The 72,089-nt window shown below is 35.1% G+C and overlaps 2 protein-coding genes and 3 non-coding genes across 5 annotated transcripts; 2 read left to right on the top strand and 3 right to left on the bottom strand.

The window, feature by feature from the left end:
• Positions 1-42,957: 42,957 nt before the first annotated feature.
• TRNAT-UGU (transfer RNA threonine (anticodon UGU)) lies at positions 42,958-43,029 on the bottom strand. The gene has a single exon. It is a non-coding gene; the product is annotated as a tRNA-Thr (tRNA).
• Positions 43,030-47,842: 4,813 nt separating this feature from the next.
• On the bottom strand, positions 47,843-47,914 carry TRNAT-UGU (transfer RNA threonine (anticodon UGU)). Its single transcript has one exon. It is a non-coding gene; the product is annotated as a tRNA-Thr (tRNA).
• Positions 47,915-54,097: 6,183 nt separating this feature from the next.
• On the top strand, positions 54,098-55,060 carry LOC149232010 (uncharacterized). The gene has a single exon (XM_089381806.1). It carries the CDS (start codon positions 54,098-54,100, stop codon positions 55,058-55,060), a length of 963 nt encoding a protein of 320 aa, XP_089237932.1.
• A 1,929-nt stretch (positions 55,061-56,989) lies between these two features.
• On the top strand, positions 56,990-58,114 carry LOC149232009 (uncharacterized). The gene has a single exon (XM_089381805.1). It carries the CDS (start codon positions 56,990-56,992, stop codon positions 58,112-58,114), a length of 1,125 nt encoding a protein of 374 aa, XP_089237931.1.
• A 1,891-nt stretch (positions 58,115-60,005) lies between these two features.
• TRNAT-UGU (transfer RNA threonine (anticodon UGU)) lies at positions 60,006-60,077 on the bottom strand. The gene has a single exon. It is a non-coding gene; the product is annotated as a tRNA-Thr (tRNA).
• Positions 60,078-72,089: the final 12,012 nt, after the last annotated feature.

Raw genomic sequence — 72,089 nt, 5'->3', positions numbered from 1 at the left:
TGATCTGGAATGTGTGCATAAGCCACACATCCAAAAACTTTCATGTGGGTGACTCCTTGCTTTCTCCCACTCCATGCTTCTTCCGACACTCTGTTCATGACTGCTTTTGTAGGACACCTATTCAAAATATATATTGCACAGTGTACAACTTCAGCCCAATAATCATTTGGCAAATGTTTTTCCTTTAACATACTCCTTGCCATATCCATGATTGTCCTGTTCTTCCTTTCAGCAACTCCATTTTGTTGCGGGGTGTACCTAGCTGTAAATTGCTTATGAATTCCATTTTCTCTACAAAACCGTAGGAATTCCTTGGAGATATACTCACCTCCTCTATCAGTTCTCAGAACTTTGATATGCAGCCCGCTTTGGTTTTCCACAAGTGCTTTGAAATTTCGAAATTTTCCAAACACTTCACTTTTGTTCTTCAAGAAATAAGCCCAAATCTTTCTAGTAAAATCATCAATGAATGTTAGAAAATATTGGCTACCTGCTAGTGATGGAGTTTGCATTGGTCCACATAAGTCTAAGTGGAAAATCTCTAAGGGTACCTTTTCCCTTATGCTTTTCCCTGATGGAAAACTTTCTCTGTTTTGTTTCCCCAAGATACAACCTTCATAAAGGCTGTCTGGTTTCTCTATCAATGGTAATCCTCTTACCATTCCTTTTCTACTCAACAAGTTAAGACCTCCAAAGTTGAGATGTCCAAATCTCAAGTGCCACAACCAATTTTCATCCTTTGGTACACTTTGGAAAGCCTCTTGTATCACTGCTGCTATTACTTCTTTATTTTTCAAATTTTCCCTTATTCTGAGAGGGAACATCCTGTTTCTCGTCATCTTCACTTCAGCAATACATCGTTTGCTGGGTGCTCTATCCATGATGGTGCATACATCATTCTCAAAGAAAACATTGTAACCCTTTTGAACAAGTTGTCCAATACTTAAGAGGTTACACTTCATTCCAGGAACATAATAGACATCTGTTATGGTTTTCTTTTCACCTTTCTTTGTAAATATTTTTACTTCTCCTTTTCCAATAACAGAAATTTTACTATCAGTCCCAAATGTGACTTGTGACTTCACACTCTGATCTAAAACAGAAAACAGGGCTATGTTTCCTATCATATGGTTGCTGCAACCGAAGTTTAGAAACCATATATCATCACTATTTGTTTTAGCCATGTTACAAGCTAAAAGCTCATTAACTTGGCTGATATTTTCTCTAGTGATATTTTCACTAGATCTATTATTCATATCATGCTTCTTCCTACATTCATTTTCATAATGCCCATATTTTTTACAATAATAACATTGGACATTGGATTTTTCATACCTTTGTCCTTGAGCATGATGTTGTCCACTTTGTTGGCTGCTGCCATGGCCTTGGTTCTGATTTGGATTGTTGCCTCTTCCTTGAGCATTTGCTGGACTGTTCCTTCCACCTCTGTTTTGGCTTCTACCTCTTCCTCTCTTGTTTCCTCTGCCTTGACCTCTTCCTTTTCCAAAGGACATCTGGGTCTTGAAGGCTTGCTCTAGAGATGAGTTTTCATTTCTATTCAACCTCTACTCATGTGTTATCAGTGATGCATGAAGTTCATCAACTGAAAAGTTTGTGAGATCCTTTGTCTCTTCTATGGTGGTGACAATCACATCGAAATTTGAGGGTAGGACCCTCAATAGTTTCTCCACAATCCTCCTTTCTTCAAGAACTTCTCCATGAGTCCTTATTTGTGTGACTAGACCAATCACATGTGTGAAGAATGAGCCAATATTGTTTGACTCCCTCATGCACAGATTCTCAAAATCTCTCCTCAGCAACTGTAGTTTTGCTGTCTTCACTTTCTCCATGCCTTGATAGGTTGTCTTGAGAGTTTGCCATGCTTCTTTGGATGTCTTGGCTGCTACTATCCTTGGAAACACACTCTCATGCATTGCTTGATATAAAAATACGAGGGCTTTTGAGTCCTTCTTCTTATAACTCTTCAACAAATCTTTCTCTGCCTGTGTCAAGTTATTAAACTCTTCTTCATCTGCTGGTTCTTCATCTTCAACTAATTCCCATAAATCTTGTGAGACAAACAAGGCTCTCATGGTTATTGCCCAATAGTCATAGTTTTTCCCATTAAACTGTGGGAGCTGAGTATTAAAAATACCCATGCTAGTGCTGGTGCTGGCGCCAACCATTCTTGCACTCTTAACTATGCTTCAAATATTTGACTTTGTATTTAAAATTCACTGAGTGTCTTCAACAACAACAAAAAAGAAACTTTGAGAAATACCTGGATCCTTTCTTGACTGAGTCTTCACTCTACTGGAGAGGCTGCTGCAACAAAAGGAACCTTCCTTTAGCTTCTTTGACACCTTCAAAGAGCCTGGACAAGCTCTGATACCACTGTTGGGAATTTTCTGGTAAATTCCAAAACAAAATCATTGAACAGAGAATGATGCTCTGTCTTTGCCACAGGATCTTTAACACAGGGAAGCAAATAAAATTTCTGAGCAGACCGAGTTTTCCACATACATAAAAACTCTATATTCATTAATAAAATGCCTGATACAAACTTCTTCCTCTTAACAAAGGGATTCACCAAGAACTTCAAAAAAAAAATTACTCTGTCTCTTTTAGAAATTTTACACTACTGCGTGTAAAAATTTCTTTTACATTTACTACTATAAATAAAAAAAACTCTTACATATCCATTCTTCACATTACATTTCAATCAACAAAAATACATATGCGTTGTTGCATATATTTCCCTCACGCTGCTGGATTTACTTTGCATTTCCCTTTTTTAACAAAACTACATTCGCCCTCTGCTCTGTCTCTGTTTCGCACTTCTATGCCTTTTTTCTTTTCTTGCATTATAATATGCATCTCAAAAAAACATATTACATTACATATGCAACAATAAAAAAAAACTTACATGCGTTTACTATGCCATACTCCCGTACATAGTAAAATATAATAAACTTAAAAGACTTTACCTAAGTTTACGACCACATTAAATTTTTTATTAAATGCTTTAGTGATAGGAACCGACGGTCAACCAAAAAAAAAAAAAAAAAAACTTCACGTCAATCGCACGGAGGTCAGCCTGATAACCAAGAACCATGTACCCTGCTGCCATGACCGTTGATCTGATCGGGCGGTTGACTGCAATCCCCCGGAGCCCCCAATCGCACGAACTTTACTGGCCGGGGAATGAGCGGTTTTGAAACCGTACTGTGGACACGCGTCGTCATATCGCACTGATCGGAGCCCCTTCGGAAAATACCACAATCGGCAGAAGGCGGTGCGGGGAAATCCATGGTGGTTTTGCTGCTGCACGATGGCGGATTCGGCAAACTCAGCAGTTTAAATTAATATTTCAACACCAACAGCATGAATGCTAAGAAGATCGACATGACTGATAAGTTTGGGCTCACGCTTAAGAAGGCAATGCCACTGTATGCAATTCCCACGCCTCGCCTTCCCTCTGATATGTATTACTGAGGTCTATGTATGTCATTCTCTGATTCATCCACTCACGCTTAAGAAGGCAGTGCCATTGTATGCAATTTCCACCCCTCGCCTTCCCTCTGATATGTATTACTAAGGTCTATGTATGCTTGTTCGACTCTTTATCTGTGGTATGATTCATCTCACAGGAACTCGTACACGATTGCAATCAAATAACTTAAAATAAATATGCCATATCCTTAGGGTAGATATTGTACTGGAGCAGTATATTATAAGTTTCAGAGCTAATAAGATCTGTCAACTGACAGTTCCCATGCTTGGTAGGCAAGTGCTATTTCCACCACTATAGCAATATAAATGCTTCGTAAGGTGTCATTACAACCTCCCTGACGTCATCGCCCGTTACATCTCTGGCTCGACCATGGATGATGCATGTTACATGTTACATCATCCATCTCCAACTTCTGACCTGACCATGGATGCATGCATGTTACATGCCAACCTCCGCGATTACGGGTCACCAAGCTCTGGGGACTCTGCCATCTGCCATGTTCCTGCCCGCCAAGCTGCCCGCCTCCACTTAGGTGTATTAATGACATCTACCAACTCAGTGTGGAGGCTCATAAACGCGTTACCAACCACCCTCGATACATTATCTGCTCAAATCCAAAATCCCAACAATCCAAAATCCTGGCAATTCAACCATTGAACAAATTCACTGTGGAGCTCCAGCGAACAGAGGCAATTCAACCATTGAACAAATTCACTGTGGAGCTCCGGCGAACAGAGGTTACAGAAGGTGATCCCCGCAGTGCATGCAGCGCTTCGAAACAGGTATTTCAAATGCTCTGAGCACTTCAAATTCCTCTGCCTCAGAATTCTCATAGTTGTCAAGAACTGGGAAGTTTCCATAGCTGCCTTCTTTAAACCCCCAACAGGAAACCCCCGCTAAAACCCAAACCAGCCGGATGGTGCCTGATCCCTGATCCTGCCGTAAAGTGTTAGTCGACTAAGCTGTTTCTGGTCCATTTTCTTCATCTTATGGTTAGATGGAAAATGTTTTCTCGTCTTCTGGTAAGTCCACTCGAGGGAAAAAAACTAAAATTTGACGTAGCACAGGGGAAGAACGTTAAACCATTTGTCAACGAAATGTCAGAGCAATTTGGTATTTTAACTGATCCTGCCGTAAAGTGTTAGTCGACTAAGCTGTTTCTGGTTCATTTTCTTCATCTTATGGTTAGATGGAAAATGTTTTCTTGTCTTCTGGTAAGTCCACTCGAGGAAAAAAAAACTAAAATTTGACGTAGCACAGGGGAATAACGTTAAACCATTTGTCTACGAAATGTCAGAGCAATTTGGTATTGTAACTGATCCTGTCGTAAAGTGTTAGTCGACTAAACTGTTTTTGGTCCATTTTCTTCATCTTATGGTTAGATGGAAAATGTTTTCTCCTCTTCTGGTAAGTCCACTCAAGGAAAAAAAACTAAAATTTGACATAACATAGGGGAAGAACGTTAAACCATTTGTCAACGAAATGTCAGAGCAATTTGGTATTGTAACTAATCCTGTTGTAAAGTGTTAGTCGACTAAGCTGTTTCTGGTCCATTTTCTTCATATTATGGCTAGATGGAAAATGTTTTCTCGTCTTCTGGTAAGTCCACTTGAGGAAAAAAAACTAAAATTTGACGTAGCACAGGGGAAGAACGTTAAACCATTTGTCAACGAAATGTCAGAGCAATTTGGCCCGGCTATCTGACTAGCCGAAAGAAGCACCGTGTTCGCACTCTAGGCAGTTGAAAGAAGGCGTGGGACTATAAGCAGATGCAGGGGATGCAGGAACAGATACAGGGGAGCAGTTCTGATACTGCGATCTCGGAACGACACGTACAAGAGATACAACAGGAAGCCATGCAGTGCGTTACCGACCTTGCAGCCATCCAAGAAGAGTTGGGAGGTCTTCGCTCGAAGATATCCACACCAACAAAGTGACTCGAGGGTGAGTCACAATGTTTGTTTTGTGGGCCTTTTGGGTGTGGGATACCCCCAAGGCAAGATTTTGGGCTTAAAGCCCAAGTTTTGACTAAGTCCATTGTAAAGACTCCGCGATTTGTGAGTGCGGAGCACGAAGATGGTAAATAAGTTAGAGGGTTTTCCACCCTCATTTTTGTAATGTAATGTCAGTTTGAGAGATCTACCCATGGTCCATGGACCATGGGATTGTATAAATAGAGCGAGGCTCTAAGTGTAAAAGAGATAAAAAGAAAAAAATAAGGAAATCAATCAATGAAGCAGTGAGTCGAAGTGTAGAGTCGTGTCTTTGGGTCATAGAGTAGGAGAAGGCTCTGCAGCTAAGTGCGTAGAGGCCTAGTAGTCTGCAGCTGAGTGCGCGGACCCCTGCAGCTGAGTGCACAGGGCAAGTTGAGTCTATAACCGTTGGAAGCATTAATAAAGAGAAGTTTTACCATATTTCTATGTATCTTTTCCTGTTTTATGCATTGAAGTATATTGGGTATGAATTGCAAGTTTACTGTTTATTTACTGTGCGAACTTATATGAATGTGCTGAATAAGTAAATCTAATAGAAGGTATCTATTTACGTGAAGATAACTAACTGTTATAATAAGATAAGTAAGATCCACGGTGTGACTTGGAGAAATAGCGCAGATCACTGCTCTAGCAGCACGAAAGCCCCACAACCCTGGTTAGGGATGCGCGACGGAAAATATGACAAGGCCACAAAGGCATTGCAGGCCAGGGAAGTGTGCGAAGTAACCTGCATGAAGGTATTCACAATTGGATTAAATCAACTCCTTAGACATATCAAGGGTGTGGAAACCTGGTTCCAACATCCCCCCCATACTGCTTCAGGTGAGACCTCGTTCCACGCTCTGCGAATTGTTGCCAAAGGGCCAGTAGTATAGGGATTTGTTTGGCTAATTAACTTCGAACCTGGGTCAGGCCCCAACAAGCCAACATGGTGACTAGAGGTTAGAGGCTAATGTGGAAGGATGAGTTGTCATATTGGCATATCCATATTTTATTGTGTTCTAGGCCTTGAAAAGATATATGATAATATGATATGCTAGTATATACATTAGTATTGCAACATGTCTAAAATTTTAGCATCTGTCACCTATCAAAAAATGGTTCAGTGTTAAAGAAAATAAGTGGCATGATGAGTTTTCCTACAAGCCATCGACCTATCAGGATTTGCAATGATTTTCGATTATATAGAAATTAATGATACCATTATTTTGTATTGGAGGGTCACCTATTGACATATTAGAAGATTCTATAATACCAACATAGCAAAGGGTTTATACCCTTAGAAACATATTGGTGATTTGAACGTACTATGGTATCGACATATTGGAACACAAAAGGTTTGTGAAAGTGAAATTGTAATGGAAATTCCCAATACAGTGGGTCTTTGGTATGACAAACAAGTAGTTGATATGAAATAGTGTGGGAGAGATGCATGTCTAACGACCGCCATTTGTGAGCCACACGGCTTGTATGAATGTTGATGTGGCTTTTAAGGGGTGAATCTTCAAAGGGGTATAACTTTGTGCCTAAAACTCATAATGAGATGAAATTTATACTGTTGGAAAGCTCTCAAACAACAAAATATGATGGAAGTATCATAAATATGATTTGATATGATAGACGTAAGAGGAAAATTTGATAAACCCATATTCATAACAAATCTTGAAGGTCGAGTCTAATTAAACCCCACAACCATAATACAAAATTAATAGATGGGTGTGTTACACACACACTTTCTAATTATTCCCTACAACCATAATATGAAATTAATGGGTTGGGTGTGTTACACACATACACAAAAAATTGACAGTAAAAAAATTCTTATGGTTAAAACATTTCAATAATTTGTTGCTCCTTATAAAGGAGGTGTAATTATTTTATTTCTCAACATAGAGTTGGCACATGGTCTGAGCACACACACACACACATGTATACACCATTTTTCAAATACATTTTAAGAACTAGCACTAATCCAACTTCATTCCATATTTATTGATCCTTCTTAATGCATGATAAATATAGATTTAAGATGGATCTACATTTGTTTAAATGCATTACTCAAAATATTGGATATTACAAAATCGAATAAAATATTATGGCATTTTAACTTTCCCCCACCTAATGAAGGAGGTGATTTTTTCTTTATTCCTCTCCAATTTTCATAAAATGTTTTCCATTTTACCGCATGGAATTTTGATGTTCATAATGATAAAAAGTTCAAAGTTTCTAACATATTTTGACAAATTTTCCATTTATCATAACCTTTTATTTTATTAATAATCTTATTTCATTGAATATATACAAATATGTAAACCTTCCATTGAGACAATAAATTTGGAAAGATATGATACCTAAGTATTCCATAGTACCTAACCCAAGTGAATTAGGTAGGCTCAAATCTTAACATTTGCACACGTGAACCACCTCTATTGTCATTAAACTCCAGTTTTCCATGTTTTTGTTTCTTCAAGAAATATAAAACATGATGAGAATCTTACAAATATATCTTGCAAGAATATGTTAAGAAGAATTTTGCCAAGAACCTTCTATGAAGAAGTTCAATAAGCACATCTAACTGCATAGAAATAGTTGTTATATTAATATTTTCCTCTTGAAGTCACTAACTTAATTTATTTAATTTAGTTAGACCATCCACAAGAAAATGAATACAAAATAGAACTTGAAATATTATTCCCATTCCATACATCTTTTAATTATCATGTTTCCACTTTGTAATAACCTTTCCATAATTTTAACAAGCTTGTTCATTACCTATCCTCAAAATATATCAAATTCGATGAAGTTAAAATACTTGTAACTTATCAATTTGAAATGAGTACATTAGGGGTGGCAGGAGTGGCAAGTGCGCTCTGTGGCCCCAAGGAAGTAAAAAATGTATAGTACTCATGGGGCTTAGGATGCATAACGAACAAACAATATGAAGCTTATTCCCTCTACTAGGGGATTCAGTTCACCAAAGAAAAATAGATAACTTCTATCATTGTTTTGGAAAACTCCCTCCTTTTTATTCAACATTTGGTGAAGGGCTCCTCTTCGAGGGACAAAACATTAGAAAGTCTTATGAAAAAAAATTAGGAAAGCAACCAAAGGGTTCTCTTCCATAACATATTTCCATGTTGTCCATGATCTCAAAAAAGATGCATACATATGTGCTAATGAAAGGTGTAAATTAAGATTGGGAGATTTAAAAAGAAATGGCCGAATCATACCTTCTCCTATTCCTTATAGCTAATTGGATTGACATTACACAAATGAATGATTGTATTATAAATGATTTATAGTATGACATATAAATTTTTCCTTTTGGTTGGAAAGTTTTGTAAGGTATATACCTACAAAATCCTGTTTTTTGTTGTTCAATTTGGAGTTCCTCTAGAAAAAATTGTAGTTTACTTAGATAAGAGAGCTCGGGAATTTTTTTTACGATATAGCTATATACTACCTAATATAATCATTGTGATCCAGGCACATACTTGCATATAAATACCAAATTCTCATTCTAGTGTAAAAAAATGAGTACATTAAGTTTTAAGTTATCCATTCCCTTTATATATTTTCAAAACCAAGAATATAATTTATTAGCCAACTTATCAATTTATTTAAGCTTGGAAAAATAATTTGAAGTATCTATTATAGCTAGTTCCTTAGATATGGTATGCAATGAATGCAAAGCAAATGAGGCACTTCACAAAGCAACTTATTAGCCAAACCTTTGTGAATACTGCTCAACAGATGAATCTCTATTTGAAAATTTTATATTTTATTAAATTGATTTCATATAATAATTTTGATAGAGATTCATTCATTCATTGTATAGTACTATCCATGAGGAAGATGAATAAATTTTGTTGAACATGACCCATAGGGCCTCACCTTGTTGAGTAATATCTTACCACATTCATTCATGAAAGAAGTTTTAAAACTATAAAAAATAAAGTAAATATATTGTAGGTATTAAAGGGCAAAGGGGAATGTAAAAATTGATAGAAGGTTTGGTAGGGGAGTATAAAAAAAATATTTAGTAAAAATAAAAATATATATTAAACATAAAAGTATTAGAAATATATATAAACAGTGGTTCAACCAAAAAAATTTAAGAATTTCTGATGAATGTCTAATAAAATTAAAAATACTTAATGCTATAACACAAATGGAGTAACTTGAGACTATGTGACATGGCCCTTTTCCTCCCTTGATTAAATATGTAATATATATAATGAAATTGCCTATTGTCTTATCTATCCTTCCATCCATCATAGAACAGATTTATGCCCTCAATTTTTTACTGTAAACTTTTTTGCTACACGCAAAAACTCTTTAACATATACAAGTCACGTAGGTCTTTATAAAATTTGAAAGGTAAATCTTCAACGGTCGCAAAATACATGGTTTCCATAATACTAATTATTCTAAATTTCTCAATATCTTCCACGAGTTCAACATTTTTAATAATGGCTATCTTTTATTTACTGTGAAATGGTTAAATTTAAGGTATATGAGTCTCATATACAGCATGACCATGCATTTAATCCCCTTAATTGGACTGTATTTCTACCTTCTCATTTATATGGTATATATCTAATGCATTTCCCAAACCATGAATATTTATGAACTATTCACCATTTAAACCTAATATAGAATATTCATATTTGTGTATTAACCTCTATTCTTTTATTCATATTTAAATGATCTTTTAGAACCTCCGAATTTTCTTTTGGCCTTTTTTTCTTCAATGTTAATCTCAATCTCAAAATTAATTATTTTTCAACATTTACATGATGTGAGATCAATTTAAATGTGTCTTATGGTTCATTTTTCATTTTTGTCAAAGGTAAAAGTTATTTTAACCGGAAATAAGATTTCATCCAAACATATTGAAAAATAATATCCACATGGTAAAACTGAAATTATTGTATTCCTCTTGAATTTTAAAGCGTAAAGTGTAAGTGAAATTATTGTATTCCTCTTAACATTTTTTACTAGTAATTTAAATGACTATAAAAGTTTAATTTAGTTTATTAAATTTTAGATAAGTTATTATAAAATAATTATTAATATAGTTTTTAAATTATTTTTTTAATTAAATTATTTTTTAAAATAAATGTAGATAAATAAATCTAATATTATAATATAGAATAAATTGAATTAAAAAAAATAATCCAACCACTTTCTATATCCTTTATAATATAGAGTAAAAATAATCATTTAATCACCTTTATAATACAAATTAAAAAATAATAATTTTGTAGTAAAATGTTATACAAATTAAAAAATAATAATTTTGTAGTAAAATGTTATTTTGTAATGAAAGAGAAAATTGAATAAAAAAAATAATCTAACCACCTTCTATATCCTTTATAATATAGAGTAAAAAATAATAATCTAACCACTTTTATAATACAAATTCAAAAATAATAATTTTATAGTAAAATGTTATTTTGTAATTAAAGCTTTAAATACATAGAAATTATTAACTCATTTATAGAAAACATTAACACATTCAATTATGTATCTTACATTTTTTTAGGCATTCTCATATAAGGTCTATAATATTTCAATAGTTTGTGATAAATTAATTTTACAATATTTTTTTGTAAGTTAAAGTTCTATCCATTGATAAAAAATAAGTACAGTAGTAGAAAAATGCAGGTAGTCTCATTCCGACTAGGTTTTTTGACTACTACGATCAACATATGATAAATAAACATAAGAACAACTAGAGACACAGTGCACAACTAAGGAGGCCAAAAGTACCAGAAAACACATAAAACAAGTAAAACACCTATCAGAGGTAATAAAAGCAGGATTGCCCAAAGCGGTCCCTGGAGGAGGAGGAGGACAGAAGGAAAATTGTACATTCTCTTCAAATGGAGCCATCCATGACTCCAACTTCTCCACTTCTCAGATAACAAATTCTGACCACGCCATACCACCATGACCCGCTCCTATACATGACATTGAAAGTAATGCATCTTGTTCAACGTAGTAATGAGCTCTGCATGTTCTTCTTGTCAAGCCCTCTCTGAAGTTTCCAGGCAGTCCAGTTAAACTAGAGCATATCCCAACAATTATCCAAACAGCAGTGTTGCTCTGTAGTTTCCCCATGCCCCAGTCGTCACACCTTCCTCTGTCTACCCATGCCACCTCTACGCGTCGCACCACCCCTCTTTAGTGTCCGTGTGGTTCTCCCCCCATGACCGGCCAACGAGCCGCCACAACCACCATGAGCCCCTGAAGCCTCCCAGCCTGAGCTACCTGTAGTTCGACCACCCTGGCCAGAATTTGGAGGCTCCTCTACTGCCATCACGACCTAGAGGTGTGAACCCCATCCCCCTTGGCTGGCTGAAATTCGTTTAGACGAGGGAAGAAAATGAGCATTTTGCGGCACAAGGTACATTGTATCAAAACGAGCAGCGCCAATTAAATGTAGAGTGAGCCAACAATTATCAAAGCACACCAGTAAGATGAATGCAAAGAAACTCCCCAAACACACCAGAGAATCACTTACTAGCCTGACCAAGGGAGCTACAAGAAACAAAGATACTAGCCCAACGACAAAAAAGTTAATCATCAACTCACAAACCCCGACCCTTCATAGAAAGATCACTGATTGAAAGACTTGAGGACAAACACCTTTCCTCCACATACATCTCTCAAGAATGTAGAACCCCAGAGGAGAACCGCTTGGTAGGGTAGACCTGCTTCCCTGTAGACACAAAAGAAATCCAAGAGTGGAGTTACCCAACCACCCACAACAAGGCTCGTGGGTCAACCCAATAACTAGATACAGATCCCTGATACCACTTAGGAAAGCCATAAACAACACACGAAAAAAGAAAAATTTCCAAGTCTATGACCCTAATGCTGAGGAGGGGGCTTCGACTGTGGAAGCGCCACCACTCCCAGACAGGGCACCAACAGAGGAGTTCAAGAATGCCACTAGAACTCAACCTATGCCCATTAGACTGCCACAAAAAACTAGTTGCATGCCAGACTAGAAGAACACCAACCTCCATATACCAGCGATGTTCACCCACTCCCGCTCCCAATGAGGATGATTGGAATTCCACACACATAACATTTACTCCTCCTGTACTTAGAACGTTGTGAGAAGACGGGGAGGCTGACCCCCGCACTAATGGCCAAGTGTTGAACATCATCACCCACGTGTTGGGATATGTGCTATGTTTATCACCCCCGTCAGATAAAAATATTTTAAAATTAAAAATTATACAAAGAGCCAATATATTTATTGAAATTATCAATAAATTGAAATTGATGTAACATATTATAGTTGGAGTTTAATTTTTATTATGATTCACAAATTAAGTATTAAAATTAAATTACACTTTTAATTAATGGATTAAGAAAGTATTTTAATATAATTTAATTAGATTTACATAAATATATTGAAATGATTTTTTTTTTTTTGTAATGTAGTTAGCAAACCCCAAAGATTGGTGACCACTACATCCACGGAATATACCAGGAAGATCGACCTGAAGGGATCACTTATTGTCGGATCAACGACAAAGCTTGACCCTAAGAGTGTTGTTAGGTCCCTATACTACCAGTGTAACCCCTTATTGTTATTAGTACAACCCCCTTATTATATTGTTGTGCCCATGTAGTCCCCACATTGTTATTATTGTGCCCTATAGAAGCTCACTATTTTATTATTATTATTGTACCCTTACATTATTATTGTTATGTCGGGTCTGATTATATTATGACCCCTTAGACTCCTATATATAGAAAGGAGGTCTTGTCATTTGTATCATCCAAGAATTGTTCATTTGTGTAATGTAAAGGAGGTTTCCCCCTCAAAGAGGCTTATTTCTAAGGCGTTGATATATCTTTTCTATCTGTTTTTGAGTTGGTTTCATAACATTTGGTATCAGAGCTTTGGATTCTAGGGTTTTGCTGCTCCAAACATGTCATCGTGGTATTTTCACTATAACTTTTTTTCTGTGACGTTTCAGAAGCAAACAAAAACACCCATTTGAGAAGAAATCTTGCTGAACCGCGCGTCTGAATTTCAGATCTTGTCTCGCTATATTTTCGGAGATATGATATGAGGAAGTTAGGGTTTTTGCAAGCTCCAAAATTTCATCTAAAACAGGTCATTGTGGTATTTTCGCTATAACCTTTTCTCTACGAAGTTTCAGAAGCTAAAGAAAAAACCCATTTGAGAAGAAATTGTTCTAAATCTTGGGTCCGAATTTTAGATCTTGTCTCGCTATATTTTCGGATATATGATCTGAGGAAGTTAGGGTTTTTGCAGACTCCCGAATTACATCCTAAACAAGTGACCTTGGGAAAATCGTCATAACTTTCTCTCTGAGCAACAAATTGAAATTTCGTAAGAAGTTACAGAAAGAGGACGGACTGTAGTTTCTGTGCATATGTTTTCAGATCCGAAGGTCGAAACAGTGACACGTGGCACGTCGTACAAGTTCGCTCTACTGAAACATTATATAATCAGGTCATCTTAGGAGATTTGACATAACTCTTTCTTGGAGAATCAAATTCTGATCAAACTTGCAGTGTTAGAAAGAGGACCCAGAGGGCTACTGCAGGAGACAATTTCATAACTTTTAGATCTGAAAGTATAGAGTTACAGTCATTTCAAGATCGAGCTCTTGAAATCAAGAAAAGGCGATATGAGGAAGTTTGATGGAAAGGATCCAGTAAATTGGATACTATAGATGGAACAATTTTGGATTGCAGGTTTCTGTGGAGAGGTTTTTGAGAGATTGTATTCGGATAATCCACAGTATTCATCATTTTCTTTTTGTCGACGTTTCGAGTCTAGAGCAAGACTCATCATCAGGACTTTGATATACAAAGAAGAGAAAAAGATCTGAGATGGAACAATATTTTGATCTACATGGTGCACCACTGTTACAAAAGGTATGTATTGCATCTTCATATTTAGAACTGGATCAGTTTTTATGGTATAAAGGGATTTGTTCTCGTAAACAACTTGTTACATGGTCAATTTTCACGAAGGAAATGATAGCACATTATGAGGATACAAAGAGCAACACCTTCTTTAGAGCAACACCACAACAATTGGAAGAAAAAAGAGAAAAAGGGCTTTGTTACAAAGTGGAAAGCAAAATTATGGCAACAAGGAAGTCTACCCCTCACAACTACAAAGATGGAAGTGTTGTTTCTCCTAGCCTTCCACAAACTACAAGTGTTACACCACAACAATTGGAAGAAAAAAGAGAAAAAGGGCTTTGTTACAATTATGATAACAAATACATTAAAGGTCATAAATGTGTTAAGAAGAAATTATTTTACATTAATTGTGGAGAGGAGGAAGAAAAGGATCAAGAAATGACAAAATAAAAGTATATACACCAGGAACCAACCCTAGAGAAAGAATAAATGAATCCGACCATATCTTGTAAAGCATGGAAATAATTACCACTCCTAAAACTCTCAAGATAGAAGGACATATCAAGAAGAAAAAGGTTCAAGAAGTGAAATATCACATCGAGAAAGAAGAAATGAATCCGACCATATCTTGTAATGCATTGGATGGAATTACCACTCCTCAAACTATCAATATAGAAGGACATATCAAGAAGAAAAATGTTCAAGAATTGAAAGATCACATTGAGTCTCAAGAAATCAATCCGACCATATCTTGTAATGCATTGGAAGAAATTACCACTCCTCAAACTATTAAGATAGAAGGACATATCAAGAAGAAAAAGGTAAGAGTGTTGATTGATTCGGGCAGTACCCATAATTTTATTGATTGTAAGATAGCCAAGGAATTGAATTGCTTCCTATATCCAACACCGGAGTGTCAAGTGATGGTTGCAAGTGGAGGAACCATAAATTGCTCTGGAAAGTGTCATAATATCAAGCTATCCATGGGAGAATATGTATTGAATAGCCCAATGCTTTCCATTCCAATGGGTGGTGCTGATGTTTTACTAGGAGTCCAATGGCTACAATCTTTGGGTACGATAGCTTTTAATTTTCAAGAACTTTTCTTGAAATTTTTTTGGGAAGGAAAGGAAGTTGAATTGAGGGGTATCGAAGGAAAACCTGGAAAGATAATCAACTCTAACAGCATGAAAAAGCTTCTAAATAAATAACAACGAGGTGTAATTGCACAATTATGTTCACTAGAGGATCCCACATCGAAATCATGTATTTCTCCAGATCTCCAAAACGTTTTGGACAATCATTCCAATGTATTTGATACTCCCAAAGGCCTCCCACCTATTCGTGATCATGATCATGTTATTCATTGAATTCCATGAATTGTTCCTCCAAACATCAGGCCTTACGTATATCCATATGCCCAAAGGAGTGGAAACTCATTCAAAAGTTGCAGAAGATCCCAGTTCAAACAATATTGTGAGAACTTGACAAGGAAGGAAAAATCATATTGGAACCTGAAGCAGTCACAGAACCGAGAAATCGAAAGCTACAAAATAGATCAATTTCAGAGTATCTCATCAAGTGGAAGAACTTACCCACTGAAGATTCCACATGGGAGGACAAGAATTTATACAGAAGCATCAAGAACTACTCAAGCATTGAGGACAACACTTTTTGAAGGAGAGGGGCATGTTAGGTCCCTATACTACTAGTCTAACCCCTTATTGTTATTAGTACAACCCCCTTATTATATTATTGTGCCCATGTAGTCCCCATATTGTTATTATTGTGCCCCATAAAAGCCCACTATTGTTATTATTGTGCCCTTACATTATTATTGTTATGTCAGCTCTAATTATATTATGACCCCTTAGACTCCTATATATAGAAAGGAGGTCTTCATTTGTATCATCCAAGAATTGTTCATTTTTGTAATGTAAAGGAGGTTGCCCCCTTGAAGAGGCTTATTTATAAGGCGTTGATCTATCATTTCTATCTTTTTGTGAGCTGGTTTCATAACAAGTGTTGATAGAATTGAACCCATGACCTCTCAATAGCAAAAGTGATTTAATGATGGGAACATGAACAATTGAGATAACCCTTTAGGATATATATATATATATATATATATATATATATATATATATATATATATATATATATATATATATATATATATATAGATATATATATATATATATAAACACTAACTTAATTTTTTCTAATATTTATTCTAAATGATTATAATTTTTTGGATTGAGTGACTACATATATGTGTAATGAAGGGGAGGGCAAGGACATTACCACCTACTCCATGGCGAGAGGCTGATGTGCCACACTCCCACATGATGAGTAGAGGTGTGGTTTTAATCTACGTCATGGGAATCTATGGCACCAAGTGGGTTATAATAGCTAAAGCGGTGGGCCATATGACTCAGACAATACATACATGAACCACACTGCTCCTACTTTCAATCCATCTCCTTTCCATCATGGATTTTGTCCCTTTGGGTACATCAACATGCAATTTCATTATCCTAGTAGTTAGCTAGGATTAAAAAGTGCATATATTGGAAACAACCTTTCATTCTAGTTATTTTTTCTTGTGGTTTGTGCCTGTGCCTCTTAGTGGTACATGGGATTTTTCTTGTCAGTTTCCATCTTCTTCCTTGTATTTTACATTACAGGATCTATTTTGAATTTACCCCCTTTATCCTATACTTCTCATTAATGCCCATTATTATCTCCTCCATTGTTTTATCCCATTCTCAAGTTTTGTCACATTTTACTAGTTCAATAGTCATGGTTCACTAAAGAGCTCACTATCACTAGGGAAGTGGTGATCATGGCTCGTTGGAGGTTTCTAGGGCACACACGTGAGTGATTACCTTAGCACACATCTACAAAGTGAAAATTACTTTAAAAGTTTGAGAGTAGTTAGTTGAGGTGGAAACAAACTTGATGGGGGAGCGTTATTACCTTTCTAACTATGAGGTTATGGAATCCATGGTTGTGTGGGTGCCAAAAGCAACACACACCTGTAATCAATAAAATCAATTGGCATACAAATAAAAGTGAATGAATGGCTAAAGCATGAGTAACTAATATGAAAAAACAAATGAGGCATAATATGTGTTGTAAGGGAGCATATATGTGTATGATTTTATTTTATGGAGGGAGAAATGCATAAAAAATAGGTTTATTAAGAGATACTATCACATTTAACATTTATTAATTTTGGTATAAATATCAAATCAATGAAGCTCTGTGTGTGAAGTTTGATCATGTACTCCCAAGATGATGTAATAGGAGGGTGCACTAATAATCTTGGGAACAATCTTTGTGAAGTATTATTGCATCTATGTTTATTGCTAGTGTGAGGTTCCAACTCATTATGGTTGTGATCTATTAGAAGTTGGTACATAACGGTTTAAATGATAAAAATATGTTCACTTGAAATTTCCCTAGTCTCAAAGGAATCAAATAACAAGGTGATTGAATAAACATGTTCTAACATCCTTGATCACCTTTTATTAAGATCCCAAATGATAAATTCAAAAGGGGAGATTATGTTGAATGGTGTTTTCATTGATTCCACCGTTAGTTAATGAACACTTTTATAGTTTTTTGGATTGCATCAAGTTGAAAGCTCCAAATGAAAGAATGTTTGGAAACCCTAGCTCTAGGTTTTGGATTCCCTAGACGATGGACATACCCCAAATTTATTGGAATATTTTGATGATGCATATCACCGTATTTTCCTAGGAGATACACACAATAGGATTCTCCTCATCAAGTTGTTTCCAGTGGTATGTGGAATGCCACAAGAGAACTCACAGTGTGTGAGTTATGTTGGTTTAAAGACAAAGGACCCAATTTATGGGCACAATCCCCACAAAGTGTTGATGTGGTAACTCCTCTTTAGTCAAATCCAATGGTAAAGCTATGTGGCACTTCTCCTCAAATATAAAATTGCATAGGATTATTCTTGAAGGGTTTTAAATATTATTCTATATCTTCAAGGGGTCTTGGATTCTAAGAAAGATCATAGCCTAACTCCAAAAAGGGTTATGGGTTTTATTTTAAATAAAATTCAAAGTCTCAAATGGATTATGACTCCTTGAATTCCTCCAATGACACTTCCTTAAAGCCCCTTCCTAGTCATGAGAAATCTATATAAGAAGGCATGGATAATCCCTCCTAGTATGTACTCTTCAACGAAATATTTGTGACTTTCCTCTGAAAATATTTTGGCAAAAAGGAACTAATGATAGGCCTAAAAATTTTGAGTAATATTTGTTTGGGTATTGGGTTGAAATTTTCTTGAAGTCTCCTTGTAGTACTTGGACCTCACTATGGAATCTAATGAGGATCCTGAGATGAGAAGGTTCAAATAACATCGAGTCTGGGCCATTACAGTAAGAAAATTCAACTCAGTGACCTGAGTTAGTCCACAAAGACTTTAAGATGGTGAAGGTATGATCTGAGCAGAATTTCAATAGGTAGCCCTTAACCTTTTAAATATATTATCAAATATTGAATATGGTGTATTGTATAGACCTTGAATCTCTATGGTTTTTAGGGTTATCTCAGTTGTTTATTTTTGAAGATCCAATAAGAGAAAGTTCTATGTCTTGCAGCCTACTTAAAGTTGTCACTTATGGAATACCTTCTGAGCAGTGGTGTGTTATCTCAAGACTTAGAATTACTCAAAAGTATATAAGTTATGTGGTTGAATAGTCTCCGGCCCTGCTATATAAAGTCTTACATCTTTTTTAGTTTTAGGTTTGAATATTGTAGAGAGAAAAAAGTTTGGAAGCAATTTCCTATGAGCTATTACATCATAAAGATATTTATTTTCTATGGGTATTCTAGGAGTGTTTGCAAGCTACAGGAATATATATATATAGATGATCAAGTATTGCAACATATCCTTTTGAAGGTTGTAATCCCTAAAGGTTCAAAAAATTCAGAACATAAGTGACATCTCAATGTGTAAGTCTCTGCATCATAATTGACAATCTTCAAGGACTAAAATTTCGTTATTTTGAAGGATCTAGGGTTAGTTTTCAAGTCCTATCTCTCTATGGAACTATCATTCATTTGTTGTTTGAGGAACCTTTCACTGAGGAATTAGATCTAACAAATTTACTATTTTTTAGATGTGCATTTAAGTCTACCTCATTCCAAGTAGTTGTTTGAACTATATATAAATTGTCTACAAAGCCACTTACAGGAATTTATTTTTCTCATTTCAAGGAGTTGGCATATTATAAAAGGTATTCAATATAGTTATCAATAATTGAAGGTAATCTCATTCAATGACATATCTGATGACAATATCCACACATGAAGTGACACAAGATACACAATGATAGTAAGTTGCTAACAGTAAGTTAGGGATAGCAAGACATACAAGTAATGACACACTTTGGCAATATAGAATTTTGTGCATAAATATTTTTGTAGAGTGTTCTACCTATAGTAGTAAATGTCTAGGTGTCTCATTATTTTTGAGCAATAGGACAATACCCTTGACAAACACTGATGCATCTAATTGGTAATGATAACCTTGTGACCTTAATGTAAAAATATTGTATAATAGTCATCAACAATGACAAGGATGTGATAATATGAGGTTTTTGACAATATTATTAATAGTGAACATTTACGAAAAACTTGAAAATGTGTTATCATATCCCTTTGTCAGTGATATGTGTGTGACAGTTGACAAATGTGACAATGTATATGGCAGTGATATCTATAGTGATAATTGGAAACATTGGATACCATTGATCTCAATAACCTTATTGACCTTGACGATGATAACACTACTTGGTGTAGAAGTGACCTAGTAACAATGTTGTGTGAATCTTTGTGTTGATGGCAGTGACAAAAACCCTAGACAAAAACCCTTAATGTGGAAAGAAACTATATGATAACATATTTGGCTTGAAAATATTTGTGTGATAGGGTTCTATATGATTGTGGAAGTAATGATGTTATGATTTCATAATGATGATTGAGATTCGACAAATATGATGTTTTGATAGTAATATTGACTATGTGACAACTAGGGTTTTGCAATAAAATCTGAGCAGAAATAGAGTTATGTGTTGGAAATTGTGGAGTATTCTGATTAGTCACTATGTTTGAGCATTACTATGGTTTGTGACACATTGATCAAGATGATTGTATACATGGATAGTTGATGAAGAAATAGTTTACATGATAGCATTTGATGTGTAGATTCTGAAGTGGTTAGATTGAGCAGAGTTGAGTAGTGAGGTTGCCAGTGATTTTATTATAGTTCTTTTATATTGATTCAGAGCACAAGTGGCTCAAGTCTAAAAATTATGAGATGTGGTCCATCGGCTAATCAAGGTGGTAGGGTGGTGCAAGGCAGGAGATTGGAGTCTCCTTCAAGTTGGAGCCTAATAACACTTTAGGGAGGAAGGGTGGTGTTAGGGTAGGTTGGAGCCTACATAGGGAATTAGAGTGTTCGTTGAATGGGAGCTAGTACACATGGTGTTGGAGCACCTTCAAGTTTGAGCCTATAAACTAGGGTGTTGGAGCATCCTCCTAGTTACAATTGATAAACAGGGCAATGGAGCATCCTATAGGTTAGAGCCTCCTTCAGTTGGAAATGAAAACCTGATGTAAATATTTTGAAGACAAATATTGATAAGCATTCAATGGTTTTTATCCTGGAGGGGTTTCCACCTAAAATCCTCTATGCCTACTATCTCTATTATTATGAGTTATTGGATGGTGGCGATGAATGTTTATGTTTATTTGATGCTAATAACAATTAATATTGTATGAAATTAAAATTATACTATGTGATAAGAAATATGGATTCACCCCCTCTTAGTATTTCGAACAGATTCAAAATGTTTGGTAGATCAAGATGGTGAGGAGGTATTTACAAAGAATTTGATGAGCTTTGATTATTTAAAAAATGACCAAATATAATATAGGTTAAATATGGTTTGGATAGTCATAAGTTTCATCCTACTTCAATCAACTCTAATTAACTTCAGTTCACTTTAGTGATTCAGAAAAAAAAAAAAAAATTGTTCCATAGAATGGGAAATTTTTTCCTCCTAGAAGAAAAATGTCACCATCAAATTATTCGATAATAAATCTATTCCCAAAATATTATCTTAAAAAATTGATGTACTTAAAATTAAGATAACAATTTTGAAGCATTGCAATGATGTGATATAAAACCTCTAACATTATACAACAAGGATATAAATTTAATATGATTTTCCCCTTTTATTTTGCTTAAATATTGTCTCTAATTTTTATATTACTTATGTTTTTTGTATACATAGGTTGCACTTAGCGTATTAGATTATTAGTGTTGAGTGTTTAACGGTTTACAAAGTAGAAGGGCTAAAAGTACTCTCAACAATCCTAATTTTCCTATATTTAGCACCCTCAATTAATGAACATAGTTCCTGGTTTGAGGACAACCCTATTGTGACTTTTTTTTATGAAGCCCTCTTTCTCTTAACTTGGTTTTTTGTTAGCAGTCCAAGTTTAATCTAGCCTGAATCCTTTTATTACACTACTGATGGTAAAGGAAGAGACATTATTCCCAATAGTTTACAACAACAATAAGGCCATGGTACTTTGACATACTATGTTGAACATTTTTTCGTAAAAAATTCTTTTGATGCATGTTGTATTTAGTTCTAGTAATCAATATGATAATCTAGGTGATCTCATTCACTAACTGGTTTCAATTTATAAAAGTTTCATTGATGTTGGTGTTTGCTAACTATGGCAGTGAGAACAATTAGAGTAAATAATAAGTTGTTTTTCTTCTTCTTCTTTGTAACGAACCTTACACCACCTGCCCCAGTGGGATGGCTGCTACTTGATAATCCAATTCCTCTTTTCATCTATCAGAATAATGGGATAATTTTTTTATACATTCCTCCTTATCAATTCTTCCCTTAGGGATTTTAATTCTTTAACTTAGGATTATGGCTTCTTTCCTTTTTCATCTAAGCACAATGACTAAGAACTTAGTGGCTTCATTGTTCTTAATTTATAATTGGCCCTACCACAAATATATACACACACACACACAATGCTTGCAAAACCCTCACCCAAGTCTCGAAAACCCCATTGCATATATTCATTTATGTATGTCCACACTCAGAACCCAAGCAATACAAATGCAAAAGAACTAGTTTGGCATGATCAATGCAGATTTTTCCTCCATGGACCATAATACGCTCAAAGCCTTCATTATTTCAGATCAACAAATAAGTTAAATTCTTTAATCAAACAAAAAAGGTTAAAATGCCCTCCATTGTGCGTAATCACATTGTCTACATAGTTATACACACTCAACACCCTCAACACTAACATTAAGGATTGTTACAGGCTAGTATAGTTATAGGGTCAACTGGATTTTTACTTGAATAGGGTGAGTATATATATATAGTCACCCTATTCGAGTAAAAATCTAGTTGAACCCTATGAATATACAAGCCTGTAACAACCCTGAGTTAAAAGTTCATGAAATAAAGATAATGAAGGAAAAATAAGACCAAGGTCATGGGACACGTATTCCAATATGAATGGCGGGAAAAACATCCTAGTGGGCATCACTTGTTGTTTATTATGGCTAACGGGAAATTGGAAAAGGAAATGGAAAAATATTTGAAAAGGTAAAAAACATTATTGACATTTATTTATGAAAATAAAGGAAATTAAGAGAAAATGAAGGTGAAAGGTCACAGGTTGCATGTGAGGAGGAAATTGAAGGAAAATAGAGGAGAAATGAAGAAATTAGAGGCATCAATAATAAAATGCTTCTAAGGATCATTTCACATCTTTTGTTGGTTAGCCTTTTGTCAGCTGAGTTTTTCAATTGGCTTCAAAGAGGAGAAGGGAATCAAGAGGAGAAAGTAAGAAAGCAAGTAAAGGAAGGACAAAGAAATAAAAGGACAAGCAAGGAAAAGTTGGATCAAGAAGCTTCAGTAGGAATACTTGTAGGTAAAAAGTTGCATGTGTGATTTCGTAGCTAGTTCGTGCATGCATGGTACATGCATGTGTGTATTTGGTTCTCTTGTTGTCATGGGCATTTGGTTAAGCTTTGGATTGTCGAAAGATTTTGGATCCAATTGAGGTGGTCTTAGGAAAATCCCAAGGGTTGGGGGTGGAGATGATATTATCTCGTAAGCGCTCAACAGGTGGGTGGAGATGGGAAAATTCCTCAAGGGATGGTGAAGGAATTATAAGGAATCCAAGCTTGGTTTGGTTTTGTGATCTCGAGACCATTTTAGGTGAGATCACGGTAGTGTAGGGTGGAGTTGGTTTAACTTATGGACTCCCTTCATTTTTAATGGATTGGTTATACCATGATATACCACATTCATGCTTGGAATATGGCATGGGGGTGATTGGTTGAAAGAAATATTTGGTTCAACCCAATCTATGCTCAGGTGGTATGTGGAAGTCACTAACTTGGTTGGATTCCACATATGTGAATAACAACTAAGTTACTCTTGTATTTTATGAGTAAATTTACTTTCTATGATGTGGCTTTGATGGTTGTTCTATCATTGTTATTAATATGGTTATATGATGGTTATAAGCATGATTTTATGACAGATTCTAGTCATGGCTCTTATCATGTTTGTTTGGAAAATGAATGGTTATTGAATTCATGACCTAATATATGTTATTGCAGCTATTGTGAGAGGGAATTAGACCTTCTTGATTATCCCCAGATAAGTTCCATATCTCTTTGTTCATATATGCATTCATGACCTATAGATTTCATGTTCTTTATGTGTTTAACGAAATGATTGTCATGGTTAGACCTGGTTAGGTCAAGTCCTTTTCTAAGTTTTCTGTTAAATTCTTTGTCCTTGTGTCATTTATGAGTTCTAAAATTTGTATCAAGTTCCGGGCAGAGGTCTTGATCCTAGCCCTGGAAAAGTGGCTCAGATCTCAGGGTTGCATGCACAAAACTAGTTAATTTAGACTGCAGTCACTAGGAGGCAGGCTCATCCATGCGACTGGAGAAATAGAGTCGTTGCCTTGCCTTGTTATGCAAACGACTAGGAGTCCAGATCACAAAATTCAAGTTGGCTCAGGGTTTGGTCACCTAGAGTGGTGGATCATCTCCTAGGGGTCCTGTAGCACCCGAGGAAGGCCAGTAAAGTTTTGGTTGGCCGGCCAGTAAAGTAATTATACTTAAGGAGTTAATTCATCTCATTGGAGCCCTCCACTCATGTTTACCCTAGCATGATGGTGAAAGTGGGTAAATGTGGGATGGGTGGTTATGGATTGATATCAGAACCCCCAAGTTCAAACACTTGGATTGGATAGACAAAATGTAATTTTTATGCATGCGTGATAGTGGTTATGGTTTCATGTATATAGATGGTTTGATAGCTTATGTTATCATGTATGATGTTGATGTGTTTATTGAGATAAAGTAGGAGAAGCATATTATTAGAGAGAGGTTGTAGCACTAAACCTCGGGGTAAGAGCAGATCATCATACAGTTTTGTATGTGGGGATTGCATGTATGTTGGTTAATGGTTGTTATAATAATTATGGTTATGTACATTCTTATCATTCTATTTCTATTATGGTTACATGCATGATAGATGCTAATTGATTACTGCAATCATGTCCACATGTGTCGGCTAGTCATGCATGGTGGTTGATTTGTTGTTATATGAATTGCAGTAGTAGACATGATAAGTATAGTCATTGTAGCCAAGATCTTGATGTTATATGTATCGTGCTAATCAAGATCAGCCTATGCAGATGGTCATGGTTATGATATTCAAGTATGAGTCGATATACTCGTGATATTGTTTCATACTAATTTGGGTTGACTTGTCAAGATGTGATAGCATCCCTTGAGATACATTGAGGTATGAGTTTGATTATGTCATATATTTGGTTTATCTAACATGTTATGTTTACAGATTATTTGAATTATTGGTTAATTACATAATATGAGTATATGTATATAAGATTTAATGAAGGAATGATCTTGTTTTAAGAAAGTTTTACTAACATAATATGCATCGAGATAGATGATATGTACTTGAATACTAGTGGGTGCTAGTTGTAGTATTATGATTAATGATTGTGAGTTGATTATGACATGGTTGTTAGTCTTGGTAAAGTTTAATTTCAAATTTATAGATATGGTGTCTTGATATTTGGAACATGTGACTGGCATATGTGAACAGTTGCAGGGCAACATGCTTGGAATTAACATGACAAGGTAAAAATTGATTGTTTTATATAACTAACAGTTGGGTGATGTGGCAAAACATAGTAAGAATCAATTGCAATAAGGTAAAAGGTAAAAGAAAAGAATTGGGTGAGAATTACTTGGGCTATATTTGGAGGCTACAATTCCAAACAAATGAGTGGTTGCATGAATACGAGAAGTCTTCTTAACCTTGATTATGTCTGACATTATGTAGATATGTGTTATATTCTTGAACATGTATTTGACATGTGTAATAGCTAGATTCTAGTTATAGCTAGATTCATCAAGGAATTGGAGTCCCTTGAGAGATGATATATGTATTTGTTCAGTTACAAGATAGCGTGCTTGGAACAGTAAGGTAAGGTAACTGGTATATTGTTATATTTATGTATACATTGATAGTTATGTGTTTATGGAAATATGATGCAAGGGATGGCATGGAAAATATACTGTCATGTAATCTTGGAGAAGGCTTGGGTTGAGCTTTCCTTTGGAAGCACTGGGAACCCATGGGGATTGAGTCATGGTGTTTATTTCTAGTTTTGTGCTTTCAATGCTTTATGATGTGTTTGTTCTTGATTTGTAGTTTTGTTTATGTCTAGTGCATGGCCATGCCACTGTGTTGTGGTGTCGTATTATTATTGGCTTTTCATGGTTTTCTTATTGTTTGTTTATTGTTCTTTCTTTTTATGTTTTGGGGTATTGAGAATTAGTTGGGAAAGGGGAAATTTAATGGAGCTTGGGAAGAGCTGAATGAAACTCAAAAGGTAATGTAACACTTAGATGAAGCTCGTTGCATCAGTAAAGGGAAATTGAATGAAAGAGTATCAGAGTCAATTGAGTTGGTTGGGTCCATTGGGGTAAATAGACGGTGGCAAGACAATCATGAGAAAGGTAATAAGAAAGGTAAAGTAAATAGATTTGAGGTGTCAGATGCATTAGTTAAGTTGGGAACTGTTGTTCTCAATTTTGTGCATGTTGTGCATGGATGAAGGGAGTTTCTTAACCTTGATCTTATGAATGTTGGTAATTATGTTGTGATCATGATTATGTTGATGTCTATATATGTATACATGCATGCATGTATGCCATTGTCTGATAGGGTCATCAGGATCATGATTGTTTTGTGTTAATGATTATATGTATATATGTATGTATGTATGTATTTTGTTGTCTGACAGAGTCGTTAGTGATTATTCTTGTGGAGGAATGATTTCTTATGTAGGTTAATGGCATGAAGAGGTTCCTCATTTATGAGGAATCAAGTGGGAAGAGTAGCCCTGGCAGATATATGAGGTTAGGATCATGTGGATATGAATTGATAGTATGTTCTTATACTATGCCTATGTTTATATTATGGACATGTAATGCTCAAGGAAACATCAGCAGAATGAAAGCAGTGTGATCTACAACATGCGGGAAAAACATAGATAGTGGAGACACACTAGAAGCAAAGTTGCTTGGTAGAGACAGTGTGGTCTCTGAATGTGCAGTACTATTGTTTTGTATATGTTGTACATATTTTACCTATGGCATTGCGTACATGTGGTACTGTGTACATGATTGTGCAAGTGGTCTTGTGTACATATGGTATTGTGTACATGTTGTATAAGTGGTGTTGTGTACATACGGTGTTGTGTGCATGTTTTATATGTCGTGTTATGTACATGTGGTGTTGTGTGCATGTGATGTTGTGTACATGTTGTAAATGTGGCATTGTGTGCATATGGTGATTTGTACGCGTTATGCAGGTGGTGTTGTGTACATTGGTTGGTGTGTACATGTTGTGCAAGTGGCGTTGTGTACATTGGGTGTTGTGTACACCTTGTGCAGGTGGTGCTGTGTACATTGGGTGTTGTGTACTTCTTGTGTAGGTGGCACTATGTACATGTGGTATTGTGTACACGCCGTACACGTTGTGTTGTGTATATTTGGTACGTTGTTACATGTATTTTGTAGTTGTTGCATCGCAACATGTGTATTCATTGTGTTCTACTCTGTGTACATATATGTATTGTGCTGTACACCAGGTGTAGGTGTATGTGTTGTGTTGTACAACTGGTCTAGGTGTATGTGTCATGTTATACACTGGGTGTAGGTGTATGTGTTGTGTTATACACTAGGTGTAGATGTATGTATGGTGTTGTACATCAGGTGTAGGTGTATGTGTTGTGTTTTACATTGTGTATGTGTATGTGTTCTACAGTGTGATGGGACAGGTATGTATGGGATTGTCTGGGTCCTTCTTGCTATTGAGGGTTGAGGCGGTTTAATCTCTGGACACCCTTTTTCTTGCTATTTAGTGTTGAGGTGGTTTAGTCTTGAGATACCCTTGTTGCTATTGAGGGTAAAGGTAGTTTAGTCTCAGGATACCATTGTTGTTGATATTGAGGGTTCAGGTGGTTTAGTCTCTGGATGCCCTTGTTTTTTTTCTATTAAGGGTTGAGGCGGTATAGTATTGAGATACCCTTGTTCTATTCAGTCTCAGAATACACTTGTGGCTAATATTCAGGGAGGTGATAGTTTAATCTTTGGATTCCCTTGTTTCTTGAAGAGAAGAGAAGGCATTGGGTACTTGTCAGGTTTGGAAACCGTTTCAGTATGTGTACGAAAAGGACAAAGAACAAAGGCAGAAGCAAAGAATCATTTGAAAGATAATTATCAATATTTTATTTTAGTTGAATTGTGTATGTGATCTATGATTTTTGTTTATGATGGTTACATGTGATTTATGATTTTGATTTATGATGGTTGTGTTTTGAGCTAATCAGATGTGATATGTTTATGAATGATGATTTGATCGAAGAGCTAGTTTGACTTGTTGTGACAGGAAGAAAACATAGTTGCAAATGTACCTTATTGACAAGACACCAATGAGTTATAATTTGAATTTATTTCAATTCCTTTTGAATCTAATGGAAATTATGTGATTGGTACAAGAAAGAATGAAAATGCCCAGTTTGGGGGTGGTTGAAATTGAATACAAGAATTAGCAGCGGAAAAGAGAATTGGAATAGGAAGTAGTATATTGGTAAAGCACTTCAGAAGCAGGGGCATTGTGGGATATTGGTACACAACAATGTCCATTGATTTCCATGAGCATGTTATGACTGGTATGATGGTTTTGAGGTAGGGATATGCCTTGGTTTTTGGACCTTACGATGAGAGTAAACCTTTCCAAGGGATGGATTGCCTAGGAAAGATGATGTGACTGACTGTACAAAAGGGGGTGACCATATTTCTTGAAGGAACTGTGTAGTAGAGAAGGGAAGGTTGGGGATGGATTTGTTTTGGTCATTAGCATTGCCAAATGGAATGAAAAGCACATTGTGAGTGTGCCCTAGGATAATGAGCCAGTAAATGTTCACTAAGGGAATGGGTAGTGCAAAGATCATAGCGTTGGACATTTAATGCGAGTTTGAATTTGGCAGTGGATTCTATACTTCCTTGGAAGGAGGTGAATCCTAGTATTACTTTGAGGGTGGAGGTGTGAGACTCTAGTCTCCCTTCTTATGGATGCAGGCATCATATACTTTTATTTTTTGGTTCAAGCAAATGTGCATATGTATATATGTGTATATTATTGTAAATATTGTATCGAGTTGGATTTATAAAGCTCCATAAATAGTATGGTTATTTTCTTGTTGAAGTAAATGTATATAAGTATGCGTGGTTGTTATTGTAAATATCGTAATGAGTTGTGTTATAAATCTCCATTACATGGTATAATTTTCATGTTTTCAGCAATGGTCATTGTAAATATTGAAATGAGTTGTGTTATAAATCTCCATGGGACGTATGTTTTGTTTTCAATGGTTTACTGGTCATAGGTGTCATAGAACACCGAGGACAGTGTTCCCCTAAGGGGAAGGAGTATGTAAAAACCTCCGTTAAAAGTTCATCTAATAAATTTAATAAAGGAAAAATAAGACCAAGGTCATGGGACAGGTATTCCAAGATGAATGGTGGGAAAAACATCCTAGTGGACATCACTTGATTTTTATTATGTCTAAGGGGAAATTAGAAAAGGCAATGGTGAAGTCTTTGAAAAGGAAAATGGTTATTGGATTTTTTATGAAAATATTAGGAGAAAAGGAAGGTGAAAGGTCCGAGGTTGCATGTGAGAAGGAAATTGAAGGAAAATAGAGGGATATTGAAGAAATTAGAGGAATTAATAATGAAAGGCTTTTGAGGATTAGTTCGCCGCTTTTGTTGGTTATCCTTTTGTTATTTGAGTTTTGGAATTGGCTTCAGAGAGGAGAAGAGCATCAAGAGGAGAAAACAAGCAAGCAAGTAAAGGAAGGACAAGGAAAGCAAATGATAAGCAAGGAAAAGTTGGATCAAGCAACTTCAACATGAATACTTGCACGTAAGAGGTTGCATGTGTGATTTCCTAGATAGTTTATGCATGCATGGTACATGCATGTTTGTATTTGGTTCTCTTGTTGTCATGGGCATGGATTTTTCTAGGTGTGACAATGGTTTTATCCTTGCCTTTCCATTTTTGGATAGCCATGGTGTGATGGGTTCTTTCATTCGGGTGAGCTTTGGATTGTCGAAACGTTCTAGATCTGGGTAAGGTGGTCTCAGGAAAATCCCAAGGGTTGCGGGTGTAGATTTTCTTTTCCGAGAAGCCTCAAAAAGTGGGTGGAGACATGAAAATTCCTCAAGGGATGGTGAAGGAATCCAAGCTCAGTTTGGTTTTGTGATCTCGGGATCGATTTAGGTGAGATCACGGTAGTGTGAGGGTGGAGGTGGTTTAACCTCTGGATTCCCTTGGTTGTTTATGAATTAATTATCCCACGGGATCCCAAATTAATTATTGGAATATGACATGGGGGTGATTAGATGAAAGAAATATTTTGTTCATCCCAATCTATGGTCGATTGGTACATGGAAGTCCCTAACTTGGTTGGCTTTTGCATATGTGAATAAGAGCTAAATTCCTCTTGCATTCTATAAGTAAATGTACTTGTTATGACGTGTCTTTGATGGTTGTTCTATCATTGTTATTAATCTAGTTATATGTTGGTTATAAGCATGGTTTTATAACATATTCTAGTCATGGTTGCTATCATGCTTGTTTGGAAAATGAATAGTTATTGAATGAATGATCTAATAGATGTTATTTCAGCTATTGTGAGATGGAATTAGACCTTCTTTATAGTTTTCAGATAAGTTTTAGATCTCTTTGTGCATATATGCATTCATGAGTTGTAGATTTCATGTTCACAATGTGCTTGACAGAATGACTGTCATGGTTAGAACTGGTCAGGTCAAGTCATTGCCTAATTTTTGTGTTAAATGCTTTTTCCTTGTGTCATTTATCATTTCTGAAAGTTTTGTCAGGTTTTGGGAAAATTTATGGATCCTATCCCTAAAAAGGTGGCTCAGATCTCGGGGCCACATGCACAAAATTGAGTAATTTAGACTGCAGTTGTTGGGAGATAGGGTCATCCATGCCAGTGGAGAGTTACAGTCATTGGCTTGCCTTGTTATGCAAGTGACTTGGAGTTCAGATCACAAAAGTCAAGTTGGCTAAGGGTTTTGGCACCTGGATTAATGGATTGGCTCTTAGGGGTCCTATAGCTCCGAAGGAAGGTTAGTAAAGTTTTGGTTGGTATATTCCACTTCCTTAACTATACATAGGGAGTTGAGCCATGTCATAGTAGCCCTCAACTGATGTTTACCCCAGCAGGCCAGTGAAAGTGGGTAAATGTGGGAGGGGTGGTTACATAGCCATTCAAACGAGGATTTTCCACATCATTCTAGCACAGAGTCAACTTATAGAATATAACATCCAACATTGATGGATTCGATAGTGATACATATAAAACAAATATGCAACATAGTACGAAGTACAGGGGTATAAAACCAAGCTATTCAAGATCATGAAATAGTGCCATCCACAACACTAAATGGAAGGCTTACTCTGGCTTGAGCTCTAGTTAACAAAGGATTTATAGCCTAGAACCAAGGTATAAATAGTTGCAGACGTGAAGAAGACCTTCATATAGAATAACATGTCCACAAAGATAAAAGAGGAGGAAATCCTCAGAATCACCACATTGCAACATAAGAAACACTAATTCAAAGTTGAGATTCATGTGGTTACCATACTACAATAAGGAGAAATTCTCATGCTAGAAATTTCTATAATATATTTATTATTTCTACCCACTATTCCAGTGCTTTCAAACATCAACATGACATATTAGTCAGTTCTGTTAATAATAATAATGCAAACATGCCTCTTGTAGTGATAACACCATCTCAACCAAGAATGTAACATACTTTATTGTGAATAACAAAAATAAGAGAACTTATCTTATATAGTGCAGAAATGTTCTAGCTGAGAGTGGGACTCTAACTCTCCACCCAACCATAGACAAACTACAACCACTATTACTTATATTTGTCACCCCTGAGCCAGATTCCAAAGCTTGAGGTGTAGTGCTCTCAGAAAGAAACAATCAATGAATGCACAACTAAACTAGAGCACCACCATGCCACCCTGCCTTCATCCTTAAGGCAAGCCACTACTCTTAGTAATGTTTATGCATAGCAAGTTTTGATAGCACCTTTAGTTGGTTTATTACTCTCCTCAGGGCTCAACAACATAGCTCCAAGTCGTGCTTTCCCTGCCTCTCCTTTCTTGCTAAGTTGTTGAATGCTAATCAAGTGTGTGAATGTGGAAGTCCTTGAACGAGTCAGAACTCCCTTCTCTTTTCCCTTGCTCCATGAGAGTTGAATATGAGAATTGAATGAGATAATCCTCTTCTCATTTCCTCTACCTTCTCTTTTCTCTCCTGCGTAGTGATTTCCTCCCATTGTCCTTATTGCCAATGCAGTCAAATCTACATAACTTTTGTCCTCCATGCCTTGTGAGGTTTTTCAAGGCAGCATGGGCTTGTGTACTTCTCTTGAAACCCAATTTAATTTTAAGTACTAGTGCATTAAAATGCACTAACACCCCTTTAATGGATGACATAACTAGTTCAGATTTTGATATTTAAATTAACAATTACCTCAAGTAATCTCCTACCTCAAGCAATGGAATTTGTGTCCCCCTCTCGGCCTTTTAATTTATAAAAATATTTACATTGCGTACATAAAAATAAGCAATTTAAATTGTTATGTTCTTTCTCTCTAGAATCCTCATATTAATGTAGAGACATTATTCTTATTGGTTCGAAATGCATTGGCCAAAAATTTCTCTTATGTAATTTCTACTGAAGGACTTTACTTAATTCATTATAAATCAAAGGAATTTGAATACAAAAATTATTCAAATACTTAACATTTATGTATTTTTCATATTTTATTATAATTCTATAATATTTATTTACTAAATAATACAATCACATACTCAAAATATTTTACAAAATTAACACACTCATATAAACTTATTTCTTTAAAACAATATTAGATAAACATTAGTGTTAATATATAAAACATAATGATCCGAATATAAGTAATAATAGTATTCTAATAAAAAAATAATAAGTAATACTAATTTTCCCAATAATAAGCAAAATACAAATACATGTTATATATATATAGTTGTGGAAAGTATATATATATATATATATATAGATATATAGATATAGTTGTGGAAAGTATATATATATATATATATATAGATATATAGATATAGTTGTGGAAAGTATATATATATATATATATTCTTTTCATGACTAGCCTACGTAGTTAACCGGGGGGTTAGAGGGGGGCGGAGCCCCCCCTTTATTGCGTTGATTGTGCAGCGGGGGGGTCACAGGGGGTTTGAGGGGGGCGGGTAGCCCCCCTCTATGGGGTCTAGGGCAGTGCCTCGGGGAAAAAAAAATTGGACCCTATATTAGGTTGGGTAGACTTACCTATGGTTTTGGACGCAATGGTTTTCAGTCTATGGTTTTGGACGCGATGGTTTTCAGTCCATGGTATTGGATGTTTCGGAATGTATAAATATGTATTGTAACATTGAAAGGAATATAAATAAAAATCAAGCTGGTAGTCCCGGTTTTGGGATCCAGGGGAAAATCTCTGTGTATATTTGTTTTATGTCTTATGCTCTCGCATTGTTTATATTATATTCTTAGAATTCGTATGCAAGTAATTTACGTATGGGGTTAAAACCTACATTTGGTATCAGAGATGTTTTGGCTTCAAGAGGATGCCTTTATTGTTGAGGGGTTCCACTCGGGCCTGTGGTAACCATGTTTAGTGGGAGATTTGTGGGATCGATTCTAGTGGTGAAGGAAGATGGCGAGCAGTGGAAAGATAGAGATCGAGAAATTTAATGGTCATAGTTTTGAGTTGTGGAAACTCAAGATGGAGGATCTGTTGGTGGATAAATATCAGTGGATCGTGGTAGATCCAGGTACTAAACTAATGGGAGTGTTCAATGAAGAACGGAAGAAGTTGAGTCAAAAGGCAAAGAGCACAATATGATTGTGTGTCTCAGATTCAGTATTGTTGAATGTATCAAGGGAAGCTACGGTGAAGGCTTTGTGGGATAACTTAGGGAATTTGTACCAATTTAATTCTTTGGTGAATAAACTATTCCTACGCAAAAAGTTGTATAACGCGAGGATGAAAGATGGAGACTCGGTGATAGAGCATCTGAATGCATTTAATACTGTGGTAAGTCAGTTATTATTTGTTGATATTAAAATTTCAGATGAAGATAGATGCATCAGTTTGTTGCATTCTCTACCAGATTCGTGAGATAGTCTGGTTATTGCACTAGGTAGCAATGCAAATGCCTTGCAGTTTGATGAAATAGTCTCATCCTTGCTGACGAAGGAGATGAGACGGAAAAATATGGAGAGCCAGAATGGTGATGCCTTGTCTATACGAGGACGGTCCCAGAACATAAACAAAAATAAGTCATCGAGTGGGAGATCTAAATCTAGAGAGAGATTTAAATCTCCAGGAAAACCTGTAAAGGTAGTTTGCTGGAAATGCGAAAAGGAAGGGCACTACAAAAGGGACTGTAAATCTAAAGCTCCTGACAAAAAAAAGGGATCTGATGATGCTCCTTCTGTAGAGGCAAAAACCACCTCAGATGAAGGTGGGGATGTGTACTTGGCTTCTTCAAGTACACATGTAGATCATGAGGCATGGTTGATTGACTCAGGTGCATCCTTTCACTTCACTCCCCATAGAGAGTGGTTCTACGAGTATGAGAAATATGATGGTGGTGATGTCTTCTTATGGGATGATAGGAAGGCTAGAATTATTGGTTGCAGAAAAGTAAAGTTGAAGTTGCAAGGTGGAAGGGTTAGAACACTTCTAGGTGTTCTGCATATTCCTGCATTGGCTAGAAATCTGATTTTTGTAAGCAAGCTGGATGTTGCAGATGTAAAAAAAAATTTCTAGAATGATACTTGCAAGATGGTTCGGTGAGCACTGGTATTGATGTGGGGAGTTCGAATTGGAACTCTGTACAAGCTGCAAGGTAGCACTATTGTTGATGGGTGCAACAGTTCTGTGGTTCCTGAAAGTGGAGTAGAAAATCTTGTGGTCTCTAAAGAGAATACCATGTTGTGGCATCAAAGGCTTGGACATATTGGAGAGAAGGGCCTTCAAATACTTCATGGTAAATGTAGGCTAAAAGGTATGACTAATAGCTCTTTAGATTTTGATTTTTGTGAAAATTGTGTATATGGGAAGAAAAATCGGATGAGTTTCCCCTCTAGTGGGAAGAGGGAGAAACATATATTAGAGCTTGTGCACAGTGATGTGTTTGGACCTATGAAGGTTCCATCATTGGGTAAGTCTGTGTACTATGTATCATTTATAGATGACTTCTCAAGGAATATATGGATATATTTCCTCAAGAAGAAGCATGAAGTCTTTGATAGGTTTAAAGAATTTAAGGCTCTAGTGGAAAACTAAATAGAGAAGAAGATAAATATGCTGAGGACAAATAATAGTGGAGATTTTTGCAGCAAGGAATTTGAAGAATTCTGTAAGAAGTGTGATATAGCACGACAGAATACTACTCCATGCACACCTGAGAAAAATGGAGTTTCATAAAGAATGAACAAGACATTGATGGAAAGGAAAGAAGCATGCTCAATGGTGTCGAGTTAGGACAAGAATTATGGGCAGAGGCGGTGGAGACAACATGTTACCTGGTCAACATATCACTTTCATCAGCGTTGGAGGATAAGACTCCACAAGAGGCATGGACTGGTAAGAAACCATCTCTTTCACATCTGAGGGTATTTGGATGTGATGCATATGTGCATGTTCCAAAGGAGAAAAGAACCAAGTTGGATAGTAAATCTGAAAAGTGCATCTTTATTGGGTATAAGGATGGTTTAAAGGGTTATAAGATTTGGAATTCAGTAACAAGGAAGGTTGTGTACAATCGAGATGTGGTGTTCAGAGAGGTGAAATATGTTATTAAACATAAAGTCCAACCAAAGGAACCTGAGAAGATAGAGTTTGAGCTTAAGGAGGAAAAATCAGACTCTAAAGCAGAGGAGGAATTAGAAGATGAAGAGCCACAAACTCCGAGTGTGAGAACATCAGTTCGAGAAAGAAGACAGCCAAAAAGGTATAGTCTATCTGCTTTCTATTCAAATTTTGCTTTATCTGTTACTGATGATGATCCCAAAACTGTGAAAGAAGCAGTAGATTCAAAGTATGGAAAACTCTGGAAAGAGGCCATAGTTAATGAAATGGAATCTTTGCACAAAAATGAGGCTTGGGATCTGGTGGAGTTGTCGGATGGAAGGAAACCCATTGGCAGCAAATGGGTGTTCAAGAAGAAGACAAATCCAGAAGGAAAGGTGGAGAAATACAAAGCTCGGTTGGTAGCAAAATGTTATTCCCAAGTGCCGAGAATTGATTTTGGTGATATTTTTTCTCCTATTGTCAAGGTAGCTTCTATTAGATTACTTTTATTTGTTGTTGCTAATTTTGATTTTGAGGTAGAACAGATGGATGTGAAGGCATCATTTCTTCACAGGGATCTGGAAGAGGATATCTACATGAAGCAACCTAAAGGCTTTACGATGAAGGGTAAGAAAGAACTGGTATGCAAGTTAAAGAAGTCTCTGTATGGGTTAAAATAGTCACCAAGGATGTGGTATCATAAATTTGATACATTTATACGGGGACTTGGCTTCACCAGAAGCAAAGCATATCATTGTGTGTATTTTAAATTAATTGGTGACTGTGTTATTTATCTGGTCTTGTATGTGGATGATATGTTGTTAATTGGAAATGACAAAGAAATTATCCAAGATTTGAAGACCCAATTGTCCTCCAAATTCAACATGAAAGATCTTGGTGTTGCAAACTATATTTTGGGCATGGAAATTAAAAGAGATCGGGCAAAGAGGAATCTTTGCTTAAACCAGAGGAAGTATGTCGAGACAATACTCCAAAGGTTTAATATGCAGGATAGTAAACCGGTGAAGGTTCCTATTCCTGTAGGTGTAAAGTTATATGCCGAATAGTCTCCCAAGACACAAGAACAGGAAGAGGACATGTCTTGTGTTCCATATGCAATGCAGTTGGTAGCCTGATGTATGCAATGGTTTGTACTAGACCAGACATTGCACATGTAGTGGGATTATTGAGCAGGTTTATGTCAAAACCAGGGAAGGAGCATTGGATAGTAGTGAAGCGGGCTTTTAGGCATTTGCGTGGCACTAGTGATTATGGTTTGTGCTACTAAGGAAGATCAAGATTGGAAAGAGTTTTGGATATCCGTGGCTTTGTTGATGCAGACTGGGCTGGAGATCTGGATCAAAGGAGATCTACAAGTGGGTATGTGTTTAACCTATTTAGAGGTGTAGTCAGCTGGATGAGTAAGAAACAAGCTGTAGTGGCATTATCAACTACAGAGGCAGAATACATGGCAACCACTCATGAAAGCAAGGAAGCAGTTTGGTTGCAAAGATTGTGTTCAAGTATGGGGTTAGTACAGGGAGATATAAGGATAGACTGTGACAGCGAAAGTTCAATTTTCTTGGCAAAGAACCCTGCTTATCATTCAAAGACAAAGCACATTGATGTTCAGTATCACTTTGTGAGGAATATGATAGAAGACAAAAAGGTGTTCCTAGTAAAGGTGGACACTTTGAATAATATTGTAGATGCATTGACAAAATTTGTGATCTTTGAGAAGTTCTCTTGGTGTAGAGAAACAATGGGCATTTCAGGGCTGAATAAATGACTAAGCTCTCTTGTGGCCTCCTGTGGAAAGAAAACAACAAGTGGGAGAATGTTGGGTTGTGTTATATTCTTTCCACGACTAGCCTACGTAGTTAACCGGGGGGTTAGAGGGGGGCGGAGCCCCCCCTTTGTTGCATCGATTGCGCAGCAGGGGGTCATAGGGAGTTTGAGGGGGGCAGGTAGCCCTCCTCTATGGGGTCCGAGGCAGCGGCTCGAGGAAATTTTTTTTGGACCCTATATTAGGTTGGGCGGACCTACCTATAGTTTTAGATGCGATGGTTTTCGGTCCATGGTTTTGGACACGATGGTTTTCGGTCCATGGTATTGGATACTTTGTCATGTATAAATATGTATTGTAACATTGAAAGGAATATAATGAAAAATCAAGCCGGTAATCCCGGTTTTGGGGTCCAGGGAAAAATCTATGTGTATATGTGTTTTATGTGTTATGCTCTCGCATTGTTTATTTTATGTTCTTAGAATTCATATGCAACTAATTTCTCTATGAGGTTAAAACCTACAATGGTATTTTAATATGAAGATAATAAATAATACTAATTTTCCCAATAATAAGCAAAATACAAATACATAATATGATATATATATATATATATATGTGAGAGAGAATGATAGAAATTAAAAATACTTATTAAATTATAAATAAAATAATATTTTTAATTTTTAATTATTTAATTAATACCATAAAATTAAAATAAATTTCAATTTTTAAAATTATAAAATATTTTGTTGTTAAAAATAAATTAAAGGCAAACACTTTTAGATAAACTTGGAAAAGCCCCTACTTCACATATAAATCACATCAAATTGAGTAAATAATTGAATTTTCCAAATCACAACGGGAATATGAATGTTTCGTAAACATATCATATCAATAATTAAATATCAAAAATTATATATTGTTGATAGCCATTGCTAATCATAGTTAAACTTATGTTTAAGACGTAATCTTAAACATCGATGATATGTTAACAAATTATCTCCAAAACATTGCGTAATAAAAATTTTAAAAATAATAAATTACAAAATCTCTCATTTTAATTTTAAAAAATAAAAATTGAACTAAAATATAAAAGGTTAAGATACAATTTATTATATTATGCATGGTTTATGATTTTATCAATAGTTTAATATTGAGAATTCATTTTTTTATTATTATTTAAATTTATTCATTTGTAAGATGATTGGTTGAGGTTTTATGATGGGATGTTTAGTAACTTTTATTTTTATTAGTTACTAATTTTTTTTTTAATTCATTTTTATTTAACTTTTTTTTATTTCTTTTCTTTTTTTGTTATTTTCATTTCATGAATTCTAAATTTTTCTCCATATTTTCAATTTAAGATCACAAATTTTAAAAAGGAAAACATAAAAAATAAAAAAATTTAGAACAATTTTTTTTTAGTTTTATTACTTTTTAATTCGACTTATAGTTTTTTGTTTTTTTTCTATTTTTTTTTTATTTTTTCAATTCCAATTACATTAATCATAATATTTTTTATTGTTTACACCTAGATTTTATAATTAATAACTATTATGGTAATCAGTTATTAGTTTTTAGAATCTTGTGATTTTATAAGTAAGGTTTATTAATGTATAGCTACTAATTTTTAGGATTTAGTGATCATTTTTTTCTAATCTTTTTTTATATTTTCAATTCCAATTACATTAATTGTAATACTTTTTATTGTTTACACCTAGATTTTACAATTAATAACTATCATGATAATTAGTTATTAGTTTTTAGAATCTTGTGATTTTATTAAATAAGTTTTATTAATGTATAGTTATTAATTTGTAGGATTTAGTGAGCATTTTTTTTCTAATCTTTGTTGAATTTGTTTTATTTATGCATAATTTTTATAATTACCTCAATTATATAAAAAGCCAAAAAATTGAATTCAAAAATTCAAGAAATTAATCTTTTTTATTTTATATTATTTTTTTTAGTGCCTGCCATTAATGAATGTTGTTCTCACATGTCAAAGTATTTGAAACTCCAACTGGTTCCCACTTTGAAATTTTATATTATATTATGTTTCAAGTCGCTTGAGATTGGGCATTTAGCGAAGCTCCTCTATCGGAGTGTTGCCTCTCCCAGGTAGCTAAACCACCATAGCTCCTAGAGTTCAGGTGCTTCTCCGATAAAGTCCGACCTAATCGAGGTTTGTGACTCAATCGACCCCGAAGTGTTTACACCGCCAAAATTACTCGAACCCGATTTGTAAAACACAAATAAATTATTAATGGAGAATGAAATTACACTAGTATTACACACAGGTCTTGCTTTCTAAGGTTAAGGGAAATACAAATTTATAGATGAGCATAGAGTTGATAGGAATAAGCTACATGTGAAATTCATGCAAAAAATTGAGCGGTGTGGTAGGTTGTCGTGGTTGGCCTAGGCGAAGGACGGTTGAGGATGAAGCCAAAGCCGAATGTTGGCTTCACAATTAACATTCTCTCACTTGAAGTCGAATGAAGAATCATGAATCAAGTCAAGTCCTACCATGCCTCTACATATTTCATGTTTATTTCTTGGTAGTATCTTTGTGAACATATCACCAGGGTTCCTATCTGTATGGATCTTTTCCAAGGGTAATTTTCTTTCCTCCAACACATGTCGGATCCAATGATACCTTAAGTCAATGTGCTTGGTTTTTGAATCAAACGCTGGGTTTTTCTCCAAGTGAATGGCACTCTGACTATCACAATATAGCACAAACTTGTCCCTTTTTATTCCTATCTCTCCTAGGAATCCTTGCATCTACAACATCTCTTTACAAGCCTCTGTTGCAGCTATGTACTATGCCTCTATTGTAGAGAGAGCTACTATTTTTTGTAGCCTTCACACCCAAGACAGTGCTATACAAATAACCCGTATTGGATTCTCTAGTGTCCATATCTCCAGCCATATCTGCATTAATAAATCCTTCAAGCACAGTGTTATTATGACCAAAACATAAACAATAATGGCTAGTACCCTTGAGATACCTTAAAATCCATTTTTGCCTAGATTGGCGAAGAACCTGTTCACTACTCCCAGTGAATATGCAATGTCTATACCATGGCATACATCAAGTTGCCAACTGCGGAATCATAAAGAATCTTGTTCATTTTTTCCTTCTTCTTGTCATCACTAAGACATAACTGAGTACTTAGCTTAAAGTGAGTTGCAAGAAGTGTACCAACTAGGTTGACATCCTTCATATTAAACATGTCAATCGCCTTTTAAAATAAAAAACAAAATCCACCACCTTTACTAAAAAAATTTATTAAAGATTACCTCTCTTTTAAAATAAAAAGCCATCTCTCTTAACAAAAACACAATTTATTTTTTTTCCATTTTTTATTAATTAAAAAGACCAAACTTAAAAGGATTATAACATATATAAACATATATATGTTTCACGATAATAACAAAAGCTTACGGCTTGGCCTTTTGTCAAAATGCACTCATAAGTCATTCCATGTTTAAACCCGAAAAGGAAAAAGAGACTCACCAAAAATCGCCAATCTTAGGAGGTTGTATGCCACCAGCGACTCCGACAAGACCACGGTTATTTGGCTGCCTTTCAACGCGCCCTTCCTGTAGCGATCCCACGAGAATTTAACCAGCGTAATTTCTCCATAACCGTTCTTGAACCAACGTAAATTCTCCAGAACCGTTCTTGAAGGTAGCGATTTCAATTTGTGAAACACATGGCAGTGAATGGGTTAAACTCGTCCTTTCCGAGCTGCAGAAAATCTCGGTGTTCAGATTAGTGCAGCAGCTTTCCACACACAGAAGCCGCAGTCACAAACTCACTCTGATTCGAGCGTCACGAACTTGGCTCCGATACCAGGTGTGAGAGTAGAGCACAACAAAACAGTAACAGAGGCAGAAAAATACTGGGCTTACTTAAGAATTCAGAGACAACACAATTTACACTAGTAGTATTACCAATAGAAAATGAAATCATACATTGAATTTACTTTGATTTACTTTCTAAAAATATAAATTTATAAATGAATACAGAATTAATAAGAATAAGCTACATATAAAATTTATGCAAAATAAATGACCTGTATGTAGCTTATCATTGGGAGCGTGACGGCAGATGGCTGAGGACGAGGCCCAAATTGACCTAGGCAGCTAACTAATGAAGACGGCGCCGAAATTCAGCTTCACGTTTAACAAGTTCCAATTCTCATTTTTTTTGTGACTAACTTTTCAAATATAAAAATTATAAACTATCCTCAGCTGCTTCTATGGATCTGTTCTACCCTCGCTGCTTGATCGTTGATCAGAGGAGATGTATAAGATGTTTTGGATCGTCGTGCCCTCTGCTGAGCTTAGCAGTTGTAAACCATCCTCAGCTGCTTCTATGGATCTGTTCTACCCTCGCTGCGCTTAACAATTGTAAACCATTCTCAGCAGCTTCTATGGATCTGTCCTACCTCGCTGCTTGCTCGTTGATCAGAGGAGATGTATACGCTGCTCATAATAACAACAGGGTTGACTGGGAATCTAATCGAATTTTTGAATATTTTTAGCCAATACGGTTGAACTTGATAACTATGATTTCAAATATTCCTTGATACCTGACATACTCCATAATTGCAAATTTTACTCTATCGTATATTCTATATCGATATTCTTTTTATTAGTCCCTGTTTTCCCATATGAGGGACTATAGCGCCTATAGCGATCAATAGGCCTGACGGAGTATTAAACCGCTTTGACTAACTAATATATTCCATCTTTAACTAATGTTTTTGAAAATATTTTATGTATGGGGTTGGATCAAATACAGTATATCACAAGCTTTTACGGGTGAAAAAATGCTCTTTATATCCCATCAATCATATTATCTCTCTCTTTTCTTCGGATGTGAGAAATTGCCTGATTACCTTTATTTGGTTTATATATATATAAAAGATAAGGACTCTGAACATCATAGCAAATTCCGGATGAAAAAAATAATTAAATCAAACCTATGGCACAGTTAAGCAAACCTTGTACCGCATATTGAAAATAAAAGCCCACGTTTACATAGATCTGCCTCCACGCAGGATCTAACTACGGACCTTCAGTTTACAAGACTGACGCTCTACCACTGAGCTATAGAGGCCGACATGTTACTCAAAAAATTCATGGTTTTATTTCAGTAGAGAATATGTTCTGTAAAATTCAAAATTAATGTGTCACTGCAACCATGCTTAGTTCGCGGAAATCTAGCCAACGAATATTCGGCTCCATGTTAGATAATATTTGTTTCACGATTAAAAAATAAGCTATTTGTGTTCCTCTTTTTCTTTGGGGTTACACATTACTTTTGCACCCTTCATCCAACTGGAAACTCAACGCAAAGTATTTATGGTAGTAAGTGACAAAAAAAAATGAGCACCTTTAACTGAATTCCAAACAAATGATCATTACAATTCTAATAATAATTCCAAACAAATGATCATTACAGATCTAATAATAGCTATTGTCTAACTAACTAATCGCTATCATCCAATAAAATGATACAAATAACTATTATCTAATAGAATTAAAAAAGCAAAAAATATATATATTTCAAAATTTTACAATTTTTAAAATATAAAACTTAACATTCTATGCAATTCGTTCTTTGTAATTTTTTAATACGAAAGTTGTAGCACAACACAACATTAAGAGAGGGAGAAAAATAGTGGGCTTACTTAAGAATTCAGAGACAACACAATTTCATATTACACATAGACCTTGCTTTCTAAGACTCAAAGGAAATACAAATCTATAGATAAACAGAGAGCCCATAGGAATAAATTACATGTGAAATTCATGTAAAACAGATGGGCTATATGATAAGTTGTAGGTGGCGTGGCACCAGACGGTTGAGGATAACGATTAAGTTGGCGTGGGCCGTGGACAGCTGAGGCACAGCAGGCGCCCAATTCGGCTTCAAGTTTAACATTCTCTCACTTGAATTTGGCTTCACATTTAACAAAATAAATATACTATTTGATCTAAATAAATTTCTAGATAAATAATGTAAAAATTCAGTGTAAACATTTTATAATATTAAAATATTATTATTTTTTATCAAAATTATTAAAAAAATGAAATAGATCTTGAGTATTTCTTCAATAAAATACTATCTTTATTCATTTTCAATATTAGTTATTTATGTCAATTTTACGTGATCCAAAAATAATGAAAAAAGAATATGTAAACATGTAAGTAAAATCTAGTAATATGAATAATAAAAATTTAAAAATAAGTATAATGTGAAAATTAAAACACTGGATATTAACATATCCAGGCTTCAAGTAATCTCCAAATTTATATGTCAATCACTTTCATTCAACATAGTACGTGTAAATTGCTTTATATAGTGGATCACAAAAAATAAACACATTTGATTGAATTTCAAACAATTCCAATAATAGCTATTGTCAAACTAACTAACAGCTATCATCCAATAAAATTATACTAATAAGTATTATCTAATAGAATTTTATATATATATATCAAAATTTTACTATTTTAAAAATATATGTAATTCTTTAATACGAAAATGCTGTGAGAGTACAACACAACAAAACATTAACAGGGGTAGAAAAATAGTAGGCTTATTTAAGAATTCAAAGACAACACGAAAGTTCTGTGAGAGTACAACACAACAAAACATTAACAGAGCTAGAAAAATAGTGTGCTTATTTAAGAATTCGGAAACATTACAATTTCATCAGAGAGATAGATATGTAAAAAACACAAATACATTATTAATGGAGAATGAAATCACACTAGTATTACACACAGGTCGCTTTTTAAGGTTAAGGGAAATACAAATTTATAGATGAGCACATAGTTGATAGGAATAAGCTACATGTGAAATTCATGCAAAAAAAATTCAGCCGTGTGGTAGGTGGTCGTTGGTGGCGTGGACAAAAGACGGTTGAGGACTACGGAGAAAGTTGGCTTCACGTTTAACATTCTAATCATGAATCAAGTCACACCAAGTCCTACCATGTGTCTACTTATTTCATGTTTATTTCTTGGTAATATCTTTATAAACATATCACCAGGTTCCTATCTGTATGGATCATTTCTAATGACAATTGTCCTTCCTCCAACACATGTCAGATCCAATGATACTTTACTTTAAGTCAATGCTCTTTGTTTTTGAGTGAAATGGTGGGTTTATCTCCAAGTGAATGGAACTCTCACTATCACAATATAGCACATACTTGTCCCTCTTTATTCCTATCTCTCCTAGGAATCGTTAATCGTTGCATCTACAACATCTCTGTACAATTCTCTGTGGCAGCGATGTACTATGCCTCTATTTTAGAGAGAGCTACTATTTTTTGTAGCCTTCACACCCAAGACAGTGCTATACAAATACCCTGTATTAGACTTTCTGGTGTCCATGCCTCTATTTTAGAGAGAGCTACTATTTTTTTGTAGCCTTCACACCCAAGACAATGCTATACAAATACCATGTATTAGACTTTCTGGTGTCCTATCTCCAATCTGCATCTGTAAATCCTTCAAGCATAGTCTTATTATGACCAAAATATAAAGAATAATGACTAGTACCCTTGAGATACCTCAAAATCCATTTTACTGCTTGTCAATGTTGTTTGCCTAGATTGGTGAAGAACCTACTCACTACTCCCACTGAATATGCAATGTCTAGTGGTGTACATACCATGACATACATCAAGTTGCCAATTGCTAAAGCATAAGGAATCTTGCTCATTTCTTCCTTATTCTTATTATCACTAAGACATAACTAAGTACTCAGCGTAAAATGAGTTACAAAAAGTGTACCAATTAACTTAACATCCTTCATATTAAACCTGTTAATCACCTTTTTAAAATAAAAAACAAAATCCACCTTCTTTAATAAAAAATTTATCACATATTAAATCTCTTTTCAATTAAAAAGTCATCTCTCCTCATAATTTTTCTTTTTTTTTTCTTTTTCATTTTTTATTAGTTAAAAAGACCAAACTTAATATGATTATAACATATATATGTTTCACGATAATAACAAAAGCTTACGGTTTGGCCTTTTGTCAAAATGCACTCAACAGTTATATTACATGTTTAGACCCGAAAAAGAAAAAGAGACTCGCCAAAAATCGCCAATCTTTGGAGTTTGTATGGTACCAGCGAATCGGCCAAGACACGGCTATTTGGCTGCCTTCCAACGCGCCCTTCCTGTAGCGATCCCACGAGAATTTAACCAGCGTAATTTCTCCATAACCGTTCTTGAACCAGCGCAAATTCTCCAGAACCGTTCTTGAAGGTAGCGATTTCAATTTGTGAAACACATGGCAGTGAATGGGTTAAACTTGTCCTTTCCGAGCTCCAGAAAATCTCGGTGTTCAGATTAGTGCAGCAGCTTTCCACACACAGAAGCCGCAGTCACAAACTCGCTCTGATGCGAGCCTCACGAACTTGGCTCCGATACCAGGTGTGAGAGTAGAGCACAACCAAACAGTAACAGAGGCAGAAAAATACTGGGCTTACTTAAGAATTCAGAGACAACACAATTTCATGAGAAAGATAGATCTGTAAAACAAAAGTACATTAGTAATATTACCAATAGAAAATGAAATCATACATTGAATTTACTTTGATTTACTTTCTAAAAATATAAATTTATAAATGAATACAGAATTAATAAGAATAAGCTACATATAAAATTTATGCAAAATAAATGACTCTGTATGTAGCTTATCATTGGGAGCGTGACGGCAGATGGCTGGGGACGAGGCCTAAATTGACCTAGGCAGCTAACTAATGAAGACGGCGCCGAAATTCAGTTTCACGTTTAACAAGTTCCAATTCTCATTTTTTTTGTGACTAACTTTTCAAATATAAAAATTATAAACTATCCTCAGCTGCTTCTATGGATCTGTTCTACCCTCGCTGCTTGATCGTTGATCAGAGGAGATGTATAAGAAGTTTTGGATCGTCGTGCCCTCTGCTGAGCTTAACAATTGTAAACCATCCTCAGCTGCTTCTATGGATCTGTTCTACGAATCTACCCTCGCTGCCCTTAACAATTGTAAACCATGCTCAGCTGCTTATATGGATCTGTTCTACCTCGCTGCTTGCTCGTTGATCAGAGGAGCTGTATACGCTGCTCATAATAACAACAGGGTTGACTGGGAATCTAATCGAATTTTCGAATATTTTTAGCCAATACAGTCGAACTTGATAACTATGATTTCAAATATTACTTGATACCTGACATACTCCATAATTGCAAATTTTACTCTATCGTATATTCTATATCGATATTCTTTTTATTAGTCCCTGCTTTCCCATAGCAGGGACTATAGCGCCTATATAGCGATCAATAGGCGCTAACGGAGTATTAAATTGCATTGACTAACTAATATATTCCATCTTTAGCTAATGTTTAAAAAAAAAAATTATGTACTGGGTTGGATCAAATACAGTATATCACAAGCTTTTTACGGGTGAAAAAAATGCTCTATATCTTATCAATCATATTATCTCTCTCTTTTCTTCGGATGTGAGCAATTGCCTGATTACCTTAATTTGGTTTATATATATATATATAAAAGATAAGCACATCCATGGAGAAAAACAACTGCTTTTCCTGAAAGTATTAGCTGGACACCGTTAAGGATGACTGTTATAAGTCCTAGCAAAATTTTCAATCTATGAACGGCATCCCTTTATTTGGTTTATATATAAGAGAGATAAGCACATATATGGAGAAAAACAACTGCTTTTCCTGAAAGTATTAGCTGAACACCGTTAAGGATGACTGTAAGTCCTAGCAAAATTGTCAATCTATGAACGGCGTCTCTAAGCTGGACTTTGTTATAGCAAATTCCGGATGGAAAAAATAATTAAATGAAACCTATAGCACAGTAACGCAAACCTTGTACCACATATTGAAATTAAAAATCTGCCTCCACGCAGGATCGAACTACGGACCTTCAGTTTACAAGACTGACGCTCTACCACTGAGCTATAGAGGCCAACGTATTATCAAAAATATTCATGGTTTTATTTCAGTATAAAATATATTCTGTAAAATTCAAAATTAGTGTGTCATTGCAACCATGCACTTAAGTTGATCATATTTCGCGGAAATCTAGCCAACGAATATTCGGCTCCATATTAGATAATATTTGTTTCACGATTAAAAAATAAGCTATTTGTGTTCCTCGTTTTCTTTGGGGTTACACATTACTTTTGCACCTTTCATCCAACTGGAAACTCAACGCAAAGTATTTACGGTGGTAACTGACAAAAAAAATGAGCACCTTTAATTCAATTCCAAACAAATGATCATTACAATTCTAATAATAGCTATTTTCCAACTAATAGGTATCATCCAATAAAATGATACAACTAATAGAATTAAGAAAATAAAAAATATATATTTAAAAATTTTACAATTTTTAAAATATAAAACTTAACATTTTATGCAATTCATTCTTTGCAATTCTTTAATACGAAAGTTGTGTGAGAGTGGAGCACGACAAGACACATAGTGGGAGAAAAATAGTGGGCTTACTTGAGAATTCGGAGACAACACAATTTCTTCAGAGAGACTTATATGTAAAACATATACATTTCTAATGGAGAATGAAATCACACTAGTATTACACACAAATTTTGCTTTCTATGGCTTAGGGAAATACAAATTTATAGATAAACACGGAGCTGATAGGAATAAGTTATATGTGAAATTCATGCAAAACAGATGGGCGGTATGGTAGGTTGTCGTCCGTGGTGTGGGCAGCGGACGGTTGTGGACAACGCTGAAGTTGGTGTGGGTGGCGGATGGTTGAGGACGGCACGACCGGCACCGAATTCGATTTCACGTTTAACATTCTCCCACTTGAAGCCGAATGAAGAATCATGAATCAAGTTACACCAAGTCCTATCATGCCTCTACATATCTCATGTTTATTTCTTGGTAGAATCTTTGTGAGCAGGGTTCATATTTGTATGGATATTTTCTAAGGATAATTGTGCTTCCTCAAACACATGTTTTTTCGGATGCAATGATACCTTAAGTCAATGTGCTTGGTTTTTGAGTGAAATGTTGGGTTTTTCGCAAGTGAATGGAACTCTGACTATCACAATATAGCACATACTTGTCTTGCTTTATTCCCATCTTTCCTAAGAATGGTTGCATCCACAACATCTCTTTACAAGCCTCTATTGCAGCGATGTTCTATGCATCTATTGTAAAGAGAGCTACTATTCTTTGTAGCGTTGACACCCAAGACACTGCTGCTCCTTCAAATGTATACAGATATATGTCTGTAAATCTTTCAAGCAGAGTCTTATTATGACCAAAACATCAACAATAATGGCTAGTACCTTTGAGATGCCGCAAAATCCATTTTACTGCTTGTAAATGTTGTTTCCCTGGATTGGCAAGGAACCTGTTCACTACTCCCACTAAATATGCAATGTCTAGTCGTGTACATACCATGGCATACATCAAGCTGCCAACCCGTGAAACATAAGGACTCTTTCTCATTTCTTCCTTCTTCTTATCATCACTAAGACATACCTCAGTGCTCAGCTTGAAATAAGCTGCAAAAAATGTACCAACAACCTTAACATCCTTCATATTAAACCTGTCAAACACCTTTTAAAATAAAAAAATAAAATCCACATCTTTTAATAAAAAAATTATCCCATATCACCTCACTTTTAAAGTACAGATCCATCTCTCCTGACAAAAGAACACCGCCCATTTTTTTAATTAAGCCGTAGTCTTTAATGCGACTTTTTGAAAGCTTTTCCGGCGATTTTTTCCGGTGAAAATCCGGCAGTAATTTATTAAAATCGAAGTTTGATAACTATTTTCTGCACAATGAAAGCGTCCCAGGGGTTTTTCAGGGTGCTGAATCCGAATATGCAGTTAAAAAACCATTTTAACTGCAACAAATCATGATTTCATCTCAATTTCTTCCGCCGGATTCCGTCACCGGAATCTCAAAAAGTCGCATTATAGACAACTCCTTTAATTAATTAAAAAGACCAAACTTAATAGGATTATAACTTATATAAACAAACATATATATGTTTCACGATAATAACAAAAGCTTACGATTTGGCCTTTTTGTGAAAATGCACTCAACACTCATGTGCACAGATTGCATTATAGTTACCAAGTTCGTCCGTACCGGCTAAAAAAATTCCTTAATTGGCCAGTTCGGTTCGGTACGGTAACTAATTCGGAGAATTCCAATCCGATACGGTGCTATTTGCTTTGTCCGTTTGGTAATGTGATTCTTTAAACTGAACAATGGCTATAACCAAGGTATACGGTAAATAGATCCGGAAGTTTGATATATACAAATTTACATGGTAGGAATTTTTTAAATTAAGGCATTTTCAAATTTTGTTTAAATATATTTTATAGATTGAGAAGATGGTGTTGCATGTATGTAAATTAAAAAGTATTGATTTTTTTTATTTTTTATTATTTTTTTAAGAAGATAAAATTTACAGTTTCTTTAATAACTTAGAAATTTACTTCTTAATTGTCGAATAAAAATTGTTCTGGCAAAGTAAAATTTTAATTTTAGTTTTGTTTTGTTGATGCATTGGAAGAATACAAGTTTAGACATGTCCAATTTTGGTGGAAATAATAATACAGGGAAGAGTAAAACAAAATCAAGTTTGATGTAAAGAAAGGCAAAGCTAATGCTAATATCAATTTGCTTTTATAAATTTTTTTATAAAAACTAGGAAGTTGGTATTTTTTATTGGAAAAAAAAATAAAAATAAAAGACGATTTTTATAGAAAAAAATAAAAAACAGTAATTTCTATCTTATCAAAATGGTAATTCTTATTGGAAAAAAATAAAAAAATAAAAGACTAATTTTTATAGAAAAATAAGAAAAAAAATCATTTCTATATTAGAAAATTTTATAAAATAACAAATTGCAATTAAAAAAAAGATAATTCCTACTTTATAAGTCCGATCTGCGACCAACCAGGGCGCCTTTGCATTATCAGCCAGCTGAAGCCTTCCAATCCATGACTCTCAGGTATTTTGAGCTTCCTATGCATGAAGAGCATTAGATTTCCATGCACGCCATCTCGTCACGACATCTCCTTCCTTTTCATTGCCATTCCTGTCTTCCATCTGGCAGTCATGCACTCCTCTATCACCTATCCTTCCCTCGATAAATCTAGCTTCTGTGAAGAGTGATGATTTTTTAACCATCTCCTGGTTCTCTCGGCCCCTCAATGGAGCCTCTCTCCCTGAGTTTATTCCTATCTCCTTAACAGAGCTTTCAGTGTTCATTTTCCTTTGTTTGCGGGTCGTGCTGCTGGTCTACTGACGCTCTCCTTACGACATGCGCCTGGAGCAAGGTTAGTATCTATTACCCTTACAGTTTTTTGGGTTATCTCTGTAACTCAATCTTTCTTTTTCTGGAAGCAGTTCTAAGCTATAAATTACAGAGATTGCATGGGTTTATAAGCGTGTTTTGCTGCTTATCAACATTATCCTACATAGTTAAGGATAAAACTTATTTTTGTTATCATCAGTATGCTTCTTTAAGTTTTTCGTCAATTGTTTCTGGTTTCTTCACAATGGTCTGGGCTATCATCCATATGGTGAAGAGGTTTATAGTTATACATAAGCCTTGCTCTGACATCCGCTTTAAAATAGGAGGGTGGTGGTGTATCATGGAAATATACTGTTGTTGTCTGGTTTGTAGTGACTCCTCTACCAGCTAACTACCCTCAGAAAGATCGCACATCATCATTTGCCTCCCTCAATTTCAATATGTTTCCTCCCCTGTGAACTTTCGACCTCCAGGTTTTACAACCAGGCAGTCTCTTTCCCTCTTGCCGGTTTTTCTCTTTTCCCGGGACCGGAATTTCCCCACGGGATCGTTTTCTTCCTACCTAATCTGGAAAGAATTTTCAAATCTCATTGGGATTTGAAGAGTGTCCTTGGGGTGACGTGTTTCTGTCCTTGAGCTGTCAATCTATACAGGAACATCCTTTCTGAGTTAATTCACTCTTTGCAGTGGCGGCTCCCTTCAGTTATTACCTTCTGGCCATCAGGCGCTTCTCCTTTCCCGGTCATGCCTCGATAGTTGGTATCCTCCTTCTCGAGTCTTCTGGCTTTTGTTTCCTGTGTCAGAACTGTTCAATCATCCCTTATATGGCATTTATACTCTCCAGGCTTATTTCCGGTTTTTGGTCAGATCTCCTTCTCGAGTCATCTGGCTTTCGTTTTCAGTGTCAGAACTATTTAATCATCCCTTATATGGCATTTATACTCTCCAGGCTTTATATCCTGAATTTGGTCAGATCTCCATAAATAGCTGGTATGTAGCATGAACCGAAAATCTTATTAGGACATAGCCAATCCCGATAAGTTCTGGGGCAATTACTAAGGTCAGAAAGTGGGTGAAGCATGGATGGTGATTCGGATGTCTCAGCCACGGAGGCCATGGTCAAGGCCGCGATTCAGGCTGAGAAAGCATGGAAGACTGCCACGTTGCCTGTTGATTGGCAATCGACCCTCGATGACGTAGTAGTAAGGCCATCATGGTATGATGCTGACAGGGAAGGGACAAAATTCCATAGAGCACAGTCATCCCGAGAGGCTAATATAAAAGATGCTTCTAACCGACCGGAAAAGCTGTTACATGAACACGCTAACAGCTATAATAAGATTCGGAACCCCATTAAAACTTCTCCCCCGCCAGCGGCTTTAAAGCTAGAGAGCTCTCACTTGTCGGATAGAATAGATAGCTTGCAGAATCTCGCTTTGGTGGGTAAGTGGCACTTCCCAGAAATGGAGGATGCCAAGATGAGAAGGTGGATTGAGACTCAGTGGAAACAGGTGATTGGATATACCCCCATCATATCTAATCTTATGAAAGAGTGGTACTGTTTTCATTTTCTAAAGGCCAGTGATGTTGAGTCTATCCTGAAATGCCCATGGGTTCATAATAGGATTTTTCTTGCTCTCTATAGGTGGTACATTGGATATGACCCTCTAAAGAATACTCCTTCGAATAATTTAATTTGGGTGAAGCTCCCAAATCTCCCCCTGGAGATGTGGTCTAAAGAAACCCTAGCAGAGATTGGCAATTCTATCGATCGCTTTGTTTATGTTGACCCTTGGTGCCTTGGCGCTAAGGACAAGAGAATAGCATGGATTCTCATTGAAAAGGCCTATAGGGGGGGAATTTCCAGACCATATTGAGATTGCTTGGCGAGATTTGAAAATTAAGCAAAGGCTGGATTTTTGGGGCATCCCTTTCAGATGCTCTGCATGCCACCGAACAGGTCACCTGATTAAAAACTGCCACCAACTCTCAAAGCCAAAAGCTAGACTTGCGCATCGGAAAACCAGGATTAGCTCGCCTTTTTGCAAAGAAAGGGAGATTCCGCCTCATTCAGATAGCCTCTCCCCAACGGAACTAGTGGATGGTCAGAATAACAATGTCATTTTATCTCCGCAAATTTTATCTCAGGATTTCTCCTGCGAGCAGGAGTCTAAACCCGAAAGCTCTGATAAGCTTGCATGCTCGGAAAAAGTCATATCCTCCATTTTGCAATGCTCGCCTATTCCCGAACCGATCGATGACAGAGTTGTTCCGTCCCCTCTTCCCGTCCAGCTCAAAGACTTTATCATGGGCTCCCACCCCATCCTTATATCCTCGTCATCGCCGACGCCCAGAAAGAACTCGACTCCCCCCTCGAAAGGCAAGGAGCCATTGGCAGCTATCACCCCTCTAAATTCTCCGTCTTCATCTCCTGCAAACCCATATGATAGTGACTTAGACTTCCTCTTAAGCAGAAAATCCCTGGAGCTCGAACCGTTGACCATTCATAAACCTGCAAAGCCGCCCATGCCTTTCATAAGCCCGAACTCAGCAAAGAACATTACAGTGAGGAAGAAGCATAATGGAGGTAGCAGACATTTTAGAGGGAGAACAACTGTTGATAACAGCGGGATAAGGAACCTATCCCTGACCGATATTCCCATCTATGAAATTCCTGAATCTCAGCCCCTTAGAGCAAGTTTGGCTGGAGAATCATCCAAATGACCTTCATGATCTCCATGAACATCAGAGGTCTGGGCGCAGACCTCAAATTTTTGGCGTTGAAGGATCTCTTTTCCTCAGCTCAGCCAAAAATCATTTTAATTCAAGAAACCATGCACAGTAATCAGGTGTCTATAGCTTATTTTAGGAAAATGTTTCCTTCATGGTTCCTAGTAGCATCAGAAGCAAAGGGTCTTTCGGGAGGTCTGGCAGTATGTTGGGACCCTAATTGGATTAGGGCAAAAGCGTACAAATGTTTTGCTGGCATTCTCATATCGGCCTATATCAGAGGGACAGAATGCCCTATCAATATATTGAACACCTATGCTCCTTATAAGAATAGGTCCCCCTTTTGGGAAAAAAAATTTGTTTCAGAAATTCTTGATATAGAATCTTTGATAATTGCAGGGGACCTAAATCTTACTCTAAGCTCTGAGGAGCGATGGGGAAATTGCAGGAGACATGATCCGCTTGTTGATCGCATAAAAAATGAATTCCTGCTCAGAAATCTTGTTGATATATTCCCATCGAAAATGCTAGTGACTTGGGACAATGGAAGATCTGGGGAGGCGTATATTGCAAAAAGAATCGACCGTTTCATTGTAGGGGTCAACTTTATTGATAAGCTGGGTATGCCACAGTCTTCCATTGGGCAGGGTTTCATTTCCGATCATAGACCTATATATCTCAGTTTGAAGCAAAGCGGATTCAGAAAAGGTTACTCTTTTAAATTCAATAGGGCATTCCTGGAGGATTCAAATTTCAACGAAGTCATCACCAAAACCTGGAACGAACTATCTACTAATGATAAGGCCCCCCCTTTTTTGACTTTCAGGGATAAGCTATCAGCTATGAGGAAAATGGTCAAAGACTGGCAATTTAAAAAAAGACAGAGGGATAGAGCCTCTTGTCAAGAAATTCAGATGGAGCTTGACATAATCTTAAAGGATTTGGATGCAAATTCCCTCTCTTTTAGCACAAGATGCCGAATCAAAGATTTGGAAAGGAAAAAACAGAACATCCTTAAGCAAGAGGAAGCTTTCTGGAAGCTCAAAAGCAGGGTATCCTGGCTGTAGGAAGGTGACAGGAATACTAAGTTTTTCCATAAATTTGCAAATTCTAGGCGAGAGAAAAATACAATATGGAAAATAAGCGATGGTCAAGGGGGTTTTTTTACCTCACAGCAAGACATATCTAAAGAAGCTGTAAGATATTTTAAAAATCAATACAACAGAAGAGAAGGATGTAGCTTCCCGGACATTCTTTGGGGTATTGACCTGTTTCCTAAAATGTTTGATGATGAAAAGAATACAAGTATTTTTCAGCCTATAACAGAGAATGAGCTCCTGGATGTCATAAGGGCTTTTAAAAAAGACAAATTTCTTGGTCCAGACGGCTGGAAAATAGAATTTTTCTTTCACTTCTTTGATATTATCAAACAAGACTTGCTAAGGATGGTTGAGGCTTCCAGAATCTCAGGGAGCATTCATCAGATTACAACTTCAACTCAAATTGCTCTCATCCCCAAAAAAGTAGAGGCGGATTCATTTCAGGATTTCAGGCCAATTTCCTTATGCAACATCTCCTTTAAAATCATCACAAAGATCATTGCTGAAAGGATTAAAGGGACTTTAGCCACCTTTCTTACAAAGGACCAACATGCTTTTCTGAAGGGCAGGAATATCCTGGATGCCGTCGCCAATACTCAGGAATGTCTTTTCTCTATGCTCTCATATAAGTCTGATGCCGCCATTCTAAAAATTGACTTGCAAAAAGCTTTCGACTGCTTAGACTGGGGCTTTGTAAGGTGCTTACTAGTGAAAATTGGCCTTAATTCGAGATCTATTAGCTGGATCATGGCATGCGTGGAAAACATGAATTATGCTGTCATTATCAATGGTATGCTTACTCCTTTTTTCCCGGCTGAAAGAGGACTTCGCCAGGGCTACCCCCTCTCTCCTCTTTTGTTCATCTTGGCTATGAATTCTCTAAGCCTTCACATAAACAAGGTGGTCTCAGAAGATAGATGCAAGCTCGTAAAGATCTGTAAGAATAATTTCATCTCTCACAATCTCTTTGTTGATGATGTTTTAGTTTTTGCAATGCTTTGCAGAATGTCGTGGATCTGCCTTCAAGACATTTTATATAGATTCCAAAAAGCTACAGGGTTATATATTAATAAGGCAAAATCCACCCTTTTCCACAATGACAGCAATTTGGAAATGGTGCTTTGGATCTCTGCCCTATTTGGAATCGAGTCGAGACCGATCTCAGATGGTTTTAAGTACTTGGGATTTCAGTTGAAAGCAAATAATTACTCTAGAGCAGACTGGCAGTGGTTAACGGACAGATATTATAAAAATGTCTCGGCTTGGGAATTCAAGTGTTTATCCTTAGCAGGAAGAGTTATCTTAACGCAAGCTGTGCTAACGCAAATCGTTGTTTATTGGGCTCATATTTTTTACCTCCCTGCAAGTATCATCCTCAAAATGAATCAGATTTCGGCTAACTTTATATGGCATGGTAGATCTAATCAGCGAAAATATCACCTTGTTAAGCTGGAAATTCTCTCTTTGCCCAAGAATACGGGAGGATGGGGATTGCTGGACAAGAGAACTTTTGGAAAAGCTCTCCTCTGCAAATCTCTGTGGAGAGGAGTTTTTGGGGAAGGCCCGTGGAGCTCCACCATCAAAAAGAAATACATGAAAGGGCGGGGCATAGAATACTGGTTCAGAAGAGGCAGGATTGGAGCCAAATATGGCTCGGCCATTTGGCTCAGTTTTCGCAAGATTGAGAATTATTTCTTAAAGCATCTGAAGTGGAGTTTACAATCAGGCAACAATATCCTTATAGGTATAGATCCTATTATGGGTGGTCGGCAAGGCATAGCTATGCCACGGGAGCTTATTATGTTTTTCCACAGATTTGGCTTTTTTACCTAGGACAAGCTCATATCTGAGTGGCATGGTCCAATCCCTATCTGGAAAGAATCCTCCGAGTTTGGCATGCCTGCGTCTTTGGTTGATCTGTGGCTTTCAGTTAAGGCGTCGTTGTCTGCTTGCGGCTTTCATCGTTCTTCCACAGCTGACTATCTGTCGTGGGCTATTCCAAATACCTGTTTGCCGGTCCAAGTGAAAGATATTTACAAGGATATGATTGGTTTTAAGCATCCTTCCGCTGGCTCGCTTTTTCCTCTGCTGTTATGGAAGTCAGGGTGCCCTCCAAAGCTTATTTTGTTCTCATGGTTGGTGTTCCAGAACAAAAACTTGACATGGGAAAATTTGAAGAAAAGGAGTTGGCATGGCCCGAGTAGATGTGCTATGTGCGAGTCTCATGAAGAATCCAATCTCCATATGTTTTTTAAATGTCAATCCTCGCTGCAAGTTTGGAAAGCTTTGGCAATCATATACGGTTTCCCCCTCACTGATTTCGATTCATCTCAGGAAGCTTATTTTTGGTGGAGTGGACAAAAGGATCAATGGAGGTCTATGGTTATTCTTGTCCCCTGGTTTTTGTGGAAATGGAGGAACCACAAAATCTTCGAAGACTCAAAGATGCCCCTGCTGTCAATTGTTCAACAGATAGTAACATCCTTTGAAGCTGTGCCTTCGAATCAACCCAAAATGAAAAAAAACATCAGTAAGTCGCATAGCTGCATCGACAAATGTCCTCCATGTGCATTTTTTGATGGTGCTGAGCAACGGGGCGTTTGTGGCTGCGGGGTACTCATCATTATGGATTTAGACCTTAAATTCAATATTTCTTGGAATGGGGGTAAAGGCACAAACAGTTTGGCCGAGGCGAGGGCCCTTGCTGGCCTTCTTGCATTTTGTTCCTTCTGTGATATTCAGGCTATCTCTATTTTTGGTGACTCAAAATCTGTAATTGATCATGTTCTGGGGTCATGCCACATCAGATGCCCTCACCTGGCGGGCTGGATGGCCCAGATTATATATTTTTGGGGTCTCATAAAAGATAAATCCATTCATCACATCTGTCGCTCTCAGAATCAGCAAGCAGACTGCCTGTCGAAACAGGGTCTGCTTCTTGATGCAGGTACATGGTCCTTGAAGATTGAAGATGGTGAGAATTCCTGCTTCATTCAGGATTTCTCCATTCCCGGCTTATGATCCCTCCTATGGTGTTTCTTTTCTTCGGCTTTATCTCTATCATCTGTTTGCTGTTTATCTTTTTGACAGGTTGAGGTCAATGGCCTGTGATCTAGTATCATATATGCTAATGACCTGTGATGCATATAGAATATGACTTATGATGTATCCATCTTTGATTTTTGTCTATATCTGTTATTATGTTTCTGCTTTGACGTTTTCCTTCCCTCGTGGGGGAATCGTCTTTTTTGCTATGCTTTTGATATCAGTCCTTGTGTTAAAGATCAAGATCTATCAGCTCTTCAGCTGTCATTTGTAAAATTTGGACTTTTATATTATCTCAATATGATATATTTAGCTTTTTCTTTCTAAATAAAACATAAAAACAATAATTTCTATTTGGAAAAAAATTAACTTATACCTCTTTTACATTTTCATTAAAATTTTGAATATAAAAATGGTTTATTTAAATTTATAAAAAAAAAAAAAAAAATTAATATATTTAAATATTTGTAAAATGTATAATGTTAAATTGCAATTGAACTTATATATTTTCCTTATGAATTAGAATTGGAATTTGGTAACTATGCTTTAAAGTTTAAACACGGAAAAAAGACTAGACTCGAGAGGTCGATCTTTTCGGGTTGTATGCCACCAGCGAGTCCGCCAAGACCATGGCTATTTGGCTGCCTTTCAACGTACCCTTCCTGTAGCGATCCCACGGAAATTTAACCAGCGTAAATTCTCCAGAACCGTTCTTGAAGGCAGCGATTTCAATTTGTGAAACACGTGGCAGTGAATGGGTTAAACTCGTCCCATTCGAGCTGCAGAAAATCTCGGTGTTCAGATTAGTGCAGCAACTTTCCACACACAGAGAAGCCGCAGGCACAAACTCACTCTGTTTCGAGCCTCACGAACTTGGCTCCGATACCTGTTGTGAGAGTAGAGCACAGCAAAACATTAACAGTGGCAGAAAAATAGTGGGCTTACTTAAGAATTCAGAAACAACACAATTTCATCAGACAGACCCATTTATAAAACACAAATACATTATTAATAATAGAGACAGACCCATTTATAAAACACAAATACATTATTAATAATAGAGAATGAAATCACACTAGTATTACACGAAGTCTTGTTACACACGTTTTGTTTTTTAAAATTTAGGGAAATATAAATTTATAGATGAACATAAAGCTGATAAAAATAAACTACATATAAAATTCATGCAAAATAAATGAACCGTGTGGGTGACGTAGACGACGAACGACCGAAAACAGCAGTCGGCGCTGAAATTCCGTTTCACCTATAACAAGTTCCAATTCTCATTTTTTTTTACTCATTTTTTAAATATAAAAATTGTAAACTATCCTCAGCTGCTTCTATGGATCTGTTATACCCTCGCTGCTTGCTCGTTGATCAGAGGAGATGTATAAGCTGCATGGGAGCATCGTGCCCTCTGCTGAGCTTTGCTGCTCATAATAACAACAGGGTTGATAGTGAATCTAATCGAATTTTCAAATTTATTTTAGCCAATACAACCGAACTTGATAACTACTATGATTTCAAATAGGCGCTGACGGAGTATTAAATCGCTTTGACCAACTAATATATTCCAGCTTTAACTAATGTTTTAAAAATTATTTTATATATGGGGTTGCATCAAATACCGTATATCACAAGCTTTTACGGGTGACAAAATGCTCTATATCTCATAAATCATATGGTATCTCACTTTTCTTCGGATGGGACCAATTGCCTGATTACCTGTATTTGGTTTATATATATAAGATAAGGCAAATTCGGGATGAAAAAAGTAAATAAATTAAACAGAAACGACAATGCCTATAGCACAGTAACGCAACCCTTGTACTGCAAATTGAAAATAAAATCCACGTATACAGAAATCTGCCTCCACGCAGGATCGAACTACGGACCTTCAGTTTACAAGACTGACGCTCTACCACTGAGCTATAGAGGCTTATATGTGAGCAAAAAATACATGTTATGTTAGTATAGATTATTTTTATAAAATTCAAAATTAATGCGTCACTCCAACCATTCAGGTGAGTTGATCATATTTCGCGGAAATCTAGCCAATTAATATTCGGCTCCTTATTAGATAATATTTGTTTCACGATTAAAAAATAATCTATTTGTGTTCCTCTTTTTCTTTGGGGTTACACATTACTTTTGTACCCTTCATCCAACTGGAAACTCAACACAAAGTATTTATGGTAGTGAGTGACAGATTTGAATTTACCTCGTACTTTGAGGTTTAAGATTTTGTGAATCTAAACCAAAAAAAAAAATTACACTGTAAATTTCATTAAATTTTATAGTTATTGATTAAGTTTATAGTTAAAACTCATAATCTTATATCATAATTCAAACCTAATTTTATTTTTGTAATTTCTAGATCTATAGTAATATCTTTTATATTTATTTATGTAAATTTTCTCTTATTATGTATTATATTTCATTTTAAAATAAACATATATATATATATATAAATAAATTTAATGAATAACTTCATCTAAATATCATAAAAAATTCAAACTCCAACACATAATTTGAATTTATAATTTATTTTTGAAGTTTCCAAATTCATAATAACAATTTTTATATTTATTGATATTGATTTCATATTATTCTATATTATATTTCATTTTAAAATTATTGTATTATAATTTTATATATATTTTCATGAAAAAAATCATATACTTGTTATTTTATTGAAATTAAAGTATACACATTAAAGTATACAAGGTATTGTTCAATTACAATTTCTTGAACAAGTGTGTCGAGGTTTATGGAATTCTAACAATCCAGAACCTAAAACAATTATACATAAAAATAGGCAAGGTCCCAACAATTACAACAACTTCAATTTTAGAAAATGTTGTTGGCATTCACCCTAAGGACATCAACGACTTTTTTTGTAATCACTAAATGTCCTACAGGTTGGAGTAATGCTTCCTTTGATCTTTTGTCTACATCAACATTATGTTCCCTATGGATATGTGATACCTCTAGCTCCTCAAAAAATTCCTGTAATTGGTGAATTTTTTGTTGCCAAGTATTTATGGCCAAGTTGTATAATGTATCAATCATCAAAAATCAATCATAACCACTTGAGAATCACCAAACATTTCTAAGCACTTCACCTACCTGGACATTGCAAAGTTAAGGATGAGCCAAAGCTCAATTAATTCTACTTTATTATTAGTTCTAGGCCCTAGCCCCAAGCTAAGAAGGAAATGTGTGATGGTTGTTTAGGTGAAATGTAGCTCCTGCTTCACATACAACCTTGTTATGACTTTTGGATCCATCAAATAAGGCCCAAGCCTTTGAATTATCTATCATGGGCCCAATTGGAATTTTGTTCTTCTTCTTTATACATTCTCTGTTGAGTTCCTTCATTACTATTTTTTGCAACACTTGCTGGATATTTGGGACCTGACAATCAAGATGGTTATATTATGGTGTAACCAAATATGGCAAAGGAACAAACTTGGAAGACTGGAAAGATGCTCCAAGGCTAGGGTTTTTTCCCACTCTATGAGGCATTCCCCTAACAACCTACCCAACCATGTCCCCATATAGGCCCCCTTAAACAAGATTGTTCAACACACCACCTACGAAAAAACAAAATCCATGAATAGGTGTGTCACTAACTCTTGATTATCACAACATAGTGGGAATCTTGTAGGCCCTTCTCATCCTTGCCTCTGAATATTATTCTACATAAGGATCTTATTATTTAGTTCCATCCATAGAAAGAGGCATATATTTAAAGGACAATAACACTTCAAAACAACCTTATACGACTGAAAAGGGTAGAGTTGTGTCACCATCACTTCATAAGCTACTTTCGTCATCACTACCATGCATTCTTTCTTCATTTTCCAATGAGTTTTTCTAGGTATCTCCTTAGTCTAATGCCATTTTATGCAAATGACAAGACAAATTGTGTCCATTCCTATGTTAGATTCCCTGTGAGGCCTAGAGAATTAGCTAATTTCCAAGGCCTCAAGGACATCTCATTGGTCCTAGGTTCAATCACTTCAAAGAGAAAAGAAATTCCTTTATACTTTAATGCCACTGCTAGATTCGAGGAAATACTTTTGAGGCACGGTCACCTCCTATCCACGAATGTTTTCTTAAGCCTATTTTCTTTCATATCCTAACTACCAAACAAGACCTTTTCTAATTATGTCAAACACTGACAACAATGCCTTCCAAATATTTGACCCTCGCCATGAATTCGTATATAATCAAATCCATTCTTGGAATTTTTTATTCTTCCAATACTTGTTTTGCATTAGATTTCCCCATAGGCTAGCATCAAACATGCTCCTCCAAAGACTTTTGGAAGCTAACACCTTTGTAAAAACAAAAAAAAAATTAAGCCCCCATCCTCCCAAATTCTTTGGGTTGGCAATTTATTTCTAGCTTGCTAAATGCATCCATTTTTCTTTTTTCCTTTATAAAGAAAATTAAAACATAAACTTCTAATTATGTTTATAATTGTCCTTAGCACACTAGCCACAATAGATTGGGATTGCTTACAAAATTGATTTTACCAGGATCAATCACCTCCCAAAGAGAGCCATTGGTTGCACTAGTGATTGATTCGTCATTCCACTTTCTTTATCACCCAAAGCCAATTTGCAGCTCGGTAATTGTTAGCCTTTAAATGATAACCAAGATATTTTATTCCCTTGTCTAAAGGAAAAAGACTAGATAGGAAGAAAATCTTTTAAATTTAAAATTAGACTTTCAGGAACTCCATTAATTAACATAATTGACTTGAACGACTAGCTTCTATGTCTATAGCTTCACAATACAACACAATTATGTTTCAAATACTTTTTCATTCTTCAATCGAGTCATGTCCAAATAAGAAAATGTCATAAAAAAAATCACAGTTGAACGAGTTTGACCAGTGTGGGTACTTGTATACATTTGATTCTCCCTTTCGTTGTCACTTGGTTGAGAAGAATACTTATTCCTTCTACCACCAATAGAAATAGAAAATGTGAATGTGCACATCCTTGCCGAATTCCTCTGCAAGGTTTAAAAACCACATTAGTATGCCTTTGACTAGTACTGCAAATTTTGTTGAAGTGACACATCTCATCATCCAATTAGTAATATCAAGAGGCAAACCAATTTATCGTAAAACTAGTCTCAAGAAGACCCAATTAACTCAATCATAAGCTTTAAGAAAATCAAATTTTAGCACTAACCACTAGAACTTCTTAACATATTGCATAGTTAGCCCATTAAGATCGTTTCAACCAATCATGATTAAAGTTTAAAACAACAATTCCTTTAAGCAATCTCCTTCCTAAAGCAATGAAATGTGTGTTTCTCTCTCAGCCATTTAAATAATTACAATTATTTACAATGAGAGAAATTATTAACTATGGGATGTCATTGATGATTCAGCAACCTATTTCACCATTATCTTTAAGCTTCCTAGTGTGGAGCTAGCAAGCCCGGTTAACACTCTTATCTCCTTCAATGTTCTGCTTTCTTCATATATGAAAGAAACCTTTATGGGGGATTCCATCCAACAACATTGTGATTCTCTTTACTAGATTTTCTAAGTGATTTTTTTTTCCAAGGTTCGTTTTGAAGATGTTGAATAATAATAAGTGAGTCTCCAAGGATAACAATGTTTGTGACTTGAATAGCTTTAATTGTAAGCAAACCTTGTAACAATCCATGCATTTCATCTTGGTTATTGGTCATATTTTCCAACCCCATGCATACCTTGTAACCAAATTTCGTTTGGGGCTATAAAACACCTGTCGCCCTCTTGCCACCCCTATAATTATTTTTATTTCTAATGATAAAAAGAAATAATATATAAGTTAAACATATATGCATTTTAAAAAACATGTAACAAGATTCTTAACTATGGAGATTTAACCCCACTTTATCATGGATATTCTTAATGTGTAAATATGTTATGTTACAATACCATGGGTCATTACTATGGCTTATCAATACCATATGTCCCAAAACCATAACTCACTTCATATAACACTTGTGCATATGATATTTTTTAATTAATACATTTAGTTAAAATGGAAAAAGGGCATAACTACTTTGGAAATAATTCTTAGCCTTTGATTTGTGCATACTACTAAGAATATTCTATGGAGGTTAAATCCCTACCATACACCTAATAATTATTTATATTAATTAAAATTCGGAAAACCCTATTCCAAAATAGACATGCCTATTGTCATAAATAAATGTTACTTTGATCTCAACCCACTCTATATGATTTTAAACACCACTAAGTAATTTTTTTCAATTACCTTTCATTATAATTTTTTCTAAACATCCATGGTAAGTATAAAATTATGCAAATCTTTAGGCTCTTTTATATGACATACTTTTGCAAAAATAATATTTGTATAATAGGAGAAAAATTTTCTAACTTATTTTTCTTTTACAATTCATTTTTCAATCCTTCCACTCGAAGCGATCATCCATGTTTCCTCACACATTTATGATAATAGGCTAGCCAATTAAAAGTAGTATTATGATATAACTTATAAAAAACAACATAAGCATCTTAGTTTAGAATGTGAATAAAATGTAAACTATAATCTCCGATCTTGCGTGTGCCCTACTTGCTTGAAACCCTAGTTGATTTTGTAGAATTCATATGGTGTCAAGCTCTAGGGGGCTAGTCCCTCCTCCACTTTCTCGACATTGACACATTTAACATGCTACTTGTATCCCATCCAAAGCTTCAAAGTTGTGCCCATCCAAGTTTGTCAAGGAAATAATTCAAGGTCCATGGATTTATGGTGAGGAGATTGAGGACATATAGGGAAGCTCAAAGTTATTTAGACTTCTCCAAAGTCTTTAAAGACTTGCCTTGACAAGGATTGGAGACCTCTAATAAAAGGGAAGGCGTCTGCTACATTCTACGGGAAATGAATTTTCACTTTTTACTTTGGAGATAAGGATGAAAATGTTCTGATTTTTAAAAGTGAGGCTTATTTAGTGGGGCTTAAAATATTTATCTAGAACATTGGAGTCTATATTTCAACCCATAAAATGATATCACTTAATGGTACCAATATGGGTCAAATTGTCTCATTTTCGTTTGCACTTGTGGGATGATGAAACATTCAAGAATATTGGAAATGCTTTGAAATGCTTTGGGCCTATACACAAATTTGGTTGAACCAAGGGGAGGTATGTAAAATTGAATAAGGAAACAAAAGATTTTCGGTTTATCGGATTCAAACTTGAGCAAAGGTACATTGAGACTCACAAGATCAATATATTCAAGGTTCTCAATATGGTTAGCCTCTTATTTTTTTCAAACTACAACAAGGTCAAGTTTTTCCATGAAAGCAACCTCTTGTTTCTTGAAATCTGATGCAGTGTTGGAGAAGATAATTTCTGCTACGACTCCAATAACGATTTTGTGACGCAAAGCCTAATGAAATAAATATACCTCATTATTTGGGAATCACATACTCTTTCTCTACATTAAGGAGATCGATTAATCATATCTGAAGAGGAAAGAAATTTGGTCTACATTATGAGATATAGTCATTGTGAAATATTTTCTTCACCCATAAAAGTGTGTGGTATACTATGTTTTACTTTGTATATGTGATGGAGATTACATATCCATCACACAATTCAACTCCCCATACATAAATGAAAATTGTATTGGTATGGAATATGTCACATAGTAAAACTTGCAATTATGGAATATGATAGGTAGCAAGTAAGATTTGAAATATATATATATATTAAAATTCTATTGCATCATGCTAAATATATAGGTTCAAATTTCATTCTTGTAGGGTTCTCACAATGGAAATTAGATATTTTTGTGATTTCAAAATATATTTGATCATAGTGTTTTAAAGATTTGTTTGTTTTTGTTTTTCTATTTATCTAAACACGTTTTTTTCTTATTTTTAATTTTTTCTCAGTGTGGATTTACTCAAAATTATGTAGAGTGGATACTTGTTGGATGAAAAATCTAATTATGCATCTAATGAGTGCCTACGCCTGAAATTTAAGTAAAAATACAAGGAGATAAGTCAAAAACATGATTAAAAAAGCAGTTTTCTTCTTTTCCCTCCAAAAATATTTGCCCTCTAGATGACATCATCATTTTGAATCCTATTGATACTTTTAAAATTGACTTTATTGGTACATTTCTCATTTCAAAACCCATTTTTTGTCTCAAAATTCCCATAATATAAAACTTGAAATTGGAGTCATTCAATTTTATCCCTGTGTGGCTTTTTGTTTATATTTGAAATTGGTAATAAGATTCAAACACATATCTTTAATAGACTTCAAAGACATTTTATAAGCATGATATAAAGTGAATCAATTAAAAAAATACAAATGAAAAAGATGAGAGCAACAAAATGTTAGAATATTTGTGTGTCATAAAAATAAAAGTGAATGAATGGCTTAACCATGAGTAACTAATATGAAAAAAGCACATGAGGCGTAGTATGTGTTGTAATGGAGCATATATGTGTGCGCTTTGATTTTATCGAGGGATAAATGCATAAATATGAGGTTTATTGAGAGATACTATCACATTTATAGCGGCATTTATTAAATTTGGTATATATATCAAATTAGTGGTGTGTGTGAAGTTTCATAATGGAATCCTAACACAAGACGATGTAAGCCAAGATGATGTAATGAGAGGGTGCATAAGAAGGTTGAGAACAATCTTTGTGAAGTATTACTGCATTTATGTTTATTTCATTTCTAGTTTGAGGTTCCAATTCATTATAGTTGCGATCTATTAGAATTTGGTAATTTGGTATATAAAAGTTTAAATGATAAAAATATGTTTTTTTTAAATTTCTCAAAGCTAAAAAGATTTAAAAAGATTTAAATACTAAAGTGATTAATAGAGAAAAATATTTAAATATTAAGGTTATTAACAGAGAAATATTAATAAACATGTTTTAACATCTCTGATCACCTTCGATCAAGATCCCAAATGATTGAGTCACAAAAAAATTCAAAATGTTTGATAAATCAAGATGATGAGGAGGTATTTACAAAGAATTCAACAAGCTTTGATGGTTTAAAAAATAACTAAATATACTTTACATTAAACAAGGTTGGGATTATCATAAGCAGTGTTCAAATTTGAACACATCACAGCCCTTCTGAAGCCCTCTAGCACGTCAGAGAAGTGCTCAGCAAAATTTACTAGTCAAAAGAAATTTAAATTTTTATTTTTACAAGTTTTACAAAAAATTAAAATAATATTATAAAATGCCTAATGAAGGGTTGCGTGTTCATAGGACATTTCAAAAAATTCCAATTTTCTAAGTGATGTAACACTCTAAAGTCTGCAGGAGATTTTGGCAACACTCAAGAAAGTGCAATGGGACGTAATGGAGGTTGTTCATCCATTCCTAGGACATCAGTCATAATGGCAACACTAATAGAGCTAGCAGTAATGATATGAGGTTTATGTTCACATTAGTTGATAACAGAGGTTTCTTTTCGCATTCATTCATAGCAGAGCATAAGTAGCTATGTATTGGTATCCGTGAACATGCATATTTTGAAGGTATCGAAGATTTAGAGGAAACAAATGATAAAAGACAAAATTAACGATGATTGAGGTAGATTATTCTGAGCCTGTGAATCTTGTCTACATTGATTTTTCCAATCCAATCTTACGACAAGTGCAGCACAAGTTCGCAAGGTATTTTAACTCCCAGTGATAGTTTTCAACTTTCATTTCCCTCACCTTTCATTCAGTTCATTGATTTGGGTGAAACTAATTAAAATTATTATATATGGAAGGGTTGATTGATCTTTATATAGTCATGTGTAGCACAAGTTAGCAAGGTACTTTAACTCTCAGTTTTAATTTTCAACTTTCATTTCCCTGGCCTTTCATTCAGTTCATTGATTTAGGTGGAACCCATTAAAATTGTTATGTATGGAATGGTTGATTGATCTTTATATAGTCATGTGTAGACTTTGTATTTTTTTATATCATCCATCATATCATTGATGAAGATTTTGTGGGCTAAGTCTTTGAGCAAAGTCGACGGCTTTTTTCCCTTCATGAGGAGGAAACGATGAAATTGTTGTGGAATGAGAACTATCAAGGTTACACTCCGTATCACCCAGAATCTATTAATATTTCCATTCAACTCGAAGGTTTGACGTGGATTTCTGTCTCCTTATATTTACTTCTGCTTGAAATTACATTTTGCTCTGCCCAACTGTGAAAAATCAATCCATTGAAGTATTTCACTTCATATTTTTCATATATTCGTTTTCCTAGGGGATCAGAAGGGGAGTTATGAAGTTTCTGTCGATAAAGGCAAGCGATTTCACGATCCCAATCAATGGCCTTCAACAGGTATGCAGTTCAACATTTGAAATGATTGTTTTCATACTTGGCCAACGCTTAAAAATAGATTAAAGTGATAGTGTTGACATTTTTACATCATAACCACATACTACATTTTCTGTGTTATCTCCATTTTCTTTAATTTGTAAAATTTTATTCTTTCTTGTCAACTCATCATTAACACAAGACTGTTCAATTATGATAGTACCTCATTAGACTTACTGATTCACAATTTTTTTTCTTCATCTTGTAAATAACTACTATCATATAGTACATCTTTGAGGATGCCGAATATATTCGAGTAATGATCATGCCGAATATATTCGAGTATTGATCATCCTATCGCTATGAAAACGTCTTCAATCCTACATTTATGAAGATGTATTCATGAAATTACTTTGATGTTCCACATAGATATATTGACATAGTATAATAAGGTCGATAGGGTTCCTCACATTTTCCATGAAGACATCATTACTTTGAAACTCTAATGTTCGACATGGAAATCTTGAGATAGCATAATAAGACCGATAGGGTTCTTTATTTAGGGTTTATTTTTAGCAAACATCGGTATATAGATAGAGTAATCTCTTTATTAATTTGAATTCTTATTTTATAGTAATAAATGAATACATTCTCATTTTATAGTAATAAATGAATAATTTTTCATTTTATAGTAATAAATGAAATAAATTAGTTAAAGATGTAATTTTATCGTGTTTAAAAATATATTATAGTGATATATGACATATTTATATCATAACCACATTTTTTGTTCTATCTTCATTTTCTTTCCTAATTTGCAAAATTTTCTTTCTTTCTTGTCAACCAACCATTCAGACAAGATTGTTCAATTTTGACAACCATTCAGACAAGATTGTTCAATTATGAAATTACCCCATTAGATGGTGGTAACTATGCTTAGTGATTCGAAAGTTTTTTATATTCTTGTAAATAACTACTACCATCTCTTTTCTATTTTTAGATGATTTTGTGACTGACAACCATAATGCTTACAAAAGCCTAGCATTGCTGCCATTTGAACTTATTGTAATCAAGCTTACTATTAAGCCTAGCATTTGTAAAATCAAACTTCATTTAAAACCCTGTATTTCTTCTCTTATCTTAAAAAGCCTTTTTCTTTATTAACTCTCTAATTTTTGAAAACATAGAAATTAATGCTATAAAAAAATTTGAGAAATAATAAGTGTGCTTCCCATAAAATTATGTAGAGTTTTTAACTGGGGAGAAGTGTGAAAATGAAACTCCAGGGCTTTATTAATAACCACACAACATTAGATTGGTGCGTTTACAGGGCTACAACTTAATTTTCTTTTTCGAGTTGGTCTTCCCAAAAGATATAGAATGCCAATAGCTATCCATACAACTACTATTGTGTCTCCCGCTTCATTCTCTCCATTCGGCATCTAGGAAATAAGTTGTGCGTGTGGGTGTCCATGTAGTTGCTGCTATGAAGAGTTTTTAAGTTGATGTTGAAATCATAGAAAAATTAAACGATATTGTTAATGAAAAGAAACCATATTATTAGAAAAAGACATCAACGAAAAGAAACCACATTATTAGAAAAAGATATCAACCAAACTTGAATTCATTGTAAGGACCAAATTTGAAAACCATTCTTAAACAAAAAAAACGACCAACCAAGCCATACAACAACAACACTGTAGATGTGTATTACATATTACAATATTTCCCTATTAGATGTGGAAAACTTTCCTTTTAATTACATAAATTTTTGAATCTATAAAGCTTGAAGTTTTTAATGGAGATGAAAGTCTATTGATAGTGTTCTTTGATTGAGCAATGTTAAGAGAAAAGTTCAATTCCCTTGGTTGTTGAAGGTATATATTTATTTTTTTGGTTTGCTTTAAATTGTTTCAAGCTGAACAAAACAGATAGTATAAATTAGAAACAAATGAAAACTAAAAAAACTTTTTCCATTGTGCAAATATATTTATATTTTCAATGATGTAAACTCAAATACTTTTGAAGATTATCTAATGAATAGAATAAACATATGTTTACCTTTTTTTAATAGAATTTGAGAAAAATGTTTCCCTATTTACTAAATTCTATTGAGATTTTATAGTGTTTTAATGTAGCCACTTTTTAAATTTTAAAGATTTAGAACACCATTTCATTTTGGCATTTTTTTTATGAAGATTTTTTTTAATATACACTTGTTAATAGAAGTACAAATTTTTTTATAACTTTTCATCTTTGAAGGGTTAGAAAAATATATGCCCTTCCAAATAAAATTGACCAGCCCTTCAAATTTGATCCCAAGTCATAAGTTTCATCCTAGTTAAATTAATTCTCGTTAACTTCACAGAGTGATTTTAAAAAATAACTTAAATGTTCCAAAGAATAGAAAAAAATTTCCCTGGAAGAAAAAGTTTGCCATCTAATTATTCAATAATAAAGTGACTCCCAAAAGATTATCTTCAAAATTTTGAAGCATTGCAATGATGTGTTATAAAAGCTATTCCACTATACAACAAGGAGATACATTTAATATGTGATTCCCCTTTCATTCCACTTAAATCTTGTCTTTTATTTTCGTATTGCTTATATTTTTTGTATACATAGGTTACACGGTATTAGATCCTATTTTTTCTATCTTTAGCACTCTTAATTAATGAAGGTATGAACATGCTTGTCTAAGGACAATCCTGTTGTGAATATTTATTTTTTATCAGGCCTTCTTCCACTTAACTTGGGTCATTGTCAGCAATCCAAGTTTAATGTAGCCTAAATCATTTTATTACGTTGCCCATGATTGAAGAAGAGACATCATGCCCATGCCCCATAGTTTATAGAACAATAAGGCCATGGTACTTTGGCATACTATGTTGAACCATTTTTTCTCATAAAAACCTTTTGATGAATGTTGTATTTAGTTCTAGTAATCAATATGGTAATTCAGGTGATCTCATTCACCAACTGGTTTCAATTTATGATAGTTTTATTGATGTTGGTGTTTCATAACTTTGGTAGTGAGAAGGCTTACAATAAATAATAAGTTAGATTTGTTTTTTTTTAACATTTCCTATTATATTTTATCAAAATTTTATAATATTTATTTCAAAATATTTTATAAATTTTACAATCATATAAACTTATTCCTTTACGATTTCATTATATAAATATAATTGTTAATATATAGAATATGTAAACATAATTGTTAATATATAAAACAATATCAAAATATAATGAATAATATTATTTTAATATACAAATAATAAGTAAACTAATTTTCTAAGGAGAATATAAATATATATTATATTAAGTGTATATAATAATAAAATTAAAATAATTTATAAAATTATATATTTTGATGTTAAAAAAATTAAAAGGTAAAATCTTTTGGATAACCTTGGCAATGTCTATACTTCACATAAACATCACATCAAATTCAGTGAATAATTGAATTTTTCTTTCCAAAATGCTATGTACATAATATATTATATCAATAATTAAATATTAAAAATTATATATAGTTATTGCTAATTTGATTTAAATTTAGGTTTAAGATGTGTTTTTCAACATTTATAAAAAAAAAAAAATGTT

Source organism: Pinus tabuliformis, chromosome J, assembly GCF_031772625.1.
Source record: "Pinus tabuliformis cultivar Carrire ecotype Pingquan chromosome J, CPIR1, whole genome shotgun sequence".
NCBI lineage: Eukaryota > Viridiplantae > Streptophyta > Pinopsida > Pinales > Pinaceae > Pinus > Pinus tabuliformis.
The sequence above is the reverse complement of the archived record's forward strand: the minus strand, read 5'-3'. Positions and strand labels throughout refer to the sequence as shown.

Bases quoted from the DNA above. Each gene is read 5' to 3' on its own strand.
- LOC149232009 (XM_089381805.1), top strand. From the start codon at position 56,990: ATGCCTGCGTCTTTGGTTGATCTGTGGCTTTCAGTTAAGGCGTCGTTG.
- LOC149232010 (XM_089381806.1), top strand. From the start codon at position 54,098: ATGCACAGTAATCAGGTGTCTATAGCTTATTTTAGGAAAATGTTTCCT.